The sequence below is a fragment of the Salmo trutta genome, chromosome 22 (assembly GCF_901001165.1).
Source record: "Salmo trutta chromosome 22, fSalTru1.1, whole genome shotgun sequence".
Classification (NCBI taxonomy): domain Eukaryota; kingdom Metazoa; phylum Chordata; class Actinopteri; order Salmoniformes; family Salmonidae; genus Salmo; species Salmo trutta.
Genome location: NC_042978.1, coordinates 37,912,097 through 37,964,550, shown reverse-complemented (window position 1 = coordinate 37,964,550; position 52,454 = coordinate 37,912,097). Strand labels below are relative to the sequence as shown.

Sequence of the window (52,454 nt, the reverse complement as noted above, 5' to 3'; positions counted from 1 at the left end):
TTATGTGTGGATTAATTGTCTGAGTAGAGGACCTTGTGCATTTCAGGTAAAATAACAACCTAATGTTTATATCCCAGGACAAATTAGCTACCAACAGCAAGCTAGCTAGCTAAATAGGACAAATTAGCCAGCAAGTGCAAGCTAACTAGCTAAATTGCCATAAATGTTTAATGCTTTTCGACCTGTCCCCAAATTAATGTCATTGGTTCAGAGTTTGTTTTGATATTTTAACCTGCGTGTCGTGATCGCGTTTGGTGTAGGGGGACAAAATAAATGTATGCACGATGGCGAACGCGCGCAGCCGGTTTGGGTTCCGTAGCCTAAACTGCATGCTTCCCCGACGAGTCGTATTGGGAGGACCACACATCGCGTGACTCCAAGTTACTTCGATAAGATGATTATTATATAAAGTACCAATCAAAAGTTTGTACCCACCTACTCATTCAAGAGTTTTTCTATATTTTTACTATTTTCTACATTGTAAAATAATAGTGAAGACATCAAAACAATGAAATAACACATGGAATAAGGTAGTAACCAAAAAACTGTGAAATCAAAATATATTTTAGATTCTTCAAAGTAGCCACCCTTTGCCTTGATGACAGCTTTGCACTCTTGGCATTCTCTCAACCAGCTTCATGAGGTAGTCACCTGGAATGCATTTCAATTAACAGGTGTGCCTTGTTAAAAGTTAATTTGTGGTATTTCTTTCCGTCTTAATGTGTATGCCAATCAGTTGATTTTTGACAAGGTAGTGTTTCTAAATAAATCACTGACAGTGTCACCAGCAAAGCACCCCACACCATCACACCTCCTCCTCTAACCAAAGGTCAATAGGGGGCGCACTAGCACTGCATACCACAGGAGACAGGCCAAAAGCAGGCCAACCCTTACAGAAGTCTGTGTGGCCACACATGTCCCCTTACCTACATTCACTTTCTCCTCACTTAAAGATCAGACTATACCCTTCCATCATATATATCATTTTGTATAATACAAGTGCTGAACATATATAGCCTATACAAGCCAATGCAATGATTCACCTTCAACAATCAATGGACACAATATGGCTGTGATACTGTATTTTTTTGGAGACTTGCTAAAAGTAGGACAGATTTGATATATAAGCCTCATATCCTCTGGGGGGGGCAGCATTGTCTCTTTTTCAGGTTTGAGAACACTTTGTTCACTCAATACCCATGTCCCAGCTCCGCCAGGTACCTCAGACAAAAAACCCTGCTGCACTTATTGCCTTCTCTATTGAACCTCTGCTTCCTTTCTGTAGCAGCCCACTGGAGAGGATTGGCTTTGAGTATATGTGCTGCAGAGGATCACATTACTGTTGTTCTGATGAGGCATTCTGATCTGTTTCTTTGTCTTCATTATTCAGATGCTTCATACGTCTCCTCAAAACCTCCCAATCGCCAGTATCACCATATATCAACTTTCTATTATTGATGCTATTGGTGATGAATCATACATGTTTAAAAAAACATCGATAAATATGAGCGTTTCAGTAGATGACTCTAGAGCAGTGGTTCTCAATCCTGTTCCCGGGGACCCAAAGAGGTGCACATTGTATTTTGAATAACTGAGGGGGTGTATGTGCAAAGTGAGTATCACTCCAAATAATAAACAGACACCATTGAACCACGTCGGCCATTTATTCATTGGCAGTTCAATACAAGAAAATGTAAATAATCTATGACAAAATAAACAGTAATGGAGGGGAGAGAGGATTTAGCTAGCAGACAGTGCTTACATCATATGTACATTAGCTTAGCTTCATATCTTTTCACCCAAATTACATCTAAGCATTTCTCAGAAGCTTTCCAACATGGAACATTGAGTGTTTTAAAGCTAGAAAAAAAAAAACACACAGGTGCATCTCAAATGGCACCCTATTCCCCAGTAGTACACTACATTTCACCAGAGCCCTATGGGCCCTGATCAAAAGTAGTGCACTTTTTATGGAATAAAGGGTGACATTTGAGACGCACACACAGATTTGATAAAAAGGTAATAAATGCACTTTAGGGTAGGGCACAACGGTTATGTTACAAATATGCACCAGGTTCCAAAGTTAAGTATTAATAATACACATAGCTAATGACTAAACTCTAGAATATGAATTCCCTTCGGTCTTCCATTGATGAAGTTGAGTGCTCTGTGCTCAGGTTTGTGGGAGGGTGTCATGTTTGGGGAAGGGGTACGGGGTGGGTCACTCCTTCACTATTGTAAAGGTCTCCTTGGTGGTGGTTGGTTTACTCAGGGCCTGAATATCATCTAGGAGCTCCATGGGGGTCACAATGTGGGACGATCCTGGAGAAGAAAAAAAAGACATGTTTGTTAAATAACAAAATAAAAGGACACACAGATGAAGAACATTCTGTAGTGTTACTTTGCCTGACACTCAAGACCAGGGGCGCAACTTTGGTTTTAGGGAAAAAAATAAAAGAAAAAAAAATTACTCCAAAACAGCCTACCGGACCGCTCGGAGGCGTCCGCATGGTCCTAAAGCACAGTTGCCCCGTTTTGTATCACATTCCAATTATAAAACTGGGTGAGACAAATGCAATTTCAAAATGTGGCCCCCGTCCCCAGTGAAAGATGTACCCCTGCTCAAGACTGAACCATAGTGTACAGCATTTATTTTTCCATTCATCACCTCCTGTTTTTGTACTACTATTTATGTACAGCAGGGGGTGTCAAGCAATAGTCCAGTTACTGGGCTGTAGTTAAGGACAATGAGAATGGTTGGTTGAATCTACAAAAGTCTTCAATTGTTTGTGTCCTCTCTCCTTGCATTGGAGAAGATCACATTGGAGGCGATGAGAGAGGATGCAACTAACAAGAGATTGAGATTCACCCACACTGCCCTGCAGCACAGCACGTAGAGTTGCTGCTGTTACACACCTATGATGACCTCACAGGACTTGACGGACTGTGTGACCTGGTAGGCACTGCGCATCTCTGAGTAGCTAATCCCTCCGATGACGAAGATGATGAGCCTGGAGCCACTCCTCCGCTCATCCTGAGAACTGGCCTTGTGTTTCTGACGGGCACTGGGAGAGGAGAGAAGGATGGATGGTGTGTGTCAGTGTGAGTCAGATTGGAATTCACACGGAGAGCCTTCATTAATAATAGTTACGTTATCATATTTTTTCCATTACTTAATCAGATCTGTATTTGTAAGTGTTGTAATTTATAACAGAACCATATCCTAGACCTAGACTATAAAGCGATCATCTTTTGTAACTGACACGCAGTAACGATTTGGACCAGTCATTGTGACATCCAGTCATAACACACCCCAGGGATGGGAGAAGCCTCTGAATGGAGTTAAGTGTGAGTGCCAACGCTCCTTATGTAAAAGCCATAACCCCTTTCCTCAACCCCAATCCATCCTTTGGGTTACAATTAGTCTATGAATGTCAATCATGTGCACTTTTTTGTTACCACCCTTTACCAAAAGCAAATACCACCAACTACAGTTGTGTGATAATTAAAGAATGTTGAATCTTACCTGACAGCCCCAGAGCCATTCCAGGCTGCTGGGCACTCTGACTGGTGTGGCCATTCCTTGGTCTCCAGCTTGTTCTCCACAGCATCCTGGAACACCACACAAAAAGTATTCTTACACTATAACTCATTCAGTCATCATGATGGTGGGGAGGCAGTCACTGGACAATGGGCCCAGGACATTTGGTCACTTATTGTAGGTCCAAGGCTGGTTGTGTTGCTTAGCTTTAGTTCATAATAGTTATACTTGGGCTGGTATCAGCCATTAGGAGAATTGATCCTGAATCAGTTGTATTGTTATGGGTCGCGCTTGTAGAGCCTCGATCCACTGTGACCCAGAAAGGGACTGTGTACTGAGCACTGAGTGACGATTGACATATCATAGGTCTCCCCCTCCCCTCACCCATCCCCTTCCTAATCCCACCACCCTCCTGTGACCCTAAAACCACCCCCAAAACCTTTATCCCCCTCGGTTCCCTACATCCAAAACAGACTGCATTGACTCACCTCACCCATTCTTAACATTCAGGGAATTTCTGTCACCCAGAACACCACAACATGTCTCAGAGTAGGACTGCTGATCAAGGGTCTGGTCCACCCTGTCCATGTAATCTACATCTAAAGGCAAACCTAACCTAGATCAGCACTCCTACTTTGTGAATATGAGACCCGATTCCCATCCCTTCCTGTGACTCCCTCCCTTCCTCCCCCCGTGACTCCCTCCCTTCCTCCCCCCGTGACCCCTTCCCTTCCTCCCCCCGTGACCCCTTCCCTTCCTCCCCCCGTGACTCCCTCCATTCCTCCCCCCGTGACCCCTTCCCTTCCTCCCCCGTGACCCCTTCCCTTCCTCCCCCGTGACCCCTTCCTCCCCCGTGACCCCTTCCTCCCCGTGACCCCTTCCCTTCCTCCCCCGTGACCCCTTCCCTTCCTCCCCCGTGACCCCTTCCTCCCCGTGACCCCTTCCCTTCCTCCCCCCGTGACTCCCTCCATTCCTCCCCCCGTGACCCCTTCCCTTCCTCCCCCGTGACCCCTTCCCTTCCTCCCCCGTGACCCCTTCCTCCCCGTGACCCCTTCCCTTCCTCCCCCCTTGACTCCCTCCCTTCCTCCCCCAGTGACCCCCTCCCTTCCCCCCCGAGACACCCTCCCTTCCCCTCCCTTCCTCCCCCCGTGACCCCTTCCCTTCCTCCCCCCGTGACCCCCTCCCTTCCTCCCCCCGTGACCCCCTCCCTTCCTCCCCCCGTGACCCCCTCCCTTCCTCCCCCCGTGACCCCCTCCCCCGTGACTCCCTCCCTTCCGCCCCCTGCCCCCGAGAAAAGCTAAGTGACACAGTTTTGTTCTGTGAGATAAGGAAACGGTTTATCATTGTTATCATTAACACTGACCTCCATCACGTCTTTGATGACAGGTGTCCATCGGGACAGGCTGTATGTCTCCTCCTGAGTGCGGTCCCTTCGAGATGACCTACGCATTGGGAAGAAGCTTGGCTGGGTGGAGGGAGAGAGAGAGTGAGAAAGAGGAACATAACAATAAATAATAGCCCTGTTTAAAGGTAAGAAGATACAAAATGAGAATTGAAAGAAAGTACACAACCACATAAAACTAGTGAAGTGCCACACTACTATACAATACACACTGATAGTACTATAGAATCCACCTGGGCTATGAGCCAGCTAAGATCTAGCAGACTATGTACAGTATGCCCTATAAGTCTCACTTACCGAAGATATGATGGGGACTCCCAGTTCTCTCCAGTTGAGAATGAACTCTCGATCCTCCTCGATCTTAACGTGCTGGATGAGTTTGTTCAGGTTTTCCTCTGTTGTTCCTGTTCAGAACCAAAAATAAAATGTTTTTAAAAAGAGTATTTGACTCAAGTTAAAATTAAAAGAGATTCTATTGAAAGAATATTCCTTAGTTAAGGGGCAAATAAGGAATGAATGACTTTCCATTTTCAAACCGTAGACTCATTACATTTTCAATGTAACAGATGCCATATAAAAGCGACTAAATGATCACATGTAAATATAAAGACAGACTGTGAAGGCGGAGGGTGAGTCAGAGCAGCAGACCCACCGTTGAGGCTGAAGATGTAGAGGAGAACAGCTCTGATCTTGTCGTAGGTACCATGGGGGTGCAGCAGGACAGGGAGCAGTGTCCTCATGGGGTCCTTCACCTTCACACCCTCCACATCAGACCCTACTGCCAGGTCCTATAGGACAGCGAAGACATAACATCACTCAGAAAGCACAAGGTCATACAGAAGGGACATGTACAGTACAACAGTAGCATTTTGGCCATACATATGAGACAGCATAAAACATACTTGCTCAGCTTTGCAGAGTTTCTCCACGTTCTTCTGGAAGTGGTTCATACAGTCTTCAGTCAAATTCAGATGGACCGTTTTCTGTGGTTGACATTGAAACATGGCTGATGTTTTTTATTCTAAAAATCACATGGCAGTATAAGTGAATAGCTTTAATTTCCATATAAACCCAGTCACATAATAGGGGAATGATCAGTTATCCACAGTATCGTTTCCATAGAGACCAGGCGAAGAAAGCACTACATGACACTGGGCCTCGAAGGCATCACAAACCCAACCCCATCAGACCAATCAGAAGGAGCTAACCAGAGCAGAACAATCAGAATGAGCCAACCAGCGCGGACCAGATCACCTGGCGCTACGTACCTGAGCAATCTGCTTGCGGAAGTGGGGCATCTTCTTCATAAGCTGGGATAAACCGCTTATTGTGATCTAGAAAATATTTAAAATATTGATGAGAAGAAAATAATGATGGGAACTCAAGGGAGGGAGAGGACAAAACCAGATACAGAAAATCTTTCTAGTTTCAAGTAGAACAGAGGTGGAGGGAGACGCTAAAATGGCCACCTACCTTTCCATCGGGCTGTTTTTTGTTGGCAGAAATTTCTTTCACCAGTTTAGGTATTTGTCTAGAATATAAAGCACATAGTTAACAAATTATCTTCAGTATAACTATTTCAGAGGTTTAAAAAACTGTAAAATTAAAATGGATACTTACTCTGACACCTCAGCAATGTGCATGTGTCTGAGTCTGGCCCACAGCTGGTCATCCTCATTCAGCAGGGCCTCCTTCTCAGACCCATCTTTAGACTTGTATCTGGACAGAGAAACAAGTGAACGAACAACGTTTGTCTTACATCATCATGGCGGTGGATTATATGTATGTCTATGTTTACAGTATACAGCACATAGAAAAGTACATAGCCAGCCAAAAGAGACATTACTTTGTGTCTACTGTATAAATGTCTTAGGAGTAGCTACTGTGCAGCTATCCTCTAAATGAATACAGAAAGTCTGCCATATTTCTTTTGACCCATTCAGACATTCCAGAACAAGTGAGAACAAGAAAACAGAACACAAGGCAGGGGTTCAAGGAAGAGTAGACCACGGTCGCTAAGGGAGAGTGGACTACAGGAAGACTAATGGTCGCTAAGGGAGAGTGGACCACAGGACCAATAATATTTTTTTTCATAATAATAAATATATTCCATTCAACAGACACTTTAATCCAAAGCGATTTAAAGTCATGCGTGCATCCATTTTATATATGGGGAGTCATGGGAGTCCAACCTGGGGAGCCCTGGGAGTCCAACCCACAACTCTGGCAGTGCAAGTGCCATGCCCTACCTGAGCCATACAGGGCTAATGGTCATCTGAATAAAAAAAATTGTACTGGGACTGAGCTGGGTTCTCACTTGTAGGTGTCGTTCTTGATTGGGACAAGGTCGTAGGCCATGGCCTGATAGGTCAGCTCATGTAGGATGGGGGTCACAGGGTCAAAGCCCCTCTCTACGATTAACAGCTGGGCCTGGGTCTTTCCCTGAGGGGAAAACACAACACACACAGAAAGAGGTGTCAATTACTTTGTAGTGTTGTACTATTACAGTATGTGGCTGGCCTCACTAGCCTCACAAACTAACACAAATTACCATGCTAACCTTCCAACTAAATACTTCAAAACAACATCTAGGGCAATACCATCATAGTCTTTATGTAGCCTATTGGCTGGTGTCCGTCATCTCTAGCTATTTCCATAACATATTTTCTAACGCTCTCGGTTAAGTCCTTATTTATTGTGTCAACTCCCTGCTGACAACAGGCAAGGTGTCCGCCTCACCTTTTTCTTGCCATTGTCATCCATATCGTAGTGCTTAGTCAGTTTGTAATCCACCAGTGCTGCTAGCTGTTTGGCGTTATCCAGAGTGGTGTTCTCCAACATGGTCTCCCTGACAAAACACATGGTTATGCACGAGTTATATACTTTATGACCGTCATAGATGGTGACAAACATTTTTTGTTTGATTCTGATAAACCTTACAAAAAAATTCTTACTAACAGAACAGCAGAGTCAAATAAATAAATAAATAAATATATACATAAAAATAAACAAGGCAACATTAAACATGTTACCCCCCCCACAAATGATTGGCCAATTGAGATATCGCACGACTAACACATTTCAGTTAATCATTATAGCTCCCACCTCAGGCCAATCAGTGTAATTTTGTAAATGCTGGATCTCTATGGCAAGACGCATCATTCACCCAAGTTTGGTCCAAATCGGCCCAGTGCTGTCTGAGATGTCATGTGTGACTAACATGCAAACAAACGCACGGAGGCAGATCCACAGTCGCCTCCCCGATTTAATCGTGGATGACAAAGTGTATGATGATTATTCATTCAAATGTTGTGGGTCAGTGACTGACTCTTTCCTATGAGTAAACAATCAAGGTGTGGCCACAGAACACTTTAGATGTTTATAGTAAAAAGATTATATCCGACAGTTATATAATGCAATTCCTTTCGGTCTTTGTAATACATATTCCCATAAAGAATCAAAAGCTCAGAATGTGCTTGGGGGCTGAGGAGAAGGAGGTGTGTCAGGAGTGGTGTAAACTGAGAAAGCAGAAGCTCTTATCTCCTCTCCCTGACTCACTTCTTGTATCTGACCCCTGGGTTCTCGTCCAGCGTGGCACAGAGAGTGACGATCTGGGCTGCCAGAGTCTCCAATGTGTTCCCTTTGTCCTGACTACAGTGAGGGCTGTAGATACTGCGGAAGGCCCCAGGGTTATCACAAGTGAACACCTGAAACATAAAGGATTGCTATACACCGATCATGTGTAATGCAGCTTTATCTACATATTCTGATCAGATTTTCCAACAAGAAAATTCTCAATTTGGACCAACATTTTGAGTACCAATGATTCTTTGTAAATTAACTTTGTATTGTGGTGATTTGTTTCTACTCGGATTAACTTAATAATAGGATTATTATGATGTTACACATGGATGAGAGGAACATCCAGAAATGTCATTGTGTGTGTGCCATTTATGAACGCCAAGATTTTTTGACTGAGTTCATTGTGTTCAGTTTCACTCTCAAATACTAGGTGCCAATAACACACAATAACTGACTAAATCTTCCCATAGTCCTCCATTCTTAACTGATAAACATCTAACTGTCTCACCCAATAAAACAGGAATTTTGAATATAATGAAACCTACAAGTGTTACACAATTCAGATTTTCCGTAAGAGAATCATAGCATTGACAGATTGCGTCAGCGTATTACATCATAAAAGTTTTAAAGCAATGCCCATGCAGGGTTTTGTAATCCCTTTCTCCCCCCACCGAAGTCCAGCACCAGAAGACACTCACACACCAACAACCATGAATATTCTAACCAACATGGTAGAAGTGATTTTGTAAGAGTCAGTGTCAGGAATAAAACCAGATAATTATAGAAAGCCTGAGAAGAACAACCACTTACCTGTGACTCCTGGGGCAAGAAGGAAATGTTTAATTCCTTACATACACGTATATACTTTCCACAGTACAGTTTCATTTTGTTGAACAACTCATCCGAACAATCTGGAGAGGGAAAAAAAATTAAGTACCAGAATTTCCAATCAACTCATGAAATTGGTCTACCCTTTTCTAATGATTTGCATCAAGACTAAATTCTCCTTTCTACAGTATATACTTACAGTCAGTGAAATAAACGTATGCTGCTTTGTACTTGGGTTTCAACTTGAAGTCACCAATGAAGGCATCCACACACTAAGCACAGTATGGAAATATTTAATTACAAATACACATTCACAGCACTGTCAAACTTAGTACACATCAATAACAGTTGTATTGTTTTGTTTGTAATGATGATCAATGTAGACATTTCAATATTGAAGTTGGGTATGGTGTACAGATATCTAATGTCAAACCTTTGCTGTCGGGGTCATGAAGTAGATAGCCTTCATTTCTAGTACAGGCTCTCTGCTTTTGTAGAGGTCCTCCACAACTAAGAGAAAATTCAGTTTCATTTCAGGTCATGGTGCAGATATCAATAATACCACTTTTAACTGTTTTAAAGGTCCTGTTTTAATCTCAAAATGAAATAATTTCTGGGTAACAATGAAGTACCTTACTGTGATTGTTTTCAATCACAGTAAGGACACAAAAATAGCTTCTTAGCCAAGGGCAATCTCTCTTACACTAAAATGGCATTAACATATTTTTTAATAATACTGTAAAATTGTGAAAATTAAGTGTGGAAATACATTTTTGACTGAACTGGGCCTTTAAAACATATTCAAAGTAGCCTTGGGCTATTTGTACATAAGCAGTTCTACGCTAACGATATGTTAGTCATTCTTATGCTGTGGTGGGGACACATTCTTATATTCATCTTACACATAAACCAAACACAGCCTTGCAGGGATCTAATATTTTCTATACCCCCACTCCATGAAACAGAAGCGTCACTTTGATGTGCAAAAACTTCCACCACTTGCAATGTAGTTCTCCAATTACAACCAAAGTAAAATTTATGGTTTGAAATCCTAGTTACAATCCCTAATGACCAGAGACAAGGCCAAGCAGTAGACATCTATGGAAATGATCATTTCAATTAGTGCGACATACTGGTAATTCCCTCCTGCATCAAGTCGGACATTTTGCAGCATGAAGATAGAAGCTTGGTGGTGAAGTGGTCCAATATCAATATCTGAGAAAGAAAAGATGTTATGACCTTGATATGAAGACACCTTTTGATTCAGTCAGTGTTGTACGTGGCACATGAGACAAGAGAGATGTACGTGGCACATGAGACAAGAGAGATGTACGTGGCACATGAGACAAGAGAGATGTACGTGGCACATAAGACAAGAGAGATGTAAGTCATCAGCATAGCACTGCTGCTTGACAATGTATTGTATCAAAACAATGACTGGATAGTATGCTGTCGGGAATACAGAACTTAACCCATTACATGGGCTTTATGTAACGTGATGGAATGCAGTCAATGTCTGCAATAAACAGATCCAGTCCTCCTACCTTCCATATTTCTGACTTCTTGCAATCCTCGATGATCGTTTCCTTTATTCCTAGTTGAAAGAAGAATGGCAATTCGCAAATACTGTACTGTTATAGTTGACAGCCCCTAGGCTACATTATTATAGACCGTGTGAAAGCTGCCCGCTCCCACAAATGATCTAACCGGCAAAACAATTACATATCTTATTTCTCTTATTTAAAGCCAACCCACATAGACATTTTATTTTCATATTTGTTGACAGTGCACTGACCAATGGTGATGTGTATACAATGACCTAGCCGTCTGCCCAGAACAGCTGCGGCTACTAACTACCTAGGTATAGCTTGGTAGAGTTAGCTAACGTTAGCAAGTTAGCTATCTGGCTAACATGGTTAGCTAACGAACCAAATTGGATGGGGTTCCCCATTGCTATTCATGTGCAAACAAGTTATATGGTATAACTAAGAATTGCAGTTGTAATCACCAAGTAGATTAACACTCAAAATTGAACACACTAAAAGTTCATCTCGGAACTCTTTGGCCACGGACACATAGCTAGTTTGCAAACTTCCGTATCAGAAGTTATGACTAGTTGACATTCCATTGTCACAAGTCAGAGGAGCACAACACAACTTTGCAAAAGTTCAACTGAATAACATAATTTAAGTAGCTATTAGTTCGAAATAAGCCCGATACTTTCAGTAGCTAAACGTTGCCATCTTCAGTTTCACTTACTTTGCCAAACTACTCTTTTTAGCCCGTGCTCTGAAACAGTTGCCATCTTGTTTCTTTTTTCCAATTTCCACTGGCGCTTGCCCTGTCCCGTACTTTGTGCGTCCAACTGCGCGCGAGTAGTCTGTTGTAGTCCGAATTATGAGAAATTGTAGTTTTCTGTGTTCAGAATAGTGAACGTAGCAGTGGCATAAATTACTTAAGTAAAAACACTATCAAGTACTACTTAAGTCGTTTTTGGGGGTATCTGTACTTTACTTTACTATTTATATTTTTGACAACTTTTACTTTTACTTCACTACATTTCTAAATAATTTACTTTTTACTCCATACATTTTCCCTGACACCCAAAAGTACCCGTAACATTTTGAATGCTTAGCAGGCCAGGAAAAGGGTCCAACTCACACGTTTATCAAGGCAACATCCCTGGTCATCCCTACTGCCCCTGATCTAGTGGACTCACTAAACAGAGAACATCCCTGGTCATCCCTACTGCCCCTGATCTAGTGGACTCACTAAACAGAGAACATCCCTGGTCATCCCTACTGCCCCTGATCTAGTGGACTCACTAAACAGAGAACATCCCTGGTCATCCCTACTGCCCCTGATCTGGTGGACTCACTAAACAGAGAACATCCCTGGTCATCCCTACTGCCCCTGATCTGGTGGACTCACTAAACAGAGAACATCCCTGGTCATCCCTACTGCCCCTGATCTAGTGGACTCACTAAACAGAGAACATCCCTGGTCATCCCTACCGCCTCTGATCTAGTGGACTCACTAAACAGAGAACATCCCTGGTCATCCCTACCGCCCCTGATCTGGTGGACTCACTAAACAGAGAACATCCCTGGTCATCCCTACCGCCCCTGATCTGGTGGACTCACTAAACAGAGAACATCCCTGGTCATCCCTACTGCCCCTGATCTAGTGGACTCACTAAACAGAGAACATCCCTGGTCATCCCTACTGCCCCTGATCTGGTGGACTCACTAAACAGAGAACATCCCTGGTCATCCCTACTGCCCCTGATCTAGTGGACTCACTAAACAGAGAACATCCCTGGTCATCCCTACTGCCCCTGATCTAGTGGACTCACTAAACAGAGAACATCCCTGGTCATCCCTACTGCCCCTGATCTAGTGGACTCACTAAACAGAGAACATCCCTGGTCATCCCTACTGCCCCTGATCTAGTGGACTCACTAAACAGAGAACATCCCTGGTCATCCCTACTGCCCCTGATCTAGTGGACTCGTTTGTAAATTATGTGTGTTGGAATGTGACCCTGGCTTTCTGTAAATTAAAAAAACAATAATATGGCGGCATCTGGTTTGCTTAATATAAGGAATTTTAAATGATTTGTACTTTTACTTTTGATACTTAAGTATATTTTAGTAATTACATTTACTTTTGATGCTTAAATATATTTCAAACCAAATACTTTTGGACTTTTACTGAAGTAGTATTTTACTGGGTGACTTTCACTTTTACTTGAGTCATTTTCTATTAAGGTATCTTTTACTATGACAACTGGGTACCTTTTCCACCACTGGAATGTAGCATATGATTAAACCCCATTTAGAAGAATTTAATTCCAATATGTTGACTGCACTCTACATTAAAAAAAATGCAATCGGCCATAAAAATACTTTTTTGTTGATGTTGTTTATTATAATCAAGTTGTGCCAGTTTTAACCATCAGCCTATGTGGCATTGTCACCAAAGCAACCTCTATAACAGATCTAGCCTACTAACAGGTACAGCTGCCTGCAGGTAACTGTTCTGGCCACGCCGATGATTGGGTGCTTCGCTGCAGCGGGCGGTGACACATATAGGTACAGTATTTCAACCAACACAGAATCTGAAGAAGGCCATTGAACGCTGATCTGTCAACCCTTTAAACTTGTCTAACCAAACTAAGAATTTTCTTATGGTGAGCAAGCGTTGCACCTTCTCCTGTCCAATGATGTCTACACATGTTTAGGTTGCACCCCTACTCACGTTGGTTGAGCACCCTCTACCTCTTTCCAACCAACACAGATCAGAAATATGTTCAAGAAAAAAGTATAACGTGAAGCAGTTCCCAAATAACTTCTCTCAACTATTCGAGAGAAACACCAGAAAAGGATAACATCAAGAAGAGAAAGGCAGAATGGGAGCCTTGCTGGGCATAGGCTCTCAGGTCATTTTTATTTACTGTGTTGCTATATACTAGTGCTATTTGTGTAGGCTTAAAATGTATCACAGATTTCCAATACAGTACGATTGCCATAACGTCAGCAAAACATGGATAGTCTGTTGGAGGAAAAGGAATGAGCTATTTAGAGAGAACACTGGCTCATTGACTGGCATACCTGTCATCAGGTATACTGTAAGATTAGCCTTGAGTAGGGCACACTCATTCCAGAAAAGTGCTTGTATGAATTTTATAACATTTCCTATGGTATGAACATTGTTTAATGTTATTTGTTTCACATTCTCTTGTAGTAAAATGTTTTTTCTTCTGTTTTCACTTTCAGAGTTCAACTTCATCAGGTACAACATTTACAGTGCATTCGGAATGTATTCAGACCCCTACACTTTTTTTCTCCACATTTTGTTACGTTACAGCCTTATTCTAAAATATAGTAAATTGTTTTTCCCCTCATCAATCTACACACAATACCTCATAATGACAAAGCAACAACAGGATTTTAGATTTTTTTTCAAATGTATATAAAAAAAATATCACATTTACATAAGTATTCAGACCCTTTACTCGGTAAAGGGTCTGAAAGTAAAGGGTCTGTAAAGGGTTGAAGCACCTTTGGCAGCGATTACAGCCTTGAGTCTTCTTGGGTATGACGCTACAAGCTTGGCACACCTGTATTTGGGGAGTTTCTTCCATTCTTCTCTGCAGATCATCTGAACCTCTGTCAGGTTGGATGGGGAGCGTCACTGCACAGCTATTTTCAGGTCTCTCCAGAGATGTTAGATCGGATTCAAGTCCGGGTTCTGGATGGGCCACTCAATGACATTCAGAGACTTGTCCCAAAGCCACTCCTGCATTGTCTTGGCTGTTTGCTTAGGATCGTTGTCCTGGTGGAAGGTGAACCTTCACCCCAGTCTGAGGTCTGTCGTAGAAATTCAGTACTGAGACAGACTTGGTCATTTCTTCAAACAATCATCCTAATTTAATATTGATTAATTATTGCAATAATGAAACGGTCAGCCCAACAGTCTTGTCTACCCTTCACAGACAATGCACAGTTTATATAGCTAATGCCCAGAATGCTTGGTTCCACCCCTCCCATATAGATTGGGGGGCACCATAAGCCACTTTGGGTTCATCCTCTGGTCATCTGCCTCTGGTGTTGTCTCCCAGATGCCAGGATGTCTAAGAACCATTGAGGCTATCTCTATCTCATCTATAGCATGCAGGCCCAGTTTGACCGGAGACATATGTCGTGTCTTTGTCATCATTAAAGTGAAGACTGTTATATTATCAAATAAATTCTCTGTAATTATTATTACGTGATTAAACTAATCATGTAAATGTAATTAACTAGGAAGTCGGGGCACCAAGGAAAATCTTCAGATTACAAAGTAAACATTTTCCTAATATAACTTTCAGATATTTTAATATCTGATGAATTAGTCTTTTAATTAATGAATTATTCTTTACCTCACGTCAGTCTCATTCCAAACATCGTAAGTTGTTGGTTATCTGCACGAACCCAGCCTTCACTATGAATCATCCATACATCAATTGTCTTAATCATTTATTTACTAACTAAATAATCACAGAAATGCATAAACAAACAAACAAACAAAAAGTAGGTATGGTTACAAGGAAATGATAGGGGATGTTCCCTAGTGGGCTAAGCCGATATGGCGACTTGGTAGACAAAGGGAAGTGGGTGTGGACTGAGAAGGGCGTGAAAGACAAAAGTCATTACACAGTTGATAATTATATTGATTGAAATGCTAATCCTTTGCACATGAACGCTCATTCATTCGGGAATAATTGCAATTAATATATATTTACGCTCAGTGTGTCGTCGTGATCTCTGTTGGAATCGTCCGTCTTTCTGTTGGAAAGTTCATCTGATCGTCTCTGCTCCCATGAAGTCTCTCGTGGTTAGAATGGATACTTCAGAGTCCCATTCAGAAATGTTCTTATAGATAAGAGCGTCTGCTAAATGACTTAAATGTAAATGTAAATAGCTGTTTCGGTGGTTGTCGGTCTTCGCATTTCAGGTCGACATAACTTCTAGCTGCAGACTAGTAATTAGTATCGAAGATTGTCTCTTATTCTGTCGGAATCGATAGTCTCAGAGTTTCAACAACCATTACAACCTTAGCTTATACTGAGGTTTTTATGGTCTCTACTCAAACCTTCGCCCCCTCTGTGATCGAGGTACGCATGTTCTAAAGGGAATTCCTTCAGGTGGGGGTTATATTCGTAACAGTAGAAGATGGCTGTCCCATGACGCCAGATCAATGTCTGTGCTCATGGGGCAGGCCAATGACTTAGTTAAACTAGAAAGGGAATACAATTCTCTCACATTAAAGGTTTAAAATCACATTACACAATTTCACAAATATTTTCATCTTTACTCATTCATTTTATACTATAATTAGATGCAAGCCTCATAACGGAGGCTCCTGTATAAACAGAGTTATGGTAATATGGCTGTATTGTCTTTCATGAGGTCACAATCATTAAACAAAATGGACTGGTCGTAGCTGGTTTCTCCACCGACCGTTTACACATTCTCCAAAACATGGATATTGTTCAGTTCTCAAGTTCTGTGATGTAGAAAAAAATCCTTTGTTCTACTGTGAAGCTTTCTCTCTATATACTGCATGAGGGAGAGAGTCTCCTCCAGGAATTTATGACCTGCGATAACAGAACCTGTGTGTAAGAGGGAGAGAGGGGGAAGGCACTCGTTATACCCAAAGAGGGCCACGTCATGACACATATGTCTCACATGCACCAATAATGATAGACTGGAATGTGGCTGTTTGTTTTTTTTTATCACCAAGACATCAATCATCAGCTTCAAGCTATCTCTAGTAAAAACCCATGTCCTCAACACCCAGACTAGCTGCAGGGTGTTAGAGTGGACACCATAAAAACTTAGCATTAGCAGGCCAGTTTTACTCTTAGTTAAATATATAACCGTTTACTATTAATATCAAACAAATCAGGTAAGTATCGAATTTTTCCCTGACAGGTCCTGAGCGTTCTGGAGCAGGTTTTCATCAAGGATCTCTCTGTGCTTTGCTCTGTTCATCTTCCCCTCTATCCTGAGTAGTCTCCCAGTCCCTGATGCTGAAAAACATCCCCACAGCCTGATGCTGCCACCACCATGCTTCACCGTAGGGATGGTGCCAGGTTTCCTCCAGACATGACGCTTGGCAATCAGGCCAAAGAGTTCAATCTTGGTTTCATCAGACCAGAGAAACTTGTTTCTCATGGTCTGAGAGTCTTTAGGTGCCTTTTGGCAAACTCCAAGTGGCCTGTCGCGCCTTTTACTGAGGAGAGGCTTCTATCTGGACACTCTATCATAAAGGCCTGATTGGTGGAGTGCTGCAGAGATGGTTGTCTTTCTGGAAGATTCTCCCATCTCCACAGAGGAACTCTGGAGCCATGTCTGAGTGACCGCCGGGTTCTTGGTCACCTCCAAGGACCAAGGCCCTTCTCCCCCGATTGCTCACATGCTCTGTCAACTGTGGGATAAGGTATTTGTATTTTTTATAATGTAAAAACATTTCTAAAAATCTGTTTTCACTTTGTCATTATGGGTAGTGTTGTGGGTAGATTGATGACGAAAACATTTCATTTAATCAATTTCAGAACAAGGCTGTAATGTAACAAAATGTGGGAAAAGCCAAGGGGTCTGAATACTTTCCTAATGCACTGTATCTTTTTCCAACATTACATGTACATTACTAAACTGTCTATATTTTTCAACTGCAGAATATAATGATGGTTGGATGAAAGTGGATTTATAAAAAAATCATGATTATTAAAATAAATTATAATATATTGTAGTACATGTATGCACTAGTAGTGCTATAATTAAGCAATAAGACACGAGGGGGTGTGGTATATGGCCAATATACCACGGATAAGGGCTGTTCTTATGCACGACGCAACACGGAGTGCCCAGATACAGCCCTTAGCCATGGTATATTGGCCATATACCACAAACCCCCGAGGTCCCTTACTGCCATTATAAACTGGTTACCAACGTAATTAGAGAAGTAAAAATAAATGTTTTGTCATACCCGTGGTATACGGTCTGATATACCACAGCTGTCAGCCAATGAGCATTCAGGGCTCATAGCACCCAGTTTATAATATTTTGTCATATGTTCCAGATTTGAATACAGTAACTCTGATTGCGGGCTGAGAACTCCAGGCACACACCGACTACACTCTCAGTGTCATATCCGTCATCCACGGAGGCAGGAGCCAGCCTTCCCTCCCTTCAGTAGCAAAGACAGGTATTGTCCCTTGTACCTCACATTAACTGACTGTTGGGGAAGGAAAGAACAAATGAAAGCTAAGAAAGGAGAGTAGCTGCATACCTGATCTTAAAGCCCTAAGGGTGAAAGTTATCTATCCTGTATCTGGGATAATTATATCTGACCCCTCTCCATGAACACAAATAATAAACTTAACTGGGTTGAGAACTGAGTTAGTCAGCCTATCGGGTTTCTTCATGTACCAAAACAATACAGCAGCAGTTTCATCCATTGTGGTTTAGTGGTTTGATGTTCTTTAGAGGCAGTAGAGCTGGAGAGAGTCAGTCTCAGATCTCAGTCATATAGTACATTGTAATTACACTCGCACACAACAGTACCATCCCACCCAAAATAAAATATGCACTTTACAGTTTTGTTATATGAAAATGTTCCCACAGAACAGAAAATAGTACATTTTTTTAATTGAAAGTGATAAGTAGGCTATCACACAAATACAATTCAAAACATAAACACCCCAATACAGACAAACAAATACACACCTCAAATAAGATGTATTTTTGCTGTCTCTCTCCTACAGCGGTTGCAGCACCCGAGCTCAACTCCACCTCACCCAGCAATGACACCAACATGGTGTGGTGGGAGCCAGTGGTCCACGCTGTCCTGTACACAATCAACATCATCATGGAGGGCTCAGAAAGCAGGGTGACGCTCAACACCACCGGTCTGGAGGCCGGGACCCCCTACTGCATCAAGGGCAACTCCCGGTGGGGTGGCTGTTGTCGATGTGTGCAGAGGGTCCCTGGTACGAGCCCAGGTAGGGGCGAGGAGAGGGACGGAAGCTATACTGTTACACCGGGACCCTGAGAACAGACAGGGAGACGACTTCACTGTCTGCCAGATCACACGTAAAGAAGGGGGGGGGGGGTGTTGGTTAGCAAGCACACACATTTTCTTCAGGAAATGCATCGAATCTAGCTTTATTTAACATTCATTTAATCAGGCAAGTCCCTTGAGGTTGAAAATGAGACCTGGTGATAGGGATAGGGTGGATGGAAAGAAATAGCACCAACTTGAACAGTATATTTGTCAACACATTTAGGTGTCTGTATTAATCAGTCCAACACAACACCTGCACCCCTCCCCTCAGGGGAAACACCTGTGACGTGCTGGAGATCATGTGTGGAGACATCTACAAAGTAGTGCTGGCCCCTCTCACCCTGGACGGAGCCATAGTCCAGTTCTGCCCACAGAGGATGTACTCTGGTACTGAATAGAATACCATTCAGGAGTTCTACATAGATCATCTTAAAACAAAGGAAATGTATATCAATTAACTTTATTGAGCTTTGTATACTTTGCACCATTATAATAGAGATAGAAAATAGAATAGATAGCGTAAAGGCAAAAAATGAACACAAGTGTTTTTGGTTAACTTCATATTCTTGTCTTTTTTCAGTTTCCTGCTCAGGGAAGCAATGTTGGAATGGAAGTGTTTGAGTACTTCCAATCTGTACTGATTATTCTTGCAATGCATTGTGCAACGAAACATAAGATGGCGGCAGGGCAATTTTGCTGAGCGTGTTGTGTCACACTGTTTGTTTATTTCAAGTGTTACAAGTTTTTATTACTTAGCAAAACCGTTATAGGCTGCGAGAGTTGTCATTAAACAACAGGCAAAATCTAAAATCCTACATGATCAAATCAATTAAAACTTTAAATTGACATCTGCTGGTTTCTACACGATGAGATAAAGCCGGTGTGGTGCCCTCCCTGAAAGCCGAGAGATAATACATCTGTGCTGTGACTGACGGTCTAGACACGTTGGGCCGACTAGCCTTGGATACTCCTCCACGGCCATTCTACCGGAGTCTTCTGACTCCTCTTCTGCCCCGCTGTGTGGTGGAAGCCGGAGGTTGGTATCTGCACTGTGACAACGTCTAGATGCGCTAGGCTTCCTAGCCCAGGATACCGCTGTCAGGTGGACTAGCCACCAGTGATTAGCCGGTCTACTGGGCCTGCTCTGCCTCACTGTGCGGTCTGGACTAGCAGATGGTACGTATCATACAACCTCTCATCCGTTTAAAATCACAGCAATTGCAACTCAAGTACACAATCCAAACATACTATACTATACGTGCATTTATTGTTATGTCCCAAAGTAGCTCCCTGAGCCATCCAAGATGAACACAGTCAGAAGCTGAATAAATAGCCATTGAGTGGCAGTGGATCGAATTAGAACAGAGCACAACAGGAAACATTATTCTGGGAATTTGGGGGTCAATAAAAGCTCTTCCAACCCTGTTAGGCTGAATAGGTTTTCAGCCATAGACCTTTACACTTGAAGTCTATGCTAGGTAAAGCTCCGCCTTATCTCAGCTCACTGGTCACGATAACAACACCCACCAGTAGCACGCGCTCCAGCAGGTGTATCACACTGGTCATCCCCAAGGCCCCTCCTTTGGCTGCCTTTCCTTCCAGTTTTTTGCTGCCAGTGACTGGAACGAATTGCAAAAATCGCTGAAGCTGGAGACTTAAATTTCCCTCACTAACTTTAAACATCAGCTATCTCAGCAGCTAACCGATCGCTGCAGCTGTACATAGCCCATCTGTAAATAGCCCCTCCAATCTACCTACCTCATCCCCATATTGTTTTTATTTACTTTCTGATCTTTTGCACACCAGTATCTCTACTTAAACATCATCATCTGCTCATTTATCACTCCAGTGTTAATTTGCTAAATTGTAATTACTTCACTACTATGGCCTATTTATTGCCTACCTCCTCACGCCATTTGCACAAACTGTATATAGACTTTCTTTTTTTCTATTGTGTTATTGACTGTACGCTTATTTATTCCATGTGTAACTCTGTGTTGTTGTTTGTGTCGCACTGGTTTGCTTTATCTTGGCCAGGTCGCAGTTGTAAATGAGAACCTGTTCTCAACTAGCTTACCTGGTTAAATAAAGGTTAAAAAAAAATCTCTGGGATTTTCCTGATCATTGGTGTAAGGCTTGGAAGCCTTCACCTCACGGCTCAGGTTCTTCCTTTTCACTTCTGTCAGGTTTTCTGAGAGTTCACTATCTGTCAACTGCTCAGGGTTTTCAGGAGCATAACATGTAATTATCTTTCCTGTACTTGACTCAAAGGAGAAAGTACTCAGCTTGTGTTTTCGCAGATGTCAGTTTGGGTTTGAACCGCACACCCTTCTTTCTGCATCGCTTTCTCGCCATCCGCCATCTTACATCTCCCTAGCTTGAGTCAATATTTTATTCTGAAATAGTGTTTTATATCAACCATCGATTTTATAGAAAGTTTCATTTCCCTGTGACGTTACTTTTTTTAATTTTAATTTTTTTATTTCACCTTTATTTAACTAGGCAGGGCAGTTAAAAACAAATTCTTATTTTCAATAACAGCCTATGAACAGTGGGTTAACTGCCTTGTTCAGGGGCAGAACAGCAGATTTTTACCTTGTCAGCTCAGGGAGTCGATCTTGCAACCTTTCGGTTACTAGTCCAACGCTCTAACCACTAGACTACCTGCCAATGACTCTGGCCCAGCAGGAGTACGATTCGTGGAGAAAGTGGATCCATGCATTTTGGCCGACCCATTTGTGGTATCAGGCTGAGTGTAGAAGGACTTGGGTTCTGTCAATTCGGTCAAAGTAACCAGAAGTGGACTTGAGTAGATTTTTTGTGTGTCATCTGCCAGGAGGGAGATGGTACTACGCATTTCGCGATGAAAGCTGTGTCCTGCATTGCTCTCCGGAGAAGAGTGCCACTGAAGAGTGATAACTGGGGTGGCATTGAGGTGGATCGACTGAAGTTGAAGTTTCCCCTTGTTGGTGATGCACACCGTTGGGTGTGACAAAGACCCAGTGGCAAGCGTGAGAAGACCCTGTCTGCCATGCTAGGGTATATAAGTTATCCCGTGAGAGCTTTTGTTCCGAACCCACTACAGTTCAGGTGCATAGTTGATGGTCATGTTGCAGCAGGAGGAGGAGGGAGATTCTGAGGTGTGAGAAGTGTGCAGGAGGGCATGGGACAAAAGAGTGTGTTGTTTCGGTGGAAAACGTTGAGTGTTTCAATTGTGGGGGTGGCCATGTTGCTGGGGATCAGAAATGTCCTATATGTGTGAGACAGGTGGAAGTTTCCAGGGTGAGAGCAGTGCAGGAAGTGTCATATGCTGAGGCAGTGAGGAAAGAAGATGATGGTGGGCAAAGGGCGAGGGAGCCTGAGAGGATCCCTGTGAGTAGTAGGCCAGTACAGAGTGACCCGAAAAATGTGTGCTTTAGTAAGGTTGGCTTCTTGCCGTTTATTGCTATGGGCATTAATTGTACCACACAGATGGAAAGGAAATCCCAGAAGATTGAATTGCTAGTAGCAGCAGCAGAGAAGTTTTGGGGTGTCCGGTTTTTTTTTGTGCTGAAGAACTACATGGGGTTTTGAGAAGGGGTTCCAGCCTCCCAGGCCAATGGCCTGGTGCTTTTGGAAGTAACCAGGAAGTAGGAAGCAGAACATTTGGAGTGGTAATACAGCGCTTCACACTTTTTAAAACACATTTGTTTTATATTTTTAAGACCTAACAGTATCAGTCAAAAGTTTGGACACACCTACTCATTCAAGGTTTTGTCTTTATTTTTACTATTTTCTACATTGTAGAATAATAGTGAAGACATAAACTATGAAATAACACATACGGAATCATGTAGTTACCAAAAAAGTGTTTAACAATCTAAATGTATTTTAGATTCTTAAAAGTAGTCACCCTTTGCCTTGATGACAGCTTTGCACACTCTTGGCATCCTCTCAACCAGCTTCATGAGGAATGCTTTTCCAACAGCCTTGAAGGAGTTCGCACATATGCTGAGCACTTGTTGGTGGCTTTTCCTTCACTCTGTGGTCCATCTCATCCCAAACCATCTCAATTGGGTTAAAGTTGGTGATTGAGGAGGCCAAGTCATCTGATGCAGCACTCTATCACTCTCCTTGGTCAAATAGCCCTTACATAGCCTGGAGGTGTGTTTTGGGTCATTGTCCTGTTAAAAAACAAATGATAGTTCCACTAAGTGCCAACCAGATGGGATGGCATATCGCTGTAGAATGCTGTGGTAGCCATGCTGGTTAAGAGTGCCTTGAATTCTAAATAAATCCCAGACAGTGTCACCAGCCAAGCACCTTCACACCCCATCCTCCATGCTTCATGGTGGGAACCACACATGCAGAGATCATTCGTTCACCTACTCTACGTCTCACAAAGACACAGCGGTTTGAACCATAAATCTCAAATTTAGACTCATCAGACCAAAGGACAGATTTCCACCTGTCTAATGACCATTGCTCGTGTTTCTTGGCCCAAGCAAGTCTCTTCTTATTATTGGTGTCCTTTAGTAGTGGTTTCTTTGCAGCAATTTGACGAGGCCTGATTCACGCAGTCTCCTCTGAACAGTTGATGTTGAGATGTGTCTGTTACTTGAACTCTGTGAAGCATTTATTTGGTCTCCAATCTGAGGTGCAGTTAACTCTAATGAACGTATCCTCTGCAGCAGAGGTAACCCTGCATCTTTCTTTCCATTGGTGGTCCTAATGAGAGCCAGTTTCATCATAGCGCTTGATGGTTTTTGCGACTGCACTTGAACAAACTTTCATTTCTTGAAATGTTCCACATTGACCTTCATGTCTTAAAGTAATGATGGACTGTCATTTCTCTTCACTTATTCGAGCTGTTCTTGCCATAATATGGACTTGGTCTTTTACCAAATAGGGCTATCTTCTGTAAACCACCCCTACCTTGTCACAACACAACTGATTGGCTTAAACGCATTAAGAAGGAAAGAAATTCCACAAATGAACTTTTAACAAGGCACACCTGTTAATTGAAATGCATTCCAGGTTATTACCTCATGAAGCTGGTTGAGAGAATGCCAAGAGTGTGCAAAGCTGTCATCAAGGCAAAGGGTGACTACATTGAAGAATCTAAAATATATTTTGATTTGTTTCTTTTTTGGTTAGTACATGATTCCCTATGTGTTATTTTATAGTTTTGATGTCTTCACTATTTTTCTACAATGTAGAAAATAGTACAAATAAAGAAAAACCCTTGACTGAGTAGGTGTGTCCAAACTTTTGACTGGTACTGTATACATTTTATTCTGTTTCAAACGTTTGTATTAAATGATTTATTTCGGGACCACGGTGTTAGTGCTGTTCTTAATATACCCTTTTTTGTTGGATTTGACTGTTTCCTAGAGCTAAAGTTAGCAGGCTAGCCCCGGCTAGCTAGGTTACCTGGCTATCACCGGCAAAGCTGTCTCACGTCGCGGTTGGCTCTTGTAGCAGGGATGGCTGTTTCTGACCCGAGTATAAGCGGACCCCTCTCATTTGGAGTCGGAGATGGACAGTGAAGCCATAAAACATGAAACCTGTGATCATAGTCGTGGAAAGATGTTTGGTGATGGCGGTGCAGCGGGGTGGTAAAAAATGTGTTGCCGGCACTACAGATGGCTATATCGGTCCGCTAGTAAAGGCCCTGTGCACTACTTGTGGGGAAAAAAGAACCCCCCCCAAAAATAAGATGGTCCCATGTTAGACAGGGGCGGCAGGTAGCCTAGTGGTTAGAGCGTTGGGCCAGTAACCAAAAGGTTGCTTCGATCAAATCCCCGAGCTGACAAGGTAAAAATCTGTCGTTCTGCCCCTGAACAAGGCAGTTAACCCACTGTTCCTAGGCTGCCATTGTAAATAAAAATGTGTTCTTAACTGACTTTCCTAGTTAAATAAAAGACAGCTACGGGTCCGCTAATACAGGACTAGTAAAGGCCCAGTGCACTACCTTTAAGAGAAAAAAAATTCAACAAAAAAGAGGGCAGCACTCTCAGCACCCCTACTTCTTGTGGCTATGATATGTTCACCATAGTGAAAGAGGATGAATTTACTGACATATACACCTGTCACGTCCTGACCAGTAAAATAAGTTGTTTGTTATTGTAGTTTGGTCAGGGCGTGGCAGGGGGTGTTTGTTTAGTGTTTCGGGGGTTTGTTGTGCTATGTTCTATGTTAGTCTATTTCTATGTTAGTTCTAGTATGTCTATTTGATTGAGTTTATTTTATTTTTACAGGGACAGTGCACATGAATCAACGTTTCAGTAAAAGTGCCGGTTTTAGCCAGCCGGCTAATTTTCAACCGCAGTCTATGTGATGTTTATTGGGTTGACCTTCAATTGGAAGCAGCTGCTCCTCATTGCTTCTAATTGAAGGTCCTATTTAAGAGGGGTGTTTTTTTTCTATGGGATTTGTGGGTAGTTGTTTCCTGTTTTGTGTTTGTGCACCTGACGGGACTGTTTATTGTCAGTTGTTGGTTTTTGTATACGTGTTTCTTTTGTTTTCCTTCTTTAATAAAATAAGAAGATGAGTTTACACGTTCCCGCTGCGTTTTGGTCCAATCCCTACGACACCTGTGACAACACCTGTCAAAAGTGTAAACAACTCGTTGGCTCAAAAGACTTGATCATTGAACTACAAGAGAACAGGTTCCTAAAAGAATGTCTGGCTCTGGCTAAGGAGACTTTAAGACTGCATGCACATCTGAGGGTGTAGCTGTGAGTCCAATGGTGTGTATGGCTGTAATGGCTCTCTGAATTAACAGTAGCAGTTTCTCTCTTCTGGTCAAAAACGGACATCGCAAACAAGGCCACATTTTCAAGGTAAATCATAGTGGAATCTTCACTTGAATCTTCAAACCTAGTTTTAATGTCTATACTTTAAACATGCATAATTTGAGATGTTTTGTATGTTATTCTTCTCTGCTTTCACAGTTTACAGCAGAGACAAGCTTTTCATTCTTACTCCACCAACATATCTACAAAATATCCCTGCCTAAATTATAGTTTTTATTAAGACCTGTTGGGATGTGTTTAAAAAAATAAAAAAAAAAAAAAAAAAATCTAAAGCTACTGATCTGACCAAATATACTGAGTTGAATTTTTTTTGTCTGGAATAAGTAGATTTGTTTTGAACACCCCCATTATTATGTGAACTGTTTTCACCGTTCTTAATGAGTGACAAATTAAGGACATTTATTGGGATCTGTCAGCAAAATGCAATAAAAAGTACCAACATGACATGTAGTTATGAGGTGAAATGTTCCATATTTAAATCAATATGATTGTACACAAGTTTACAAAATTGTACATCATGCACAGTAACTGAAATACCCACTATTGATTATTAATTGGAAATGTAACAAACAAAGATGAACAACAATTAATAATTTAAGTAGATTGGGACCTTGTTAGTCAAGAGGAGCAACCCAGCAGACACAGAGCAACCACAGAATGTTGCCACAACATTGCCTCAAAGTTGTATGGTGGTTGTATAGTATTGCACCTGTCATTGTAAGCCCTCTGTGTTCTGTCATTTTTTTCCCAGATTATACAGTAAGAATAAAATTGTTTGGAATATGTATTTGTTTGATTGTGTAAAACTGTTCCAATTTCCCTTCACTAAAACACATGCCTTGCATTCATTCTTTTTTTTATGTTTCTAATATAATTTGAGAGATTGATAAGAGGTCAGACTCAGGGACTGTTATAGAACATTCCCTTCCAAACCCATCCCACTTTACTTCCAGCGCCACATTCCTTGACAACAATTCAATCACCACTCACTTTCCTTACACTCCCAATCAACAGAGGCAGGACTTCCTCTGACACTACCTGCAATAAATTGACACATTTCAGAAGGTCCTATGGGTACTCCACTGTGAAGCTCTCCACACCACAACCTGACTGCAGCCAATTCCTATATGTTCCTACTGTGTTGTTCGTCATACGGCTCGAACTCTATCACTTTTACATATTAGCCTAATCAAATGCCAATAAGCATTTTGTACACACATTAATGCAATAACTCCTAAGAAAGAGTATTCTGACTTAAACTTCAATCAGATGAATTCAGCATCTCTCGGGGCCAGTAACCAGAGTGTTGTCAGTTCAAATCCCTTGGCTGAAGGGGGAATTTGTCAGGAGTGAGCTGGCAACCAGAGTTGACATCAGAATCTCATGTGCCACCTGCTGCAGTTATGCCCTTGAGCAAGGCACTTAACCCCTAACCTGCTACAGGGATTCTGTTCTGCTGCTTATTTTATGCTACCTTTAGCCTGGTGTGGTACCCATGTGTTGGAAATAACTCACATTGGACAATAAAGGTGTATTCTTGGATCTAATACAATGCCAACCCATTAAAGAAGCATACATCAAACACTGAAGTACGATGTGCACAGAGGACCAGTCCTTTTGTCTACCATCCCAGGAGGAACATGTGCTGCCTACAGTTGTTTTAGGAATTAAGCTTTGATTGACGTGGTTCCCACCATGTACAATGGGAAACAGTACTGATTTGGATCCCTAATGCACAGTAAGAAATTATGCACAAGGTATAGACCCCTCAAACTAAACTCTGGAGCTCAAAGCCAATTCCACTGCATTTTTTACTTATTTCCCTTTATTCAGGGACTGATTTAGACCTGGGACACCAGGTCACCAGGTGTGTGCAATTAATTATCAGGTAGAACAGAAAACCGGCAGGCTCCGGACCTCGTAGGGTAAGAGTTGAGTACCCCTGGTATATACTTTCATGTTGAAACCAACAGAGGCCATTCAGAGAGAATACAGGAACACTAGGCAGTAGTAGCAGAGTGGTATCTCTTTATGATCATCATCAAAGCTACAGTACCACGCCCACACCCATATCTGGAGATCCACTGGAACCGTATATATAACGCCCTATCAGAGAGCAGATTGGATTTCTCTCTATTCTAACCACCACCCTGCCATCTAGTGAGCCTTTTGTTAATCTCACTCATCTTTCAGCCGTAAGATTTATGATAAAATCACCATAAAACAATAGTTACCCTCTAAAGTTATGCCCTTTTTAGGACTTTTCCAGTTATTTCAATCCCAGATACATTTACACTGAGTATACGAAACATTAGGAACACCTTCCCAATATTGAGTTTTGCCCTCAGAACAGCCTCAATTCATCGGGGCATGGACTCTACAAGGTGTTGAAAGCGTTCCGCAGGGATGCTGGCCCATGTGAACTCCAATGCTTCCCACAATTGTGTCAAGTTTGCTGGATGTCCTTTGGTTGATGGACCATTCTTGACACACACGGGAAACTGTTGAGCATGAAATCCCCAGCAGCATAGCAGTTCTTGACACAAACCGTTGTGCCTGGCACCTACTACCATACCCCATGCAAAGACAAATGTTTTGTGTCGCCCATTCACCCTTAATGACACACATACACAATCCATCTCTCAATTGTCTCAAGGCTTAGAAATCCTTCTTTAACCTGTCCTCCTCATCTGCACTGACTGAAGTGGATTTAACAAGTGACATCAATATAACTCAGTGTATAAGGGGACGTATGGTAATAAAATATAGGACTTTTGTGGAGTTATATTATGACAACCATTAATAATGAAAACAATATTGTTGCATCACAGACATTCACTATGGGACCCTACACTGTGATTCGTACTGGTGTCTATAGCAGGATGGGACCGTATTGCAACGCAAGCTCATACAATAATACAATGGGAAAAAAGCAAGGCGTTAGCATCACTTGTCTTTATTCACGATTCTTGGAAATTGCCCATTGTATAAGCCTGGGTTTGAGTTTCCTTGCTGGGTTTGTGGGGCATATCCCCTTTCATGTTGACATCCTTATTTCTTATGCACAGTCAGGAACTAAGATGTGATAGCCCTTTATTCTCTGGTGATAAAATATCCTTTTCAACACAACAAAAAACACACTGGGGGATTACATTTTAGTCATACAAAATCAAACTTTACTAAACTTTGTATCTGAAATAGCAACATCATCCGTCCATAGTCGGTGGTGAAATGAGTTTCCATAAAGGCACAGATTGACTGGCAATCCAAAGACCTGACTTGTTAAATCCTGGCAAGGTGACGTACATTGTTGTCACGTCCTGACCATAGTAAGTTGTTATTTTCTATGGTGGAGTAGGTCAGGGCGTGACGGGCGGTGTTTGTCCGTTTTTGTATTTCTATGTTTAGTTTCTAGTTTTGTATTTCTAGGTTGGGTTTTGTTTGGCATGACCTCCAATTAGAGGAAGCCTGTTGTTGTTGTCTCTAATTGGAGGCCATATTTAAGTTGATGTTTGTCCCACTTGCGTTTTGTGGGTGATTATATTTTGTGAGTGTGTTTGTTCCTCCTGGGTCACGGTTTGTTGTTTTGTTCCTCCAGTTTATTTTGTATCGCATTAAGTTTCACTGTCCAATAAATATGTGGAACAAAACCGACGCTGCATTTTGGTCTGATCATTCGAACAGTCGTGACAATTGTAAAGTTATCTGTTTGCGAGGAGTCCCAATTCCCAAGTTTGCCTACTTTCCTTGGGTTTCACAGGCACCTGTCTCCTTTCTAAACCTGGCCCCTCCCTCTGCTTTATCTCTGTGTTGCAGATCAGCCTCTCTGTTCCCATGTATTGTTTCCTGGATGAAAGAAACAACACAGGATAGAAAACAGGTCCAATGTGAATTTAGAGCTATACATTCTCGCTTGAGGTGTTAGAGCCTATAGAACCAAGATCGGGTGGGCAGGCCTTAAGTCTGTTTTATTTTTTATTTGTTTTATTTTAAGGGGCAGGTCAGCATTAATACTGCAGATTGGGTTTTTCTTTATTTTCACTATTTTCTACATTGTAAAATAATAGTGAAGACATCAACACTATGAAATAACACATGGAATCATGTAGTAACCAAAAAAGTGTTAAACAAATCAAAATATATTTGACATTCTTCAAAGTAGCCACCCTTTGCCTTGACAGCTTTGCGCACTCTTGGCATTCTCTCAACCAGGTTCATGAGATAGTCACCTGGAATAATGCATTTCAATTAACAGGTGTGCCTTGTTAAAGTTTACTTGTGGAATTTCTTTCCTTCTTAATGCATTTGAGCCAATCAGTTGTGTTGTGACAAGGTAGGGGGGTTATGTAGAAGATAGCCCTAGTTGGTAAAAGACCATGTGCATATTATGACAAGAACAGCTCAAATAAGCAAAGAGAAACGACAGTCATCATTACTTTAAAACATGAAGGTCAGTCAAAGAAACACAAGCAATGGACATCTAAATGAGAGATTTTTGGTTCCATCCGTCGTGTCTTTGTGAGACACAGAGTAGGTGAACAGATGATCTCCGCATGTCTGGTTCCCACCGTGAAGCATGGAGGAGGAGGTGTGATGGTGTGGGGTGCTTTGCTGGTGACACTGTCTGTGATTTATTTAGAATTCAAGGCACGCTTAAACAGCATGGCTACCACAGCATTCTGCAGCGATACGTCATCTGGACAATGACCCAAAACACACCTCTAGGCTGTGTAAGGGCTATTTTACCAAGAAGGAGAGTGATGGAGTGCTGCATCAGAAGACCTGGCCTCCACAATCACCCGACCTCAACCCAATTGAGATGGTTTGGAATGAGTTGGAATGCAGAGTGAAGGAAAAGCAGCCAACAAGTGCTCAGCATATGTGGGAACTCCTTCAAGTCTGTTGGAAAAGCCTTCCAGGTGACTACCTCATGAAGCTGGTTGAGAGAATGCCAAGAGTGTGCAAAGCTGTCATCAAGGCAGAGGGTGACTACTTTGAAGAATCTCAAATATAAAATATATTTTGATTCATTTCAAACACTTTTTTGGTAACTACATGATTCCATATGTGTTATTTCATAGTTTTGATGTCTTCACTATTATTCTACAATGTAGAAAATAGTAAAAAATCAAGAAAAACCCTTGAATGAGTAGGTGTGTCCAAACCTTTGACTGGTACTATATATATATATATATATACACACACATACACACATATCTTTTTAAAATTAATTTTCCCCTAACCCTACCAACCCTCCCCTAATTGGCGTAAACTAATGAACAACAACACTTAGGCTTCTACTGCCAGCTTATACATACTATATACATGTTACGGACACAATGAATTTTACAATAGTTATCACAACAGGTTGTTTGTTTTCTGGGTTCGGTCAACTGCTGAAGTGCCACAGTGTCTCTTTACAGTGGAGATGGAGGCTGATTGTGAGTCAGGATACACAACAAGTCTTATATAAACAATTGAGTGATACTGTATTGTACAATGCATTCAAAAAGTATTCACACTCCTTGTCTTTTTCCACATTTTGCTACATTACAGTATTATTCAAAAATTATTTTAAAAAACATTCTCATCAATCTAAACACAATACCCCATAATGACAAAGCGAAAATAGGTTTATATAAATGTTAGCAAATTTATACAAAAAGAAAAAACATAAATATATTATTTACATAAGTATTCAGACTCTTTTCTATGAGACTCGAAACTGAGCTCAGGTGCATCTTGTTTCCATTGATCATCCTGAAGTTCCTGCTACGCCACCGTGTCCGTGATCAGTTAATCTGACTATTCTGATAATTGATTTAATTTACTTATTTCAGTAATTAAAGGGCTTTCTGTATAGTTTTTTTTCTTCAAATCAAATCAAAGTTTATGAGTCACATGTGCCGAATACAACCTTACAGTGAAATGCTTCCTTATGAGCACCTAACCTACAATGCAGTTTTAAAAAATACGGATAAGAATAAGAAATAAAAGTAACAAGTAATTAAAGAGCAGCAGTAAAATAACAATAGCGAGACTATATTTAGGGGGGTACCGGTACAGAGTCAATGGGCGGGGGCACCGGTTAGTTGAAGTAATATGTACATGTAAGTAGAGTTACTAAAGTGACTATGCATAGATGATAACAACAGAGAATAGCAGCGGTGTAAAGGGAGGGGGGCAATGCAAATAGTCTTGTATCCATTTTATTAGGTGATCAGGAGTCTTATGGCTTGGGGGTAGAAGCTGTTTAGAAGCCCCTTGGACCTAGACTTCGCGCTCCGGTACCGATTGCCGTGCAGTAGCAAAGAGAACAGTCTATGACTAGGGTGGCTGGAGTCTTTGACAATTTTTAGGGCCTTCCTCTGACACCGCCTGGTATAGAGGTCCTGGACAGCAGGAAGTTTGGCCCCAGTGGCGTACTGGGCGGTTTGCACTACCCTCTGTAGGCCGAGCAGTTGCCGTACCAGGCAGTGATGCAACCGGTCAGGATGCTCTTGATGGTGCAGCTGTAGAACCTTTAGAGAATCTGAGGACCCATGACAAATCTTTTCAATCTCCTGAGGGGGAATAGGTTTTGTCGTGCCCTCTTTACGACTGTCTTGGTGTGCTTGGACCATGTTAGTTTGTTGGTGATGTGGACACCAAGGAACTTGAAGCTCTCAACCTGCTCAACTGCAGTCCTGTCGATGAGAATTGGGGCGTGCTCGGTCCTCTTTTTCCTGTGGTCCACAATCATCTCCATTGTCTCGAGATGTTTATACAACTTGATTGGAGTCCACCTGTGGTAAATTCAATTGTTTGGACATGATTTGGAAAGGCACACACCTGTTTATTTATAAAAAATATATATTTCACCTTTATTTAACCAGGTAGGCTAGTTGAGAACAAGTTCTCATTTACAGCTGCGACCTGGCCAAGATAAAGCAAAGCAGTGCGACACAAACAACAACACTGAGTTACACATGGAATAAACAAACATACAGTCAATAACACAATAGAAAAGGCTATATACAGTGTGTGCAAATAAGGTAAGATAAGGGAGGTAAGGCAATAAATAGGCCATAGTGGCGAAATAATTACGATTTAGTAATTAAGCACTGGAGTGACAGATGCGCAGAAGATGAATGTGCAAGTAGAGATACTGGGGTGCAAAGGAGCTATTTACAGATGGGCTATTTACAGGTGCAGTGATCTGTGAGCTGCTCTGACAGCTGGTGCTTAAAGTTATAGAGGGAGATATGAGTCTCCAGCTTCAGTGATTTTTGCAATTTGTTCCAGTCATTGGCAGCAGAGAACTGGAAGGAAAGGCGGCCAAAGTAGGAATTGGCTTTGGGGGTGACCAGTGAAATATACCTGCTGGAGCGCATGCTGCGGGTGGGTGCTGCTATGGTGACCAGTGAGCTGAGATAAGGCGGGGATTTTCCTAGCAACGACTTATAGATGACCTGGAGCCAGTGGGTTTGGTGACGAATATGAAGTGAGGGCCAGCCAACGAGAGCATACAGGTCGCAGTGATGGGTAGTATATGGGGCTTTGGTGACAAAACGGATGGCACTGTGATAGACTGCATCCAATTTGCTGAGTAGAGTGTTGGATGCTATTTTGTCAATGACATCGCGGAAGTCAAGGATCGGTAGGATAGTTAGTTTTACGAAGGTATGTTTGGCAGCATGAGTGAAGGATGCTTTGTTGCGAAATAGGAAGCCGAATCAAGATTTAATTTTGGATTGGAGATGCTTAATGTGAGTCTGGAAGGAGAGTCTAACCAGACACCTAGGTATTTGTAGTTGTCCACATATTCTAAGTCAGGACCGTCCAGAGTAGTGATGCTAGTCGGGCAGGCAGGTGCGGGCAGCAATCGGTAGAAGAGCATGCATTTAGTTTTACTAGCATTTAAAAGCAGTTGGAGGCCACAGAAGGAGTGTTGTATAGCATTGAAGCTCGTTTGGAGGTTTGTTAACACAGTGTCCAAAGAAGGGCCAAATGTATACAGAATGGTGTTGTCTGAGTAGAAGTGGATCAGAGAATCACCAGCAGCAAGAATGACATCATTGATATATACAGAGAAAAGAGTTGGCCCGAAAATTGACCCCTGTGGCACCCCCATAGAGACTGCCAGAGGTCAGGACAACAGGCCCTCCGATTTGACACACTGAACTCTGTCAGCGCACTGTCTGACCAATCCCAGGATGACCAGAGGAGGGTGACGTGTGGGCCCAAAAGATCAACCGGTCACGAACAGCGACAGGACGTACAGACACCCAGTGGGACACTGGACGGGAGCGTGCTCTGCACGTAACACCTGCTCAATGTCCGCGTCCAGCTCCCACACTACCGGCGCCACCAGGCAGGAGGTGGGGAGTATGGGAGTGGGATCCATGGGCCGCTCCTCTGTATCATACAGCCGGGACAATTCGTCTGCCTTCACGTTCTGGGAGCCTGGTCTGTAGGAAAGGGTGAACACAAAACGGGTGAAAAACATGGTCCACCTTGCCTGGTGGTCAGTCCAGATGAGAAAAGGGTGTTTAGCCCCCTCAAGCCAATGTCTCCATGCCTTCAAGGCCTTGACGACAGCCAACAGCTCTTGGTCCCCCACATCATAGTTTTGCTCGGTGGCGTACCCAAGCGCTGAGAGAGCACAGCTCCTATCCCAGCCTCGGACGCGTCCACTTCCACTATGAACGCCAAAGAGGGATCTGGATGGGCCAGCACGGTAGCCGAGGTAAACAGAGCCCTCAGGTGACCAAAAGCCCAGTCCGCCTCAGCCGACCACTGCAAACGTACCAGGCCCCCCTTCAGCAGTGAGGTAATGGGAGCCGCTACCTGACCAAAACCCCAGATAAACCTCTGATAGTAGTTGGTAAACCCTAAGAAGCGCTGCACCTCCTTTACCATGGTGGGAGTCGGCCAATTACGCACAGCTGAAATGCGGTCACTCTCCATCTCCATCACTGAGGTGGAAATGCGGTACCCTAGGAAGGAGACAGACTGCTGGAAGAACAGGCATTTCTCAGCCTTGGCGTACAGGTCATGCTCCAACAGGCGACCAAGCACCCTGCGCACCAGGGACACATGCTCAGAGCATGTAGCGAAGTATATCAGAATGTCATCAATATACACCACTACACCCTGCCCATGCAGGTCCCTGAAAATCTCATCTACAAAGGCTTGGAAGACTGATGGCGCATTCATCAACCCGTACGGCATGACGAGGTACTCATAATGCCCTGAGGTGGTACTGAAATCTGTCTTCCACTCGTCTCCCTCCCGGATACGCACCAGGTTGTAAGCGCTCCTGAGATCTAGTTTGGTGAAGAAGCGCGCCCCGTGCATTGACTCAATTGCTGTGGCTATGAGCGGTAGCGGGTAACTATACCTAACAGTGATCTGGTTCAGACCTCGATAGTCAGTACACGGGCGTAGACCTCCCTCCTTCTTCTTCACAAAAACGAAACTCGAGGAGGCGGGTGAAGTGGAGGACCGAATGTACCTCTGACGCAGGGATTCGGAGACATATGTTTCCATAGCCGCCGTCTCCGCCTGTGAGAGGGGATACATGTGACTCCTGGGAAGTGCGGCGTTTACCAGGAGATTTATCGCACAATCCCCCTGTCGATGAGGTGGTAATTGAGTTGCCTTCCTTTTACAGAAGGCGAGAGCCAAATCGGCATATTCAGGGGGAATGCGCACGGTGGAGACCTGGTCTGGACTTTCCACCGTAGTAGCACCAACGGAAACCCCTAAACACCTCCTCGAGCACTCTCGCGACCACCCCGTGAGAGCCCTCTGTGGCCAAGAAACAGTGGGGTCATGACAAGCTAACCAGGGTAGGCCTAGCACCACGGGAAATGCAGGAGAGTCAATAAGGAAGAGACTAATTCTCTCCTTGTGACCCCCCTGCGTCACCATGCCCAGAGGAGCGGTGGCCTCCCTAATCAACCCTGACCCTAACGGTTGACTGTCTAAGGCGTGAACGGGGAAGGGCACAGCCACGGGAACAATGGGGATCCCTAAACTAAGGGCGAACGATCTATCTATAAAATTCCCAGCCGCGCCTGAATCGACGAGCGCCGTGTGCTGGGAATTACATTTTACATTTTACATTTTAGTCATTTAGCACACGCTCTTTTCCAGAGTGACTTACAATAGTGAATGCATACATTTCATGGATTTTTTTTTTTTTGTACTGGCCCCCGTGGGAATCGAACCCACAACCCTGGCATTGCACACACCATGCTGGCGTTGCAAACTCCATGCTCTACCAACTGAGCATGGTGTTTGCGGAGAAAAGTCAGGAAAAGTGAAATACAAAAACATATGTGCAACAGAGGGCTCTGGGTGAGAATGATGCCGGCTCACCTGGGGTGATACCAGAGCGCCCTGCCTGCTGCCTCGATATCCAGAGGAACCAACCCGGCACCGACCGGCAGTGTGACCTCTGCGGCCACAGATGGTGCACGAGCTGGAACCCCCTCCGGTCTCCCTGCGCACCGCCCCTCCCAGCTCCATGGGTATCGGAGAGGGGGTGCAGGTGGATATAACCAACAGACCCCGATCTGCACGTCCACGGGTAGCCAGCAGGTTATCCAGCCGGATGGACAGGTCTACCAGCTGGTCGAATGTGAGGGTGATGTCTCTGCAGGCCAACGCCCAACGGACGTCCTCGCGCAGACTGCAGCGGTAATGGTCGATCAGGGCCCTGTCGTTCCATCCCGCGTCGGCAGCCAGGGTCCGAAACTCCAGGGCGAACTCCTGGGCGCTCCTCGTCCCCTGTTTCTGATGGAAGAGGCATTCACCTGCCGCTCTACCCTCGGGCGGGTGGTCGAAGACTGCCGGAAGCGGTGGGTGAACTCCTCAAACTGGTCCAACGCCGCATCTCCCTCTCTCCACACAGCGTTGGCCCACTCCAGGGCTTTCCCGGTGAGGCACGAGACGAGGGCGGACAACCTCTCACGGCCCGAAGGAGCCGGGTGGACAGTTGCCAGGTATAAGTCTAGCTGCAACAGGAACCCCTGGTAGTTCGCAGCCGTCCCGTCGTATTCCTGGGGAAGGGAGAGACGATTCCCACTGGGACCAGGAGAAGGAGGGGCGCGTAGTGGAGACCCCGGTTGTGCTGGTGGAGGCGCTTGTAGAACTCCCTGTCTCTCCCAGCGGTCCATTGTCTGGACAACGCGGTCCATGGCGGTGCCAAGATGGTGGAGCATTGCTGCGTGCTCCCGGACGCGCTCTTCCACCCCTATACCCGGGGTACCTGCTCCTGCTGACTCCATAAGTTTGGTCCGGATTTCTGTAAGGGGTGTGTACTGGCGGCAGAGAAGTCAGGCGCAGGAGAGCAAAACTGTGTTTACAACGACGCAGTTTAATAATAAAAACCACCGGAAACATAACAATCAAACAATGGGTACAAAACCCGTCGCACACCAGCAATAACGTGCACAAGCACTTAAAAAGAAACAATTCCGGACAAGGACTTGGGGGGAATAGAGGGTTAAATACACAACATGTAATGATGGAATTGAAACCAGGTGTGTGGGAAGACAAGACAAAACAAATTGAAAATGAAAAGTGGATCGATGATGACTAAAAGACTGGCGACGCCGACCGCCGAATGCCGCCCAAACAAGGAGAGGAACCAACTACGGAACCAACCTATCTATTTTAGAAATATTGAAATCATTCAACATAACACATTGAAATATGCCACATAGTATCACATAGGCTGCAATTACACAGGCAGACCAATTGTGATCTTTTTTTTCACTAATTGATCTTTGACCAATCAGATAACTCTGAAAAAGGTTTGCTGTGAAAAGATCTGATGTGATTGGTCAAAAGACCAATTAGGGGGAAAATAAATGTCAGAATTGGGCTGCCTGTGTAAACGCAGGCATTGTGGCATCTATGGATGCGTTTAGACAGGCAGCATAATACCGATCTTTGTTTCACTAACTGGTCTTTTGACCAATCAAATCAGCCCTGATGTGATTGGTCAAAAGACCTAAATTACTGGAAAAAATATCATAACAGTCTAAACGTAGCCTAAGTGGAATATAAAAAGTCACAGTGTGGTGATAACAAAGCAAATGTAAATACTGAACGTAATATAGGTGTGTGACAAATCATGGAGGGGATGAATTGATTATTATCCAACCAAACTGATGCAGAAGCACGGAGAGAGATACCAGCCTGCTGTATCCTTCCAATCGAGCTGAGCCACCCAGTCTTTCTTCTCATCCCTCCCTCTTTCCCTGCCTGTGCCGCTATCTTCTCATGACACCTCTGTGCCCAGGGCAATCAGGAGGAAAGCTGGCCCCATTTGGGGCCTACTGATTGGTTCCCACCCAGTATGTGCGCTTTAGCTCAAAAGAATCCAGAACACCTTTTGTATTTGATTCCCTTGTATACTAAACTAATCGGGATCCTGCAGTCATTGTGAAAAATGGGATTGGTAGGAGCAATAGGTTTTTCTTTAGTATTGGTATCTCTAACACAGGTAAATATATATTTTTCTTGGAATATACTTTTTTGTGTGCAAACTTGTATATTTATGTTATATTGTTTTGTCAAATGAATGTTGGAGTATAATTCACTTATTTTGGCTGTTTTTCAGATATCATACACAAAAGCACAAGGTAAGTCTCCAGCTATATCATTAGTTGATGGACTTTGAATAAAGGGAAGATGTGGATGTCAAGCAGTCAATAATGTTTATTTATTCATAATATTTTTTTAATATGATTCTGTGTTCAAATGTTCAAACTACAGAAAAAGTGTAAGTGAAAGATTTGACACAATTTGGGGGAGATGAACTTGAAAACGTAGTGTCATCCCCTCAGGCAACGATGCTTGATAGAGTATTGAGATGTCGACTGATTTACTCATCAATCAATTCTACTAGGCTATTCTCTCCTAGATATCTTTTTTCTATTGAATTTTACTCAAACTTCTCTCTCTCTCTTTCAGTATGCAATATTACATCAATAACATCTCCAGCTGCGTCAGCACTTCTAGTGAAATGGAACAAATACAATGGAGCAACAAATTACTTTTTGGACCTTCGGGTAATAAATGCGACAGATATAGCACCTGTCGTGGTAACGCTACCAGCTACCAGTACAGAGAAACTGGTCCAGGGCCTGAGACCTGGAACCTTGTATAGTGTTACGGTCAAAGTGTTCCAGTTCTACTATGTTATGTGCTTGAAATCACAAGTGGCCAAAACAGGTAAGTATCATTCTCCACCGGAAAGCAAAGTTGTGATAAACATGAATTTTAACCAGTAAACTCAAATATTTCATTTAAAAACATGTGCTATTTATCAAGCCTAGTCTTAGGCCCACCATGGCAACAAATCTTTTCCAAATACATTTTTTGCAGATTTACGCATGGACTTTTGCGCATGGACTGGTCTACTGAACAATATTCTAGAAATGCTAATAATAGCTTACATTGCCCCCTCTTGTTACTATTTTAGTTCCCGACACCTCTCAGATAACCTCCTCAAGGGCATTATCAAGTACTTCAATCCAAATAGAATGGGTGCGCGTGTACACCGCGGACCTTTATCACCTGTTGATGGAATCAAAGACCATGGTAGAGAGGCTTAATTTCACCTTCACCAACATAAGCGCAGTGGTCCAAAACCTGCAGCCATCAACCGTCTACGACTGTTACATCTACACCGCAAACCAAGCTGGTCTTGGAGAGAGAAGCAGAGTGAGGACCATTTCTACCTGTGAGTGAACTATTTTATCTCGATTAACATTAGACTACATTCTGGTTGTGGGTAAACTGGTTGTAAATGCAAGGTCTAAAGAATTTTAAAGGCAGCGTATTCTAGCTTAAATGTTTAACGTTTCACTTTTAGCTTTATACTTAAGGCATTCAGCCTTCAACTAGCCTACCACAGGTGAACTCTAGTCAGTGGTCCATTATAGGTCTACATGACCGTTCATTTGTCCCTCCATAGTGATCCAACCGCCAAAGGGAATTACAGCCAACCAGATTGGAAATAGTTCAGTGCGCCTGTACTGGCAGCCAGTGGAAAAGGTTATTCTTTACCAGGTGACGGTTACCGACCTGGATGAACCAGACCACGCACTGTTCAAGACAAAAGTGTCACACAACCAACTGGACATAAGGGATATCCTGCCATGTTCCTCTTATCAGATATCAGTGGCTTCTGTCAACACCTTACTGGAGCCAGGAGAGCCTACTGAATACACATATACTACAAACAGTGAGTAAGCTTTTATAATCAGTTTTACAATTAGTCATTACTGTCCGATAAACTAGGTATTTTCAGACCTACTGTATATTTATATATATTTTTTTTATGTAATAGCAAACATTTCCTCAAAAAGGTTTCTCCTTTGCACTGAGCTGATAGTCAATAAGTAAATATGTAATTTTCAAGTAGGCAAGCACCGAATGATCCTCACATTCACATGAACCAAATCCAGTACTTATGCAAGTATTATATGTCATTTTCAGCATTAAGTGCTGTGATGTCCATATCAGTGGAGTACAGCTGTACCAGCGGCACAGCCATGGTGTCCTGGGCCCGAGTGTTCGGAGCAGACTCGTACAGAGCAGTTGCTACCGGCAGCGGCAGGACCGTCCTATCCTGCACCTCTCAGGGCACAGAGTGCCAGATCACAGGGGTGGGCTGTGGAGAGGATTACATGGTGCAGGTCACCGCTGTGTCCAAGAGCTGTGAGAGCAAAGTAAACACCACCTCACACTTTGTCACAGGTAAGGACACTGAGACCAAGGAGGTATACTTTTGGACAGGTGAGACAGTGAGACACTTTTGACATACGTAGGACACCTAGAGACAGGTGAGACACAGTGACACAGGTGGGACACTGATTGAGAAAAGGGAAACACCAGGACCCACAATAAAGTGGACCCACAATAAGACAGAGGAGGACAGAATGGAGGGCAAACATTCTAGAAGGCTGAACGAATGGCACTCTTACACTTCTGACCCTTTAATCCCTCCAACTGAACACACAGCTATGCTCTCCCCTACTGTAGGCTACAGCTTAACCAACATCCTATCTCTCACACAGCCTCCTGAGGCTGCATTGTGTACCAGGGCTTAGCTGCTGCAGATCAAGGGCAACAAACAAGTGTTTTTTCTCACAGGATGTACAGTACACCCACTGTACAAGTGATGTGTCCAACAAAGTGCTTTACCTGAATTCACTTCTTATATCAGATTTGACACATATTACAGTTCACATATGATGACAATACAACATAGTGTATAATGCAAAGCTGTAAACAGCCTTTCTTTTGCTGTTTTTGTTAGGATAATATTGGAGGTCATGTGGGAATAGTTTTTTACCTTCCTGCTTTTCCATGGTCCTCTATGTCTGTTTATTTCTTATTCACATAGACACAGACCACACCCACAAATTACTGCATAGGCATCATCCTTGAGAACTAGGTCCTCTATTGAGCTGCAAAGTCATGTTATATTATATTCTGTAACCTATTTTAGAGAAAAGCAGTCCCTTTGAGAACTCTATACCCCAGTGGTTTGCTGTAATCTTAAACATCAGGGTTTTGATGTTTCTCCCTTTTCTCTCTCTTCTCCCATTCTTCTCTCTCTCTCTCCCTCACTCTCACCCTCTCATATTTCTCTCTCTTTTTCCCCTCTACCGCTCTCTCTCCCTCCCTCCTCCCTCTCTCTCTCTCCCTCTCGCAGTCCCCTGTCCTCCCAAGAATCTCAACCTGTACCGTGAGTGTTCCAGCAACGTGATCATCTTCTCCTGGGCTGCCACCAACAACACGGCTCACTACAGGGCCAGGGCCGTGGACTCAGAGGGAGTAACCATGGACTGTATGACCTTAGACACTTCCTGTTTCTTCACCAACACTGTGTGTGGCCGTCGTTACACCTTCACTGTCTACTCTGTCAGTAGCGGGTGCAACAGCCAGGCCAGCCCACCAGTTGCAGTCCGCACCGGTACGACCACAGACACACTCAGGCTGCTTCTGAAATGGCAACTTATCCCTATATAGTACGTTTTACATTTTAGACATTTAGCAGACCCTCTTATCCAGAGCGACTTACAGGTAATGCATTCATCTTAAGATACCGTAGCTAGGTGAGACAACCATAAGTAGAACTTTTGACTAGGGCCCATAGTTTTTTCATTATGAGAATATAGTAGACTATAGTGGTCAGCTGTTTGCTCACCCACACCCGACCGCAATTGCTAATAACCCAACCACCCGACAATATGTGATAAAGTGAAAATCTGAGACCGCACCCAACCCTAAACCACTAATATAGAAAATGCACTGTAAACTACAGTCAGAGACAGATTGTTTTTTTGACAGGGGGTGCAGGATTTTGTTTTGCCTGATTTAGATACGTTTCTGTTTATAATTTCCAACATTTTGGTAGACTATATGTTAGTCAACTGGTGTCACGCTTGTCGTCTTCGTCTTCCGACGATATAACGAAATCGTCGTCTGAAAATGTGGACCAATACGCAGCAGGTTCGTGAATGCTCATCTTGATTTTTATTCACTACAAAAATGAACATACAAAAATAACAAAATACGAACAACTAACAGTCTGTCAAAGCATAGTGCTTACACAGAACAATCACCCACAAAACACAAACACAAACACACCCTCATTTATGAGACTCTCAATCAAAGGCAGATAGACAACACCTGCCTTCAACTGAGAGCCCCAATCAACCAAACATAGAAACACACACACTAGATTCCACATAGAACTACCTAGACATAAACCAAAACCCGGACATACTAAATCAAACACCCTTTACACAAACACACCACCCCGAACCACATAAAACAAATACCCTCTGTCACGCCCTGACCAAACTACAAAACAATTAACCTTATATACTGGCCAGGACGTGACAACTGGTCTATAATTCGATACATGCAGCTTCTCTCCTGTCATTATATGTTGCCCTAGAAGACTAAATAAACCCCTGCTCACCAGAATAATGTCATACACATAAATCAATAGAATGAATGCTTCAAACAAGTTGACATCGGTAAAGCTGTCTCTGTCATCTCTGATTCTTTCGCGGATTAAAGACATTTAGGGACGGGGGAGAAAATGCAATAATCCAACCACATAAAACTGGAAATATTTTCTGTGCAAAATGTCCAAATGACATCAGTTTGACCGGTTGTAAGGAAATAGAAAGCTATGAAAACAACCCAACATGTTTCTGATAAGATTTCAGTTCGACTTGGATGCATATTTTATGTGGTTGAAATACTATCAGTTTTTATGATGCTGATAAAGATAGCACCTCTACAGACGGTATCTAACTGCACATTCACATTCTCTCAAGATGATGAAAGATATCATATTTCTCCATTAAACAATTTGCCTACATTTGCTGTATACTTTTACTGCAAGAAATTCTTAATTCTGCAGGAGTTAATAGTAAGGCTATGTGAGAGGTTGTAGACCTACAGTCAGTGTCCAGATTTCAGTTTCCATTTAACCCATCTGAACAGTAGGCTACAGTTCCCTTGACGTTCCATAGGCCTATTTGAAGTCCCCGCCTTGTGACTGTCGAATTTGTATAGCGCCTCACAATCATCACACATAACATATCATCCTCTTTTACCACTTCAACAAATCTTTCCCAAACATTACTTTTCTGTCCCTCCCCTTATTTTCAACTCTCCATTTCGCAGCTTTTCTCTTATTGAATTAAACTTCGACATTGTCCTTTTTGACTCTGTGAATCGATGTTAACTTTTTCTAACCCTTCCCAAAAGCATTTGGCGATTGCCGTGTTGGATATTTGGCGCACACCCAGCTAGGCCCTAAAGCGTAAGCTTATGCACTAATGCTAGATTGCATAAAATAATGAAAGATAAACCTCAATGTAGCCTATTGATATAAATTGCACAAAAATGATACATTTATGGATTTTTTCAGTTATTGTTTTCTCTTTATTCAACCAACCCGCCACCCACCCGTCCTTCATCCACACAATATTTCATGACCCTAAACCTGCCCGCCCCGCGGAAAAAACAGCGGGGACTGTGAGTTATAAATCAACCCACGCATTACTAGTAGAGTACACTCATATTCTGTATGATTAGGATGACAACTGGCACTGGCACTGTGTGGGACCGTCTAGCCTAGCGTCTGATCTTGACGTTCTAAAGTGAGAGAACCAGTAGGTGTCAGGGTTCCGAAAGCATTCAACATGGAACCTAAAAGGGTTCTACCTGGAAACACCAAGGGTTATTCAAAGGGTTCTCCTATCGGGACAGCCAAAGAACCCTTTTAGATTGTAGATACCACCTTTCTTTCTAAGATTGTAATTTACAAAACTACAATGCTTGTGAAATAATAATAGCTTGAGTGGGAATCAAATCAAATGTATTTATAAAGCCCTTCTTACGTCAGCTGATATCTCAAAGTGCTGTACAAAAACCCAGCCTAAAACCCCAAACAGCAAGCAATGCAGGTGTAGAAGCACAGTGGCTAAGAAAAACTCCCTAGAAAGGCCAAAACCTAGGAAGAAACCTAGAGAGGAACCAGGCTATGATGGGTGGCCAGTCCTCTTCTGGCTGTGCCGGGTGGAGATTATAACAGAACATGGCCAAGATGTTCAAATGTTCATAAATGACCAGCATGGTCAAATAATAATAACCACAGTAGTTGTCGATGGTGCAACAGGTCAGCACCTCAGGAGTAAATGTCAGTTGGCTTTTCATAGCCGATCATTGAGAGTATCTCTTCCGCTCCTGCTGTCTCTAGAGAGGTCAAAACAGCAGGTCTGGGACAGGTAGCACGTCCGGGGAACAGGTCAGGGTTCCATAGCTGCAGACAGAACAGTTGAAACTGGAGCAGCAGCACAGCCAGGTGGACTGGGGACAGCAAGGAGTCATCAGGCCAGGTAGTCCTGAGGCATGGTCCTAGGGCTCAGGTCCTGAGAGAGAGAGAGAGAGAGAGAGAGAGAGAGAGAGAAAGAAAGAAAGAATTAGAGAGAGCATGCTTAAATTCACACAGCAACTAACAGCAACTCTTTATCATCCCTCTCCAGCCCCCTGTATGCCTCAGAACTTGTTATCCTCAGCCAACTGTCGGTCTGAAGTCCTGACCAGTACATGGGACCGTGCTGAGGGGGCTCTGGCCTACACGGTTGAGGCATGGGGAAACAAGGATGAAAGCAACCGCTACAACTGCAGTTCCTTCACCAACAGCTGTGCCATACCCTCGGTGCATTGTGGGGAGAGTTTAACCATGTACATCACAGCTTTCGATGACAACTGCCCCAGCTACAGGACTCTGGGACAGGTGGCTGAGACAGGTGAGACATGGCCAACTCTTCACTGCCAGTAAATTACATACATTACATCCACATGATTTTAGTAGCCGTTACCCTCCACTGAATTCATTAGCCATATTGATGTGACTTTCATGCACGGCTTTCACACCTGGCTCAATAACCTTATCTTGAAGGGAAAAGCCATTAAGCTGTGTATATTGTTCAACTGGGGCATTCACTACCCTTGTAACTAACTAGTACCAAACCACACACAGACACTCTGAAACCAATACACACACACACACACACACACACTCAACTGAATGTTCCCTCCCCGCTGCAGTTCCCTGCACTCCTCAGAACGTTTCAGCAGCAATGCACTGTGGATCCGACTCCATCACTCTGAACTGGCAGGTTTCCTACGGCTCTCTGTTCTACATCGCCACAGCAATGGATGACGCAGGCGTGGTTCACACCTGTAACTCCATGGATACCAACTGTCAGATCAAGGGCCTCCGCTGCAGCTCCACCTACAACGCCTTCGTCACTGCAACAAACCTCAAGTGCAACAGCTCCAACAGCGAGATAGTCACCATAGAGACAGGCATGTTACTGTCAATCAGTCAATCAGATATATTTATTAAGCCCTTTTTACATCAGCAGTTGTCACAAAGTGCTTTACTGCTCTGCTCTCTCCAGTTTGGTGACAGGCAGGCTGGTGATGAGTTCTAAATGGTTTTATAATAATAATGGTAATAAGAATTATAGTTTTATTACACAGGAAGTAGCAGTAGTCTTGTTATTCCATGCCTTTTGAGCAAGGCCTACTATACAGCTCAATAAATACATGATTTCCAAACTGTTATTTGCCATGTTTATATGAGTGTTGAGTGTCTCTCACGTCACATGATCCCCTCTCCCTCCCCCTCCAGCCTCCTGCCTTCCGGACCACATCGAGGCCTTCCTCGACTGTGCGGCGAACCACGCTCTGATTGTGTGGCAGGGCCATCACAGTATACTCTCCTACACAGCCACCATTGAGGACACAGAGGGAGTCCTTCTCAGCTGCAGCACCACAGGAAACAACTGCACTGTCCCCAGCCTGAAGTGTGGCCAGCTCTACTCTGTCTCCGTCATGCACCACGACGGCATCTGCCCCAGCATACCCTCCCAGGCCATCACCATGGAGTCAGGTAGGAACCTCCACCATTAACAGTACACACAATACTAGCCCTTATTGAAGAATTTGGCAACCGCCAAATCCTTAATCCAACAACTAGAGTCAAGTAGGGCATCTCAATGACTTATATGCAACTTACTAAACCTAACACTTATTGATTCAGTCTTACTCAGTTTTGACTTTAGTCCCCAAACCTCTCCACAGTTATATGACCCCTAGATTTAACCATAAGCCTGATATACTTCTATTTTAGTATACTACTGTACATACTGCATGTCTTTGGTCAAACTTACCTCCTCTCTTCTCCATCACTCTCTCTCCAGTCCCATGCGGGCCTGCCAACGTACAAACTGAGATGGATTGTGGGTCTGGAACGCTGACGGTGAGCTGGGACACGTCGCTGCGTGCGTTAGGTTACACCACCATCATCTCCCACGGCAACAGAGAGCAGGTGACCTGTAACTCCACGGCGACCAGCTGTAGCGTGGACACACTGGACTGTGGAGAGGAGTATGTTGTGGAGGTTATGTCTGTTAACAGATCCTGCCTCTCTATGCCCAGTCAGGCCATGGTCATCAGGGAAGGTGAGACAGGATACAACTAGTTTGTGAAATAAATTCAGTTTCATTCCATTGAGTTCCAGCCGTTTGAACAATCTCTATCAAAATACTACTCAAATTTCAATCAGGTAGACGCAACAATGGAACAAAAAGGCGTTATATAAAGTCACTTTCTGACATCCTTGAATTTGAGTTGAGCAATATTGGAACTTGTATAACTGATCAGTTACTCTATATAAACTGTAAGAATCTATTTTCCTCATCTTCCTCCCCTCTCAGTGCCCTGTGTGCCCACTAACGTGACAGTGCACCGTACCTGTGGAGAGAGCCCTGTAGCCGTCACCTGGGACGCCAGCCGCGGGGCCAAGATCTACACTGCCATCGCCATAGGCAACAGCGGCCACCGTACGGAGTGCACGTCCAACGACACCACCTGTAGTCTGGAGGATCTGCTGTGTGGTCAGACGTACAGCCTCAGTGTATTGGCTGTGGACGACGCCTGCTCCAGCACGGAGAGCAGCTTGGTCACCCTACAGACAGGTAAAGACGGAGTAATAAACAGTGGGGTTGATGTGATATGTTTCTGGGTTAAGCAATCAATCAAGCAACCTGCAACCTGCTGTTAAGTCAGGAAAAGAGCATGGTGTTTGGTGTTTGCAACACCAGGGTTGTGGGTTCGATTCCCACGGGGGACCAGTACGGAGAATAAATGTATGAAATGTATGCATTCACTACTGTAAGTCGCTCTGGATAAGAGCGTCTGCTAAATGACTAAAAATGTAAAATGTAAATGTAAAAGCCATGAACATTATTATTTTTGTAAGCTGCAGTAATGTGCGTTTGGAGTCATATTCTCAACAAAACCATGTTGACAGATACCCTAGTATGTGGACACCACAGATACACACATGGCCAAAAGTAAGTGGACATGACTTCAAATGAGTGGATTCGGCTATTTCAGCAACACCCTTGCTGACAGGTGTATAAAATCGAGCACACAGCTTATGCAATCACCATAGACAAACATTGGCAGTAGAATGGCCTTACTGAAGAGCTCAATGACGTTCAACGTGGCACCGTCATAGGATGCCACCTTTCCAACAAGTCAGTTGGTCAAATTTCTGCCCTGCTTAAGCTGCCCCGCTCAACTGTAACTGTTGTTGTGAAGTGAAAACATCTAGGAGCAACAATGGCTCAGCCACGAAGTGGTAGGCCACACAAGCTCACAGAATGTGACCGCCGAGTGCTGAAGCGCGTAGTATGTAAAGATTGTCTGTCCACGGTTGCAACACTTACGACAGAGTTCCAAACTGCCTCTGAAAGCAACGTCAGCACAAGAACTGTTCGGTTTCCATGGCCGTGCAGCCGCACACAAGCCTAAGATCACCATGCTCAATGCCAAGCGTCGGCTAGAGTGGTGTTAAGCTCGCCACCATTGGACTCTGGAGCAGTGGAAACGCGTTCTCTGACGTGATGAATCAAGCTTCACCATCTGGCAGTCCAACGGACGAATCTGAGTTTGGCGGATGCCAGGAGAACGCTACCTGCCCAAATACATAGTGCCAACTGTAAAGTTTGGTGGAGGATGAATAATGGTGTGGGGCTGTTTTTCATGGTTCAGGCTAGACCCCTTAGCTCCAGGGAATGGAAATCTTAATGCTACAGCATACAATGACATTCTGGCCTGCACAGAGCCCTGACCTCCATCCCATCGAACACCTTTGGGATGAATTGGAACGTTGACTGCACTAGTATGTGGACACCCCCCATCAGTGCCCGATCTCACTAATGCTCTTGTGGCTGAATGGAAGGAAGCAAGTCCCCGCAGCAATGTTCCAACATATAGTGGGAAGCCTTCCCCGACGAGTGGAGGCTGTTATAGCTGCAAAGGGTGTACCAACTCTATATTAATGCCCATGATTTTGGAATGAGATGATCGACGAGGTGTCCACATACATTTTTATAGGCATTCAGAGTGGTGTATCTCAAAGCATAAGGCTAACTACATTACACAGAGCCACAATCCAAGTCAGACCATAACCTCTTTCTCTCCTCCTCCCCTCCTGCAGTGCCTTGTCCTCCCACCCACGTCTCCAGCTGGGTGGACTGTGGCAGTAACACAGCCTCCCTCTCCTGGGATGCCAGTCCCAACGCCATCTCCTACTCTGGCAGTGCGGTGGGCACAGATGGGCACAGTGTGAGCTGTGGCGCTGCCACCCCAGGGTGCCAGATGGCTGGGCTGCACTGTGGTCAGGACTATGTCTTCACTGTGTCTGCCTCTGATGGTAGCTGTGAGAGCCCTGAGAGTGACACGTTCACGCAGGAGACAGGTGAGAGAGACAGAGACAGCGTCTTCTTCTTCTGTTCAGTTAGAGATGATATTACAGACCATCTTTTCTTCCTCTACTATCTAATACTACTACAACTACTACCGCTATTACTGCTACTACTACTGGTACTACTACTACTTACTACTATAACTACTACCTCTATTACTGCTACTACTACTGGTACTACTACTACTTACTACTATAACTACTACCGCTATTACTGCTACTACTACTGGTACTACTACTACTTACTACTATAACTACTACCGCTATTACTGCTACTACTACTGGTACTACTACTACTTACTACTATAACTACTACCGCTATTACTGCTACTACTACTGGTACTACTACTATTTACTACTATAACTACTACCGCTATTACTGCTACTACTTACTACTATAACTACTACCGCTATTACTGCTACTACTACTGGTACTACTACTACTTACTACTATAACTACTACCGCTATTACTGCTACTACTACTGGTACTACTACTACTTACTACTATAACTACTACCGCTATTACTGCTACTACTACTGGTACTACTACTACTTACTACTATAACTACTACCGCTATTACTGCTACTACTACTGGTACTACTACTACTTACTACTATAACTACTACCGCTATTACTGCTACTACTACTGGTACTACTACTACTTACTACTATAACTACTACCGCTATCACTGCTACTACTTACTACTATAACTACTACCGCTATTACTGCTACTACTACTGGTACTACTACTACTTACTACTATAACTACTACCGCTATTACTGCTACTACTACTGGTACTACTACTACTTACTACTATAACTACTACCGCTATTACTGCTACTACTTACTACTATAACTACTACCGCTATTACTGCTACTACTACTGGTACTACTACTACTTACTACTATAACTACTACCGCTATTACTACTACTACTACTGGTACTACTACTACTTACTACCATAACTACTACCGCTATTACTGCTACTACTACTGGTACTACTACTACTACTTACTACTATAACTACTACCGCTATTACTGCTACTACTTACTACTATAACTACTACCGCTATTACTGCTACTACTACTGGTACTACTACTACTTACTACTATAACTACTACCGCTATTACTGCTACTACTACTGGTACTACTACTACTTACTACTATAACTACTACCGCTATTACTGCTACTACTACTGGTACTACTACTACTTACTACTATAACTACTACCGCTATTACTGCTACTACTTACTACTATAACTACTACCGCTATTACTGCTACTACTACTGGTACTACTACTACTTACTACTATAACTACTACCGCTATTACTGCTACTACTTACTACTATAACTACTACTTACTACTATAACTAATACTACTACTGCTAATCTTTCAACTTCCTCTCACATTCCCCTTTGCTACAGTACTAAACATTCAAAAGTGATTTTCTATTCCATTTGATCTAAATGAGTATTCTTCCTCTCCCTGTCAGCCCCCTGTGCCCCTCAGAGTGTAGTGAACAGTCTGTTCTGCAGGACAAACACTCTGAGCGTCAGCTGGGCCCCTGCAGCTATCGCCCTGAACAACAGTGTCACCGCCATGGCTGGTGATGGTACTGCACTCTCCTGCACAACAGAGGGCTCCACCTGCGAGCTGGACGGGCTACAGTGTGGACAACAATACACTGTTGCCGTGACAGCAACCAGTAGCAACTGCACCGGAACTACCAGCGCTCCACAGACAGTCCAGACAGGTGTGTTATCTGTCTAGCATTGCAGATAGAGAGTCTTATCAGAGGTATTTAAAGATAGAGCAGTTGTACTGTACTGCATACTGTTATTACACAGAACTCACACTTTCTGTTCTCTCTCTCTCTCTCTCTCTCTTAGTGCCATGTGTTCCATCCAGTGTGCATGGGGTTGTGGACTGTGCCTCTAACACCCTGCAGGCCTCTTGGGATGCCACAGATGGGGCTCACGCTTACATTTCCACAGTGACTGGGCCAGACAGTTACACCTCGACGTGCTCTACTGCCAACCTGACCTGTTTCTTCACCGGTCTGAAGTGTGCCAAGGAGTACAGCGTCAGCGTGGTTGCCAAAGACGACCAGTGCAACAGCTCTGTCAGCGTTGACGTCTCAGTGGCAACAGGTAAGCTCAGAGAAGATAATATAAGATAATATAATAATCCATGTATTACATTGTATTAATGTTACAGTGATGTACAAAAACCCTCTCTGAACCTGTTGCACAGTATCCTACAAATTGGTCCTTCGAGCCGGATATGAACAAGCAACCAATAGGCCAGGGATCATCAACTAGATTCAGCCTGGCCGGATTTTTTATTGAGCGGATGGTCGGGGGGCTGGAACATAATTGCAAATAATTAGACGGCAAATTGATTGCAAGAAGCCCAAACAGATATAATGTTTGACTAAAACATAATAATTTCAAAACTTGCGGACATTTGTATACATTCATATTTCTCTCTATTATGTGTGGGAATACTTGGGAACAGATTTCTTAAATTAAAATCACTTGGAGCTGATTTCCTGGTGTTTTTAGTCTATTATGTCCAACAACAACAAAAAATTGCTAATAAAAACACATTTGGCACACGGCCCGCCAGTTGGGGTACCCTGCTATAGGCTTTGATGAGGCTTATTCCCCAAAACATGTGTAAACATACTGTGAGCACATTATCAGGTCATGTGACCAAGGTCATGTGACCAGTAAGAAGAAAGTATGAAAATGTATGAACTCACTACTGTAAGTCGCTCTGGATAAGAGTGTCTGCTAAACGACTAAAATGTAAAATGTTATTATGTTCTATGACCCTGTGCCACGACTTCTGCCGAAGTCGGTTCCTCTCCTTTTTCGGGCGGTGTTCAGCGGTCGACGTCACCGGTCTTCTAGCCATCGCCGATCCATTTTTCATGTTCCATTTGTTTTGTCTTGTTTTCACACACACCTGGTTTCAATTCCCTAATTACATGTTGTATATTTTCCCTCTGTTTCCCCCATGTCCTTGTCGGGAATTGTTTATTTGTAAGTACTCGTGCTATGTGTTACTGGTGCGCCACGGGTTTTGTACCCATGTGTTTGTTGTTTTGTATGCCGTTAGTTTTATATATTAAACTGCTCCGGCTATTCACCAAGTTCTGCTCTCCTGCGTTTGATTTCCCTGCCACCAGTTACGCACCCCTTACACCCTGTTTGTGACCCCCCTCCCCAGCCCCATGTGACCCAGAAAACGTGGCTTCCCTGCTGCAGTGCAGCTCAGGCGTGGTGACGGTGTCCTGGGAGGC

General features: G+C 43.4%; 2 protein-coding genes across 2 annotated transcripts; one reads left to right on the top strand and one right to left on the bottom strand.

The window, feature by feature from the left end:
• Nucleotides 1–1,645: 1,645 nt before the first annotated feature.
• stxbp3 (syntaxin binding protein 3) lies at nucleotides 1,646–11,715 on the bottom strand. The gene is made up of 19 exons (XM_029707906.1): nucleotides 11,613–11,715; nucleotides 10,898–10,947; nucleotides 10,487–10,568; nucleotides 9,787–9,863; nucleotides 9,553–9,625; nucleotides 9,336–9,436; nucleotides 8,502–8,650; nucleotides 7,683–7,791; nucleotides 7,261–7,385; nucleotides 6,564–6,662; nucleotides 6,417–6,474; nucleotides 6,212–6,277; nucleotides 5,846–5,926; nucleotides 5,596–5,731; nucleotides 5,241–5,347; nucleotides 4,905–5,006; nucleotides 3,527–3,612; nucleotides 2,917–3,065; nucleotides 1,646–2,322 (listed from the first exon to the last, which is right to left on the bottom strand). Exons 1-19 carry the CDS (start codon nucleotides 11,656–11,658, stop codon nucleotides 2,222–2,224), a joined length of 1,797 nt encoding a protein of 598 aa, XP_029563766.1. The 5' UTR covers nucleotides 11,659–11,715; the 3' UTR covers nucleotides 1,646–2,221.
• Nucleotides 11,716–18,715: 7,000 nt separating this feature from the next.
• On the top strand, nucleotides 18,716–51,468 carry LOC115157900 (fibronectin type III domain-containing protein 7-like). Its single transcript, XM_029706234.1, has 13 exons — nucleotides 18,716–18,852; nucleotides 19,236–19,351; nucleotides 40,288–40,560; nucleotides 41,483–41,743; nucleotides 44,838–45,104; nucleotides 45,406–45,780; nucleotides 45,995–46,255; nucleotides 46,566–46,826; nucleotides 47,082–47,342; nucleotides 48,872–49,235; nucleotides 50,683–50,900; nucleotides 51,037–51,297; nucleotides 51,401–51,468. Exons 1-13 carry the CDS (start codon nucleotides 18,716–18,718, stop codon nucleotides 51,466–51,468), a joined length of 3,123 nt encoding a protein of 1,040 aa, XP_029562094.1.
• Nucleotides 51,469–52,454: the final 986 nt, after the last annotated feature.

Excerpts from the sequence above, each read along its gene's own strand:
- stxbp3 (XM_029707906.1), bottom strand. The coding sequence starts at position 11,658 with ATGGCAACTGTTTCAGAGCACGGGCTAAAAAGAGTAGTTTGGCAAA. Across the intron at positions 7,386-7,682 it reads ATGACAATGGCAAGAAAAAG|GGAAAGACCCAGGCCCAGCT; the intron begins GTGAGGCGGACA and ends TTTTCCCCTCAG. Across the intron at positions 5,927-6,211 it reads TCCGCAAGCAGATTGCTCAG|AAAACGGTCCATCTGAATTT; the intron begins GTACGTAGCGCC and ends TGTCAACCACAG.
- LOC115157900 (XM_029706234.1), top strand. The coding sequence starts at position 18,716 with ATGGTGTGGTGGGAGCCAGTGGTCCACGCTGTCCTGTACACAATCAAC. Across the intron at positions 50,901-51,036 it reads TCCACAGACAGTCCAGACAG|TGCCATGTGTTCCATCCAGT; the intron begins GTGTGTTATCTG and ends TCTCTCTCTTAG. Across the intron at positions 51,298-51,400 it reads TGACGTCTCAGTGGCAACAG|TATCCTACAAATTGGTCCTT; the intron begins GTAAGCTCAGAG and ends CCTGTTGCACAG.